Here is a 72,089-nt window from a genome sequence, read left to right as displayed (position 1 = left end):
GTTTAGTGCACAAGTGTTAAATATGACTACCGCACGACGCCATTTGCAAAAATGATAAGTCTTTCTAAAGAATGATCAATTTAGCGCCACCTTATAAAGGGTGGTTAAATTTCAAGGGCCGATGTTGAATGTGAACCACACCTAAACGTTAACGACACCGTTGGACTTCTTTCTTTGGGGTTATTTGAAAGAAAAGGTATACGTCGATAAGCCAGCAACAATTCAAGAGCTAAAGGATGAGATGGTTAATGGTAGTAAAGGGTTAAGGTATGGCCCTTTAGCACTGCGACCATATTGATCTATTGTGCACCCTATGCTGTCTATTGACTGTTAAGTATGCTTATGAATTGTACCAGCTCCTTCTGAGGGAGTGATTGGAGGTCTTCATCTGTAAGCATGAACTTGTTTAAAAACCTTTTCCTTCTATGCGTCAACCCCGGACATTCGATGATGAGATGTTCTATAGACTCCTCATCTTCGCAGCAAAATCTGCAGGTGCTGGTCTTAGTTATGCCTAATTCATGTAAGTGTTAGTTGCAGGTGAAGTGAGAGTGCGAATGCTCTTTTTAATTAACGTGAGGGCCATGTTAGCTCTTTTAGCGTTGAAACTTAGGAACTTTTTGGAGTGTCTAAGACCCTCTACGTTGTTCCAATGCTGATTTAATAGAGTTTTGGCCCAGTATTTTACTTTTTGTTTTAGGCTGTTTCTCTTGAATCCGAACATGGGACTAGGTCCGATGAAGTTTACATCTGCCCCTTTTTTGGCTTGAAAGTCTGCCTTTTCGTTGCCGACATATCCCTCATGTCCTGGTTCTCAAATTAATGAGACATTGTTTTTGGTTATTGAGTGGCTTGTGGCATTCTAAGAGAGTTCCATTATCATTAAAGGATGAGATAATTCGGCACACTAACGGCATAGAACTTCAATTATGCCTCAGCGTCATCGAAAATTTGGACCATCGGATGGAGGTGCAGCGCCGATATTTTGCTTCATACGTAATTGAACCATATCAATATGATCATAATAAAGAGAAATGACAATCATTTCTTAAAAAAATTCTATTTCCTTCAAAATCAACACGGGCCCTTTAAACTTAACTACCCTTTACTATTATAGCGCCCTTTATCACGTTGATAAAGATATTTTCACTGGGCAATATTTTTGCTTTCAACGAAAACTAGTCGAAATATAAAAGGGTCTTTCATCACTAGTGAATAATTCTTAGACGGTATCTTTCTTTTATGCCATCTTTGACATTTGTCAAGTAGACAGATGTACAATTTCACACGATAGAATAACGCCTTAAAATTATTGGAACTTATTATGCGAATGGCCGATCTTTAAAAACAACAAATCGCAAAATTCGTGATTTTATTTGGTGGAAATAATCGTCTGAATGAGTCGACAATTCAAAGGTTGGTGGAAAAATTTCAAGAAACTGATGGTCGAGGATGGAAAAAGTACTGGCAGACCAAGCACTGGGCGTTTTGCTGCTGTAGGGCAAAGTGTTGCTGAACAACCTTCAACATCAAAATCTTGAAATTCTCAATAAATAGGCATTCATGATGATCAACAGCGACTGTTTGGCGGATTTTATCTGCGGACGTGCTCATGGAGGGTATTTAGTTGATGCCATTTTTCATATATAATTATTAAGAGCCATATTTTGAATAAAAAATAGTGGGCTCAGAAAGCATTAAAATTTTAACATGTTTTATTTTAAGACCCTTTGCTTCGAAGCAAATTTCGTTTTTTGCTTAAATTTATTATCATCATCCATTGTGACCTTCATAATATCGTATGTGGGAAATATGAAACTATAAAGCTAACTTCTTCATTTATTATCTAAATATTTTTAGCGGGAAAAGGCAATAAATATAAATTGAAAATAATAGACGATATTGTTGCACAAATATACAAAAAAGAAAACAATAATATTTATTGCCAATAAAGATAACTTTTTATTTGTCTTAGAGTCATTAAAAATAAGCAATTGGCGATAGAATTTAATTTCGAATAAAAATAGTGACAACATAAAGAATCTAAATTTTTACTTGTTTTATTGTAAAACGACAAATAGGAGCGTCTTTTGGAAGACCATTTTTATGAGTCTTCTATTTTCTGTATCTGAATTTTATTGTTTGTAGTGAGTAACATAATGTTAAGGTCACTGCATATTGATAAGTTTTGAGTATATTTTTTGTTCAGGGGTCACATAAGTCCAGCAGCTCCAAAAATGCTCCAAATGAGAAAAGAAAAACTCTTTTTAGAAGGGATAACAATTGAAATAAATATAAAAAAAATGTATGCATTGTTTATTAGTACTTAAACTTTACAAAAAAATTTATTTTAATTCTTTACAAAAATTAGTATATAAAAGATAACGTGGCCCAAAGTACAATGAAAAAAAGTTGCTCTCCTTGAAATGTTGATGAATCTGTAAGAAGTAAAAAAATTCTTGTAAAATAAAGTTGTAGTTAGTCTCTACGTACCGCCGCCGAAGAAGAAATCGGACTCCAGCGAGCCCGAAAAAACAGTTGGTACGACGAGGAATGTTATGCTGCCGCAGAAGGAAAAGATGCTGCCTATACCATATAACCACGCTGCGATCGGGGCAACAATGGCTACAGAAAGCTAAAAAAGGAAGAGAGACGTATTATCCGAAAAAAGAATCGAGAGGCCGAAATACATGAGTGCGAGGAGCTTGAGATGCTGGCCAATAGGAACAACCCCCGAAAATTCCAGCAGAGAGTTCGGCGGCTTACAGAAGGTTTTAGGACCGGGGCGTTTTCCTGTAGGAACAAAGACGGCTATCTGGTGACTGACATCCAGAGCAATCTTAAATTATGGAGGGAACACTTCTCGAACCTGTTAAACAGTGATAGCTGCGCATGTCACAGTGAACGTGAAGACCTCGATACCCCAATCGTTGACGACGGAATTGTCATTCCGCTAACCGACTATGACGAGGTAAAAATAGCGTTATCGCGGCTAAAGAACAACAAAGCCGCGGGCACCGACGGGCTGCCGGTTGAGCTATTCAAACATGGCGGCGAGGAGGTGGTAAGGTGCATGCATCAGCTCCTATGCAAAATATGGTCGGATGAAAGCATGCCTGCCGTTTGGAAGTTAAGTGTGCTGTGCCAAAGCCATAAGAAGGGCGATCCTGCAATCTGTGCCAATTATCGCGGGATTAGTCTTCTAAATATCGCCTAAAGGTTCTAGCGAGCGTATTGTGTGAAAGGCTGAAGCCCACCGTCACCCAACTGATTGCACCTTATCAGAGTGACTTTAGACTTGGAAAGTCTACCATCGACCAAATATTCACAATACGCCAAATCTTGGACAAGAGCCATGAAAGGAAAATCGAGACACACCATCTTTTCGTCGATTTCAAAGCTGTATTCGACAGCATGGAAAGGAGTTACTTGTATGCCGCGATGTCTGAATTTGGTATCCCCGCAAAACTAATACGGCTATGCAAGATGACGTTGCTCAATACGAGCAGCGCGATGGAACGATGAGCTGTATGAGCTTTACGACGACATAGACATAGCGCAGCGAATAAAGATCCTGCGGCAACGCTGGCTGGGTTATGTCGCCCGAATGGATACAAACGCTTCGGCTCTGAAAGTAGTCGATGCGGTACCAGCTGGTGGTAGCAGAGGAAGAGGAAGAGTTCCTTTGCGTTGGAAAGATCAGGTGGAGAAGGACTTGGTTTCACTTGGTGTGTCCAACTGGCGCCGGTTAGCACGAGAAAGAAACGACTGGCGCGCTTTTTTAAACTCGGTCAAAATCGCGTAAGCGGTTTTCGCGCCAATTTAAAAGAAGGAGAAGTTGTAGTCTGCCGAGCCGGATTTTTGAATTTCGGAAAATTTTGCAATTTACGGTATTTTAGAAAAAAGTATACGTTTTACGTCCTAAGTGTCACAATTTAATTATGTTTATAAAATTTATGAATAAAAATATTAAAAATCCGGCCCACATACTATAGAGAAAACACTTTCGAATATTTGGAAAGAAATCGCATCGAAAATATTAAAAACTGTATGAGTTATCATGTTTAGTTTCGAGAAAAACGAGTTTAAACTTTCTGCGCATCAAACTCTTGTCGGGCAGTTACATTTTCTACCATAACTTTGTATCTATGAGGAATTTTTACAATCGACTTCCACAGAAATACGCCTAAGGTTATAAAGAAAAATAATCTATAAAAGAAAACGATGTTTTGAAAATCCTGGACGTTTGTAAACCCTTAATTAATTCCAACAATTTTTTTTTATCAAAATATTTCATAACAAAAACCACATGCATTATAATTTCAAATTTGTACAAAATTTTTATACATTCAGGCTTTCACACTATTTAAATTACATTTCACACTTTTTATACAGATGTTTTTGAAAATTATATTAATATTTTGCGAGTGTATGTACTATTACCACCACGTTACCTTAATCTGGTCCGGCGACATCAGAACGTTGAAAGAAACGAAAAAGTGAACGAACTGGCAAGTGTTGGCTCTGCCAAAAACAACAACAAGAAGGGATGCCAGCAGACTGTTGGAAGTGATAACTCACTTCTGGTCCATAGGACAGCAAGCCAAAATGGGTATCCCTTACAATTCGTACTGTCATAGTTGTAATCAACCGGAGCAAAAGGAAAATATTTTCCACTTCCCCTGTGAATGCTTTGCGCTATGCCGCTCTTTGAAAACCTCGAGGAGCTGAGAGGTATAGGCGTAAACAAACTAATAAGCTTTCCCAATCGCACAGACTGCATGTAATCGTGAAGGAATAACCCGTATAACATATTGGTAGCGAGAATGTGGTAACAAAGCGGTGCGGAAGGACTAATGGGATCCTTCGTGAAGCACCACTTCAACCAACCAACCAAACATATGCAGTCTTGAAATGGCACTTTAGACGCAATAACTTCGCTTCCACTGAAGCGAATGTCACCAAGCTTTCACTGGAAATCAGCAGCAGGGATGTAACTTCCAACGCACTAACCCATTAAAGAGATAGCGCTATCAAAAACATTTTTATGACACCAGTCTTGTTTATTTTGGACTTCACCTTGTAGAAAACTGGTCTGGCGCATTTGGCGCTCAAATACTCGTAACTTTATCAAATTTACTCCGAGTGATTTGAAAATTTGGCACAATATTCTTAAATGATTAGGCACTAATGTAAAGATAATAAAGAAAATTTAAAATAATTTACATACTTCGCCCTTTCCACCGTATAAAAGGAAGGCACCTAGATGGTGCCAGACAATAATTGGATCTAAAATTTCCAATCCATTCACCGCAGTTGTGACACCCATAGTCACTTATGCATCCTTAGCATGGTGGCCCAAGGTCAAGCAAAGATAGGCAGCAAACGAATTAAACAAACTGCACCGCCTGATATGTGTTGGTATTACAGGGGCTATGAAAACATGTCCCACGGATGCATTGGGTGTGCTCCTGAACATACCACCGCTTCCAATTCTAATTGAAAGGGAAGCTCGCTCGAGTGCCTTAAGATTAAAAGGTATATCTGAACTTAAAAGTGGGGATATGAAAGGACATTTAAAGATCTTAGAAGACTTCCTACATAGTCCCATTCTTCATAGGGATGATATACTATCACCCAAACCAATACTCTTCAGGAACTTCCAAGTTATAATTAATGAAGGAACAGACTGGAGAACTAACTCTATCACTTTCAAACCTGGCTCCCAGCTATGGTTTACTGATGGGTCCAAATTGGAAAATGGTAGAACAGGGGCAGGAATCAATGGGCCTAAATTCAAAAAATCGGTTCCGATGGGATTCTACCCAACAATATTCCAGGCAGAAATACATGCCATCGAAATATGTGTGAGAGAATGCCTTAGCAGGAAAATGAAAGGTACTCACATCTACATAGTTTCAGATAGCCAAGCGGCTCTAAAAGCCCTTCTATCAATAACTATCACCTCCAAATTGGTAAATGATTGCCTAAACCTTCTCAACACGTTAAGAACCTCAACATAGTAACACTAGGCTGGATTCCGGGACATGAAGGTCATGAGGGAAATGAAATGGCAAATGCAAATATGCAACTTACTAGTCCTGAGCCTTTCTGTGGACTCACAAAAGGCCACATTAATGAATTCCTTAGGAAATGGGAAGAAAGAAAACTTGCCGCACACTGGCTAAACTGTGCCGGTCGGCGTCAAGCCAAACTATTCCTAAGTCCAACAAAGGAATATCTGACAAACTTCTCTCACTAAACAGAGTAGATATGCGTCTTTTAACAGGATATCTTACAGGTCACTATAGCCTGAGGTATCATCTAAATAATATTGGTCTATCTGAGACCAATGTCTGTCGCTTTTGCGAAATGGACATAGAAAGCTCAGAACATGTGCTTTGTGGATGTCCTGCAGACAGAGACTTCATCACCTTGGTGGTATTGTATTATAACCATGCAATCTTTGGAACAACAAACCCAAAATTGTGCTAAAATTTTAAAACTCTAGGGTTACAAAAATAGGCCTTTCACAATAAATCAGCTCTGGTCGCAGTGCGTAATGGCCTTCTAATAATAATAATATAATAATAAAATTTCTAATAAAAGAGGTTGTCTGTAAAGTCGGTTTACTGACGATAGTTTAACGTGACAACGTCATAAGAAAATACTGATGTAAGGGTTGCAATTTTCAAAACAAAATTTTAATTTTATTTGTTGGATAGATATTTTGTATGGATATAGAGGAGGAGGTAAATGGAATTGCAATGGAATAGGTCAAGTTACATTTACACAAACGTGAAAAATTACGAAACATTTATCAAATTCATGAAAGATATGTTCAATTTCGATTGTGCATCAGACGTTAATAAGTCAACAACACTAAGAGGCACCATCATCGATTTGCCTTTTTCAAGAAACATTACACTCGAAACACTCCCTTTCATATTTTCTACTTTTCCTCTCATCATCCTATTCTCAACAGAGAAATGGTTCATTACCATGCACACAGGAAGAAGGCATATGCAAATACAAATATGCTTTGTCGTTCGTTCCGCGCTTTCGCTGGCAGTTCATTCAAGGTAACGGCAATGAGCAAGGTAACGACAAATAAGCAAGGTGATGATAAATGAGCAAGGTAACGGCAAATGAACAAGGTAACGACACATTTTTTCGTGCGTGCAGCCGGCTAAATCGAATTATAAGACGTTATCACGTCAAAATTAATAATATTGTAATAACATTAAAACAACAGGTATTATTAACAAACTTGGTTTTATTTTAAATTCTTCAAGTAAATCAAATTAATAATAATCAATAAGAAGGCATATGCAAATACAAATACGTGAATTTATATAATATTTATATGTACATATGCGTATATACATACATATATACGCTCACTAAAAGTAGGAGAGAGCAAGATGTCGAACGTTGCCGCTCGTTTGCTTTGTTTGCTTTGTCGTTCGTTCCGCGCTTTCGCAGTTCATTCAAGGTAACGGCAATGAGCAAGGTAACGACAAATGACCAAGGTAACGACAAATGAGTAAGGTAACGACACATTTTTTCGTGCGTGCAGCCGGCTAAATCGAATTATAAGACGTTATCACGTCAATAAAAACCGACTCCTCCCATAACTTATGCGTACCTGCTTGAAGTAAACAAAATAGATTGCAAAATGAGCAATAAATAATTCTTATTATCTAGATATATAATATTTAGATGATATATTTATGATGCGGAATATTTATTTTTAAAAGTTCAATAATCTACGCACATTTGATAAGGAAGCCTCAGCGCACACTTTGAAGATCACATGAAAAAATTGTGTACTTACAAAATTTATATTACTATCTTTTCGCTGCTTCTTCATAGATAATTTATCTATAGTAGACACTCATCAGCATAGTTAAACACGTTAATGGGTCAATTCAGACCACATAAGTCTATTGTGAAGATTTGATAAGTGTGTGTCAAATTAAAGTTAGCCATGGAATTACTTATCTACAAAGTTGTTGAGCGTTTTATGACCTTTCAATTTGGCTTGGTTCCATTGTGAAACGATGATGCGCGAATTTAATATTTTTGGTATTAATTTTCGGTACGGCTGAAGTAATTCACTTATTTAAAACTGATGATGAAAGTAGAAAAAGCCTTTGACGTAGATATAATCACATTGACATAAGCGGTAGATTTCGGCCCTCTTTCAATTGAGTTGGAGTAGTTAATAGAAATGTTATTTCATATATATATATATAAACATATTTTTAAACGTATGTATGTATGTGCGTAGATTTGTTGCTTGCACGCGATCGTAAATTAATAAATCACATTCGTAAGCCACTAATCAATTCTACTGCAAATATTCGCGCACAATTAACAAATTATAAAGGTGAAGTCATGTTTTTTATAACGCTTGGCTGTGTGCAAAGTCGGGCAAACGCAGGAATAGTAATTTTCGTATAAATTATGTCAATTTATAAGCTTTTAATCGATTTCAATTATAAATTAATATATACACATTTGAGTATAGCATTCTTGTCATTTTTGTTCTAATGGTACGTAAACAGAGGTGTTTCAGATAAGCCGACACTTACGGGTATGCAGTCGTATTTAGTTGGCATTTGGCCAGTGCAGCGACAGTCAGAGCGAATTGCTTGCACTACTCATTAGTGAAATTTCAAAGGGTTTCCTCAAGTGAGCTTATCAAGTTATATGATGGGAGTGCTAAATTGTAAAACCTATGAAGAAAACTGCCGTAAGCAAATGTTGCTTGTTCAGCAAACACTTTGCATATCTATTGGGTTGGCAACTAAGTAATTGTGGATTTCACTCATAGATGGCTTCAGTTGAATTTTTAGGTTTGCAGACCTAGTACAAATGTAAAAAACATTTTGTTATTTGATAGTTGGCAATTCAGCTGTCAATCAGTAAAAAAAGTTTTTTGATCGGTTACGTAGTTTTCGTTTGGCGTTCGTTGAAAAATGGAAAATCAAATGGAACATGTTCGTCATATTTTGGTTTTTTATTTCCGCATAGGGAAAACCGCATCGCAATCTCATAGAAAGTTATATGTTGTTCATGGTGACGAAGCCTGAAAAGAACGGCAGTGTCAAAATTAGTTTGCCAAATTTCGTTCTTGTGATTTTTCACTCAAAGATGAAAAACGCTTTGGTCGTTCAGTTGAAGTTCATGACGCCCTAATCAAAGCAACAATCGATTCGGATCGTCACAGTACAACACGTGAGATTGCAGAGAAGCTTCATGTATCGCATGCATGCATTGAAAATCACAACTAACGAACACACACATCTTTGGCCACGCGGCAAAAATTATTGGAGCTTGGTTGGGATGCTTTGCCGCATCCACCATATAGTCCCGACCTTACACCATCTAATTACTTTTTGTTTCGATCATTACAATACTCCTTGAATAGCAAAAATTTCAATAATGATGATTTAGTTTTTTGCTAATAAAAACCAGAAGTTTTATGAACGTGGGTTTATGTTGCTGCCTGAGAGATGGCGAAAGATCATTTATCAAAATGGGCAATACATTACAGAATAAAGTTATTTAGTTCCATGAAAAAATTGTCTTGGATTTTCTAAAAAAAATCCACAATTACTTAGTTGCCAACCCAATACTAGTTTTTCAGTTCATCATCGTATATACACAGCTTTGATGGACTATTTTTTAGTATTGATTTTTTTTTTTAGTTGTGCTTTTTTAAAATGTTTTTTTTTTTGTTCTTTTATGTATTGGAAAATTATTGAACCTACAACCAAGTCATGCATTGCCACAAAGTGAAAGCGGTCGAACGAGCCTCTCGATCTAATAACTTCGCTAACCTGAATGAGGTTGGAGGTATTAATTTGGTGCCATTTTGTGGAGCAACATCAGAACGCACACCACAAATACGAGGAGGAGCTCGGCCAAACACCCAAAAAGTGTGTACGCGCCAATTATATACAGTGACTCACAGCTCATTTGATGCAGCCCACAGAAATTATTAAAATATCCAATATAAAGGGTGTTTTTTTTAGAGGTTAGGTTTTCAAGATGAAATAAAACGTATATAATTTAATGTTATGGCGAAGAATTTAGCTTTATTATAAAGATAAAGGTTTGCCATTGTGTTTTAAAAATGATTTCGGGCAAGTGGCCGCCGCGGCTGGCTCGAATAAATTCCAGCCGAGAGGCCCAATTTTCGACCACTTTTTGCAGCAATTGGGGCCGAATATTCTCTTCCAAGACGTCAATCGTCTCGGGCTTATCTGCGTAGACAAGCGACTTCACATAGCCCCACAAGAAATAGTCCAGCGGTGTTATATCGCACGATCTTGGAGGCCACGCCACAGGTCCACGGCGCGAGATAATGCGCTCACCAAAAGTTTCCTTCAATAAATCGATTGTTGCGTTGGCTGTATGGCATGTAGCGCCGTCTTGTTGGAACCAAACGTCGTCCACATCAACATCGTCCAATTCAGGCACGAAAAAGTCATTAATCATGGCTCTATAGCGTAACATTATGGCCGGCTTCATTTTTAAAGAAATATGGACCAATGATTCCCTCTGCCCATAGAGCACACCAAACAGTGACTTTTTGAGGATGTAACGGCGTCTCAGCAATGGCTTGTGGATTATGTTTACTCCAAATGCGACAATTTTGCTTATTGACATACCCATTCAACCAAAAGTGAGCTTCATCGCTGAACAAAATTTTCTTCGATGCGTCGCGCGAACCGAACCATTATTTTCGTAATAAATTTGCACGATTTGCAAACGTTGTTCAGGTGTAAGTCTATTCATTATGAAATGGCAAACCAAACTGAGCATAAATCAAGTGACAGCTGTCAAAAAGACCATCTACGAAAAAAGTGGTGCCAACTTGAAAACCTAACCTCTAAAAAAAACACCCTTTATTTTATGGTATTTCCATTATAGAAAAAAAACGTATATTTTTTTTATTGTTGAAGAGCTTTTAATCGGGAATTCATAGATTCTACAAGTTTTGCTGTACAATCGGAACTAATTTGATCCCATTCTTCCTGTAGTGCCCGTTTCAGATCAGAAGTATTAGAAATATTGTGGTTTCTTTTTTTATTTTCCAGCACTGACCACAAATTCTCAATAACGTGGAGATCTGGACTCTGTGCAGGTGTCTGTACTACATGTGGACAGTTCCAGATAAGCCAAGTTTTTACAATACCAAACGTATGCTTGGGATCGTTGTCTTGGTAGAACCTAAACGAATCCCTAATGCACATTTCATCCGCACTTTGTACTAAATTATATTTTAGCACATCCAGATACATCTCCTTATTCACGGTTCTTTCGATAAATGCTAAATTTCTGACGCTTGAATAGGCCATGCAACCCAATACCATTACGCTGCCCCCGCCTTGTCTAACTGTAGAGCGCAAATTACATGGTTGAAGCGCGGAGTTTGGTTTTCTCCAAACGCAGGACTTCCCATCAGACCTGAAAGGGTTAAATTTGCTTTCAGCCGCAAAAACAACGGACTTCCAGAACGAAATGTCTGTATTCAAATGTTGTCTGCAAAACTCGATTCTTTGTCTTCTATTACGAGCATTAATCAACGGCTTATTTCGGGCAGTCCTTCCATGAAAATTTTCATCGCGCAGAATAGTTTCAGGTTTACAGATCTTGCCTAAGTTTTTTCGACTTCGTTCGTTAATTGTGGAGCGCTTAAATCGGGGTTTTCTATAACTTTGCGAACAATCTACCTCTTATCTTCATCATTAAATATTTTATTTGGCGCAGATCTGCCCATATCTTCTATCCTGTTTTCGTGGCGTAACCTTTCTATAATGTGCTGGACAGTTGAGGAACTAATAGCAACAATTTCTGCAATTTTTCGTTGGATTTTGCCCTCTTTATAATGACGAATAACGTCTTCCCCTTTTTCAAGTGAGATCCGTTTTCCCATTTAAAAAAAAATTAAAATTTTCAAACTTTTCTTTACAAACATTTTTTGAGAATGACTTAAGATACTAATCTAAACAGAAAAAAATACATTTCACCGTTATTGCATTCTCAGAGAAAATGTAAGTATCAATTAAGCTGTGAGCATATTTTGATGAGAAAACTATTTGTTTCTATATTTTTTCAGCAAGTTTTGTTTTTGTTATTGTTCTTTCTGCAGTTGTAAACAGTATATACATATCGCTTTACACGTCATATACATTTTTTTTTATTAAATTTAATAAAGATAAAGTCATTTTATTTTTTCTAAAAAAGTATTACCTGCATCAAATAAGCTGTGAGTCACTGCATTAGTCCCTGGCAAAAAAAAAATCTATTTGACTCAACATAAACAAAGTTAAATGTACGTGGTGTGTGCAAAAAATAAAGTGAAAGATTACAGTTTCGCGAAATACGAACATTCCACTTTTGATATTTTTTTTTATATGTTGGTACACTCATCTCGAAGATATGTTCACGGTTTAGAAATATAGCAGTTTAGTTTGCTTGTGAGAGGCATATTTTCGACGATTTTCTGCTATCGACTCTTGCTCCTCGTGGACTCTTCTCGTTTTAATGTCATAACCATACGAGTATATCCATGATTCGTCACCAGTTATGACCCTTTTAAGCAAATCTGGATTATCGTTGACGTCGTTCAATAATTTCTGAGCGAAACTCAAGCGACGTGGTTTTTGGTCAAAATTCACCAATTTTTGAACGAGCTTCGTACCCAAAATTTCCGCAAAGATTGCATGGCATGAGCCAACCGATATGCCGATATGCCGACATCATCAGCAACTTCTCTAATTGTGTTTCGCTGATTCCTCCTAACAATTTTCTTCAGTTTCTCATCATTTTCATCGGTTGTTGATGTGCTGCGGCGTCCAGAGCGAGCGTCGTTATTCACATCTTCTCGACCTTCTGTGAAAAGTTTGTACCACTGGTGAACATTTTTTTGACACAGAGTACTCTCATCGTACTCGCATGCCATTGTCAACATTTCAAGTGTCTTTGAGCACTTAATTCCATTTTTTAAACAAAATTTGATGCAACTTCTTTGTTCCATTTTTTTCGACAGCAGAAAATCGCCGAATACGTAAAACACTTGTCTTATTTATGCCGCTCACAAACAAACTAAACATTACTAAAACCGTGAAGCAGTGTACCAACAACAAAAAATAATAATAATCGAAAGTCGAACGTTCGTAGCCAGCGACATTTGAAAATTCACCGTATTTTTTAACATATTTCGTATGTTAAATGCATGTCTAAAGTCAAAAAAGGTCTGGCTAGATCCGGGTGCCCAACGGCGAGTTAAGGCTCAAAAATAGCGAGTCATGTAGTCACATAACTGTATAAGACATTTTTTTTAGAACAAAGCCTGGTTTTTCTAATGTCACTAGCGCAAACCGCGTAACTTCGTGCAAAAGAAAAGAAAAACGTAAAGTAGGTGTGAGCCTCCTCGCACATCGCTAAATAAATTGACGTACATTTTAATTTCTCACCTATCCTTTTTTGCAGTACCGCCAGTGATACAACGAGCTGAATTACCGATAGTGTTTCGACTCTATACTTTTAGTATGAATTTATTCAAGTGATTGCAATGATAGCAAATGGAAATTTAAACGCTATGAGTTTATCGATTTTAGTATCGTAAATTAAGCAAGTGAGCAGAAGTTTAAAGTGCTGTTTGCTTTAGCTTTTGTCTGAACAGGTAAAATTTAATATTGCGATTATGTACAACAAGTCAATTGCCTGCTTTTCTGAACTTATCGCAACAGGCACGCTAAGGAATGTTTTTGGAATGTTGACAGCTGTATTAATTGATAATCGGTATTGTTGTGTGAATGAAGTCACAAGTTATTTAAACTATAAAAAGAAAAAAACAACAATGCAGTTTCAGTAATTCTAAATCAGGCTATCGACATCAGCGAATTATTTGATTGTGGTCTCGGTCGACTTCCCTCAATCAACTGGTCTGAATCTACCAGCTCCCATTTGCAACGTAGTAACTTTTGCTTCGCATGAAGTAAATAGGCAGAAAATGCCATTACAGTTGCAGGCGCTTGCGTCGATTACATGAAATGATACTTGAATGTGTGAAATGAATATCGATCTGTAATAATTTTTTCTCTTCTGTTAATTTCTCTTCTCAAAAAATTAAACCAAATATATAAAAACAAAAACGAGATAAATATTTTTCTATTTTAATTTTTAATGAGGAGAAGGGTCATTATAAAAATATAGTTAGCGTTTTTTTTAAATAGCGGATAGGGTATCATTTTATTAATCTGTAAGCCTTTTGTACCAAATTTACGGAAAAGCGCATTTTATCTAAGGAAATTCAATGGTAATTCAATGGCACGGCTAAATATTAATTAAGGGGTAGGTGTAGTCAGAATTTTCATAAAATTGAATTTTTTTTGGCATTTTCTTGAAGAAAATATTGTGTAAAAATTTGAGGTGAATCCAACGACAAAAAATTGTCGAGTTATTCAACAATTAACAAAGGTCGCTCTGGCATTCCGGAGCCGATAGCAAAACTTTAAATGCGTTTTTCTTAAAACTATGTTTTCCGAACTGGTGATCACTGTAACCTAAAAACCGCTTGGTAGATTTCAATAAAATGTATACTGCTTTTAAAAACCGTAAAAAGCTCCTGCTTGGTCGAAGGATTTTTTTTTCAAAAATTTCGACTGTAAATTAAATGTCGGCTTTTTGTCGAAAGTCTGAAAAATATCTCCTGAGGCCGCCATATTGATAATTTTGAGAAAACAGCTTCGATCAGGGACAAGATTATCTATTAATAAAACTAATTTCTATTGTCCGATTGATTTTAGATAAATCTCCAAGAACTTGTGATGATCACCGAATGGGACTTCTGGAATAATGGGCTCCACACAAACAGCGATAAGTTTTACGAATATAAATTTTTTTTTTTAATTTGCTTAAGCCAAGTCGAAACATGATGTATTGATGCTATGTTTTTATTTTTGTAAAGTAAAGCAAATTGACTAACAAAAAAAAATTATTGAAAATTTTTTCGGCCTCTGACTACCCCTAACACCTTAAACAAATTATTTAATAGTCTACTTTGTTTGGTCATAGAACAATTTTTTTCGGACTCTCTTGAATTACTTATATTTATTCCTTCCGCTCCACAATGAGGCATTGGGTCACTTGTGGTTTCAATTATCACTAAATTTTAGATAGGCAGCTGATTAGGTCATGCATCCGAGTCCGTCCTTCGGACCGGCCGTATGGTATTAAATGCCGCTCCTAACCTGGAGGCAGACGCCTACCTGGCGCCTTTTCAGCAGCTAGAAAGACTCCCCGATTTAGAGCAGTTTTTGTAGGTACCTTTGGCCTGCTGGTTCATCCGCTGCGATCCTTGTTTCACAATGATGCTCCATCAATCGTGCAGTTTTTCTAACTGACCCAAGAACACAAGTAAGTTGTGGTGGCTAAAAACAGATACCCTCCGCCAGGCTGAGCTCATGAGTTGACATGATTTTGCAGGATGTGGCGCTTGGAGTCAGGGACGGAGAGTTAGGCTTTTGGTGAGAATCAGGTCGTTTCAGTGACCGCCTGCAATACGAGGTCTGACTGCTTACGAGACCACATCCTTTACCCTAACCACGTCTTGATGTAAAAGTTGTTTTTTTAAGAGCTCGATAACTTAAAATGATAACACAAAACAGGCAAATTGTTGGAATGCATTTTTTTGTGATATAATATTTTATGTTAGTTAATTTCAAAGCATTTATTTTTCGCATATGAAATCCGGCACATGTCCGCCGGGGCTACGAGTTACATGTCCCATTCGATCAGTCTAATTTTTGACTGCGTTTTCCAGAAAATCTGAATAATAAATCTAAATGAGCGCAATCAGCAAAGCTAAGACGCAACGATGGTCATTTGACCTTAATTCTTGCGCGATCTGTATTTTATAGGGATGCAAGCCAAGATACTTACGTACAATTTTCCTGGTAGTCGAAGTGTAAAGACCAATAAGTTGAAAACGACGACGAATCGACATTTATGTGTCTTCTTCAACACCTCGCTCCATGAATTTGGTGAACAGATTTGTTTTTAAATTTTTTTTTGTGTTTGTGATTTTTTCCAAATTTCCCCAATTTGGAAGCCTTGTTCTGACCTTAAACGATTCGTAATGACTTGTCAAACTGAACACTGAACAGAAATATCAACACACTTCCCCATGCTCTGCTGCCCAACCATAGTTATCGATATCGATAGTTTTCACGCAGCTAAAAAAACACCCCATATATAATCAGCAGCATTGTATAAGTATATTATCAAACAGTAATAGCAGATGTTATTGACTTGAGTAAGAGATTGCGTAGAATTTCCCAAATAGAAAAAAAAAATGTCGAAATTTCCAAAAACTGTTTAACCTTTTTTCATTGTAAAGAAGAAAAAAAATAACCCTCAACCAGGGTTGATTTATTTAAATAAAGCTCATGACTCGCTTTTGGCTTACAGTGAATAAAATTTGATGCATATCATTTTTCTTTTGAGTTAACATTTTTACTGAAATAAATTACAAGATTTTCTTAATGCCACAACACCAGCATTGCCAAAATTGGCATTATGAACCAAGCGTTTGTGCTAACTTTTTCACCACCATTCCACAGAGCTTCCAAAGTGCCATCGTCTTCGGCAAATTTATTGCAACCATTCGTACTGCAAAGCTGGCAATCGTGCAGTTCTTCTCCAGAAGTAAGTGAATTACAAGTCATAAGATTATTAGCACGCACCATTGTGGTGCAGCCACGATTCGTGACAATGCTGTCGTTGACTTTTATGCATGAAAAAGAGATATCATGAAAAATCATCGAAAAGAAAATATCATGAAAAAAAGTAATTAAGATTCTCATTATTCTCTTCGCTCTCATCTCACCTTTAAATTTCACCATATAGCACACAAACTCATCGGCTCTGCCAAACATGCGATTGCTTCGCCGCAACAGCCTATCGTCTTCATAGTCACTATCGTTATCGCTATCATCGCCATCCAACTCCTCGCTGCCATCCGCGCTGGTTGGCAATCGTTTTGTAGTGGTTAGTTGTGTAGTACTGGCCCTTTTTGTTGTTGTTCTTTGGGATGTTTTAATATTACCGGGGCGCAAAGTAGTATTTGCTGACGGTCCATCGTCGATTCCTTCATAGTCCTCATTGCTATATTCAGAATCTTCGCCATTGCCTGGCACACGCGTGGTATTGAGTGCAGTGGTGTTTGTAGTAGATGAGTTGTTAGAAAATGAAGTTGTTGTTGTTGTTGTGCGCTGCGTGGGCTTGACAGTTGCTGAAAAGTCAACGCAGATTTGCAGCTCGGTGAAATCCTCAGCGTCTTCGCAATTGTGGCAATCGTAGCATTGCAGAGCTGTGGGAGAATATATGGGTTTATAAATAAAATAGTTTATGAATAGAATTTAAAACTCTTATTCCATAATTTCAAAAATTCTGTTATTTTATTTAAGTTATAATAGCTTAAATTTATAGGTTTTTCTAATAATAACGACGTTAGTGGCGGGATTATGAGGATTAATAAAACTGTTCGCAGTTTTTAAACTTTAGAAGTTAATGGCGAGCCTTTTGAGACTCTAAGAAGAAGCCTTGAACTATTTATGTATAAGAATATATTCTCATATATGTATGTACCGACATATGTAATTGGCGCGTACATCGGCTGTTAGATATTTGACTTAGTTTTTTCTTCTACTTCCAAAGTGCGTCTTAATGTTGCTCCACAAAGTGAGTGATCTGCAGTCTTATGCCGCCTCTGAACGGCAGATAGATTATTATGACCGAAATACACTCAGATGATTGTCATTACCTGCCTAAGATTGACCGCTATTAGGAAAAAATCTTCTCTATTATTTGATATTTTATGCTTTTAGTAATATATAGTTTTCGTGCACTTGACTGCTTTGACAATCGTAAAAGTTGCGTCGACTTGACTAAACCTACCTTTGCAGTTGTTTTCGATTTTACAGTTTTACAAATGGATTTGAATTTGCAACAACGAGTTTGTATTAAATTCTGCGTCCAAAATGGTTGCAATGGTGCAAAAACCTTAGATATGTTGGTAAACTGTTTCAGTGATGATAATCTAAAGAAAACAGCCAACAGCCGTTTACAAGTGGCATAAATGCTTCATAAGAGATCATGTGGCCATCGAGGAAGACGAACCTAATGACAGACTGTCGACATCGAAAACTGTTGAAAGCATCAATAAAGTGAAAAAGAAGTTGATGAGTAACCACAAATTTACCATCTGAGAGCTGGCACTGAATTTGAACATTGGATCTGTTTAGGTCATTGTAGTTAATGATTTAGGTTTGTCCCGTGTTGCTGCAAACTTAGCCCAACAGAACAACCCCACAGATATCAAATATCGTCCAAGACATGATTTCCAAGGCTGAATCAGATCCAACATTCATCAAACGCATCATTGCTCAAGACGAGGCGTGATCTGAATGAATCAAGACTAAACAAACCACGTCATTTTCACATTATAGTGGTATTTTACACCACGAATTTTGTCTGAAGGTCCAACAGTTACTATTATTTGGGCATTGTGAGACGTTTACGTGAGGTAATTTTCCAACAAATAAAAGACTTAGTGGGAAACCAACTTGTGGATTTGGAGCCAGGATGTCGCATTGTCACTCAGTGCCATCATTATCCGAGAAATTTTGACCAAGAACGAAACGAATCCCATCCAACAGCCATCGAATTCGCCTGATATGGCTCACTGCTATTTTTTTCTGTTTGATTGAGTGAAAAAAGAACCACTACGGCGAACGCATGTAGCAGCCGAAAGGAAGTAATGGAAAAGTCGAAGACGGCTCGGATGTCGAAAGTATAGTTCCAGAAATGTTCCGAGAGCTGGATGAAATGCTGGCTTAAGTGCATTGCAGTTGATGGCGATAATATGACTTTTGTGGAATAAATTTGTATTTTGAATTTTCTGAATATATTCAGTGTACTTTTTGACCAAAGTCGTATATGAGTATAATAGAATTTCCTACAATTTGTTCTAGAACAGGTGGCCTAACCTCTCTTTATTATGGTCATTAGATGTTTGAATTATTGTATCTTATATTGAAAACTATATCGTGGATGGTGAGTGCATATGTAAATTTGCTTTTATTTCTTAGCATATTTTTCCATTTTACAAATGAAGGGCGTATTTCGAATCTATGTATATTGCTTATTTCCTCAGAAGTGAGAAGCACGAAACACCTATGAATATGAAGTCGAACTGATCATTGAGTCAGTCTGAAATTTATAATTAATAATATAAACTTCCTTCTGTAGCGACACTTGCCTTCAAATATGGCTGCTTATTTATTGAACTCTTTTGTATATTGAACCGATTTTGGGAAGCTCTCTTCAAAAATTATTTTCCAATATTTTATGTTTCTCAAATTTTATTAAAACGGTATTTATTAATGTACTTACTCTTTTAAATAGACTATTTTTTTCGAAATAACAAAGTTGTATTTTGACAAAATTTAATTATTTTTTATTCTTATGGTATCTCCATATGAAAATCTCGGGCATATAGTATGCACAGAATGCCTAAAAACAGAGCAGCCAGTATAGCCTTCTATAGACTATTAATTGGACGGAGCGCGACGAGCTAGACCAAGTAAACGCTGGATTGATGTGATCACAGGTGAACTGCGGAACTTGGAATCGCAAACTTGCAAGACACAGTAGAGAATCGATTGAAGTGGGGATTTCTAGTTGCAGGAGCAATCAACTGCGCAAGACTGTAGTGCTAATGGTGATGATGATGCTGGTTTCTCACATTTGTTTACTCAAGGAACATCTTATACTCGTGTAAACAAGGCAAAAGAATAATCAGCTCTTTGTGCAAATTACTGTGCAAAAACTTAATGGCGGTAACTATTTGTGGTATCAAATCAGATAAAAATTTGTGTTTACTTTCATTCAGCGCTTCATGATAAATTAAAAACTGTCATGTCGGTTTCCTCAAATTTTTAATTTTTTGAGTTATGCTCTTCCCTCAAACACGCTAAATGTACGTATGTGTGTGTGTAATTTTTGCAACTTCCACAAACACAAATACAATACAAAACTCTAATCATAAAAATTTGCGATTGATAAGACGAAAACGAAACGCGTCATCTCCCATAACTTGTACGCCGTTATTAGATGTGTGACTAACACGTTCTGATTTTGGCACGTCCTCATGCGTAAATATGTAAGTGTACTAGGCCGGGTCGATTTGTGCACTCTAAATGGGTCAAAGTGGGATTTTTCGTTCGACCCAAATTGGGGGACATCAGAATTCGTTTTAGAGGTATGGTTCCTTCGGCAAAGTTTCTTATTTTGATCCCTAGAATACGATTTTCACAGAGCAATGAGCGATTTTTAAATCGATCCGCCCTAATGTGCACATATAACGAAATATAGGAATATCAGTATCGCCCAAACTCAAACTAAGTGCAATTAAATATATTTCTTGTTGTGCTACATAAACTCAGGTTGGTTGAAAAGTACTGAAAGTGACACCTTTTAACCGGTAGAACAATCAAAATTTGTATGCCATCTGAATATTTCGCCTTGTATTTACAACTGCCAACTAATTTTTGTCAGCCTTTTGCCTTTGAAGCCTTTTGAAGTTTACGTGTTGGTGAGTATTTTCTGTTTTTTTTTTTGGCAATGTAAATACTCGAATATCGTGCAGTAATAAAAATCCTCGCTTAGAAATATAACAACAATTAATAACATACATCCAATAACACAAATTAATAAAAATATATCGTCAAAAGCGATTTGCTCTTTCGTTCCCAATTGTGCAACGATGGCTTTTAGAGATTAAACGTGATCGTACAAGCGTTGAAGATTAACCGCGCAGTGGACATCAAAGAGAGGACAAGTATCAGAAATCATTGAAGACGTGTATGATATTGTTTGTAAGAATCCACGTTTGACTAAGCATTGAAATTGTTGATATATACCATAAACAACTCAGATGTACGGCCACTGCATATAATATTTTAGTTGAAGTATTACATACGGAAAAGCTGCTCGGAAAGTTAGTGCCGAATTCGTAGGAATTCAACAGAAAGTATTTCGAAGAGCGTTCGGAAAAAGAGTACAGAATTGCTATAAAATCATTGAAGAATTATTGTAAAAGTGTACTAAAGTTGAGGAAGATGATCTTCACATATAAAGGATGATCAGATTGGAGGTACTTTTTCCAATATTTCACGCGTGACTACTGTCAAACTAAATGCATAATTTTTTTCAGTATTAATTGACATTCATCAAGGAAAGACTTATGCGGCAACAACATTTACAAATCGTAGAAATATATTATGAAAATCAACGTTCTGCGAAAAGTTCAGCGATAAGACCAACTTATGGTGTATGGTGATGAGGCTCACTTTCCGCTTAATGGCTACGTCAATAAGCAAAATTGCCATATTTGGGTTGAAAGGCAACCCGAAACCATTTAAGAGCAGCCATTACATCCATTGAAACCAACCTTTTGATGCGGTCCATGGGCTTGAGGAATTATCAGTTCATATTTCTTCAAAGACGAGGCTGGCGTCAATGTAACAGTGAATGGAAAACGCTATCGCCTTTTTGATGCCGTGAATTGAATTACGTGATCTCCACAACATTTGGTTCCAACAGAACGGCGCTACTTATCGTGACACACCGTGAAAAATGGATTTACTGCAGGTTTTAGCAAGATTTAGTTGGCAGTTGCAACTTATCTCTCTTCTCGGTCCTGTGCATTGGCCTCTAAAATCGTGTGATATCACACCTTTATTTTATTTATGTATTTATTTGTGGGGGTATGTACAGTCTAACTGCTTTGTGGATAAAGTAGCTTCGATTGAAGCATTGGAAGCCACTATTACGAAAAGTTATTCATGAGATACCGAACGAAGTCCTCCAGCAACTTATTCAAAATTGGTGTATACGGATGGCCGAATCACGGCGCAATTGCGGACAACATTTGAAAGGAAATATCTTTAAAAATAAATGCCAGGAATGGTTCTACCCAAAAATAATAAAGAGCACCCAATTTAAATTTTCATTGTTTTCCGATTTCTCTAAATTGAGCACCCTTTACATACAGTCGCCGTCAAACTGTTGACTTTAGTTCATAGCAAAATTGGAAAAAAAAGTTTGAAGTTTGTATTAAATTTTTAAGAATTCAGTAAATTTTCGTCAAAAATTCAAACTTTTTACTCAGAATTTTGGAAAAAATTGAAGGTTTATAATTTTATATCTCATTAAATTTTGGTATTTAGCGCCTACTCTATATATTTTCATAGGAAAGATAACACCTCCTGCCGTCAGTAAAAAAAAATCTCAAAAATAAACACGACAGCAGCTTTTCCCTCATTTCGAAAGAATTAAGCACCGATGAAGCCGCCAATGCTCTGTGAACTTCGCGAACAGATTTATTTTTCAAACAATTTCACAATTCGGAAGCGTTAAACGATTCCTAATGACTAAACAAACCTTATTGAACAGAAATCTCAACACAATTTCCCATTCTCAGCTGTCAAACCATGGTATCGTTAATTCTCATGCAGCTAAAAAAACCCCCGACAGATATCGCTATGAATTTTTTACAGGGCATAAAGGAAGAGCTGGTGGTTATTTCTGCATATTTGCTTATGCATGTAGGTGTACCTATATAAAGAATTGTTCAATTGTAACCTTCTAGCAGAAAATGAGCCCATAGCTGCTTCTGCGTGGCACGTAAATTAGAGAAAGAGCTCGGCCAAATACCCAACAAAGGATATAAGGATATATGTATATAATATATGTATATATATATTTAAGAATTTTGAAAAATTACTAATTCTTTTTTTTTAATTTCTATTTTCTTTATTTCTAATTTCGTTGTATAAAAAATGTGTAACGAAAGTATGGAATGAAATAATAAATATGAAAAATGTGCTTCTGGTCCTTTGGGTGAATATGCAATCCAAGTTAAAAACTATGGCATATACCCACCTTCGATTAGCGTAAAACTTAGACAGCCACATAATACAAACACAATCAATGCACTTTTGCAATTTTTGTATGCAAGCATTTTAAATATTTTCGCACAATTTGCTTTCCTAGTTTTCGGAGCGCGCAATAAATATGAAATTCCAAAAGCGAAGTAAAATCAGTATTAAATGAACTGAACTTTCGTGAATTGCTAGCAAAACTGAATAGAAAAATTTGAATTTCGACTGCCAAATATTTCGGCAGAAACGATTTTTGTGGCAGTGGAATCGAAATGGTAAAACAAATTAATGAAAAAGAGATATTCCAATATTCAACAAGAGGAGATGAATTTTTGCTATCACATCCACTACCTGCACTCGCAATGCTTTTACATAAATGTAGATACCATCTTCGGAATTGTTTTTGTGTTGAGCTGACTATTGATTGTTGTTTGGTTGTCATTTGGGAAAATTAAAAAATGCCATTATCGGTCTTAATTGAGGCATGAAACGCAGTGGTTTTATCAGTTTGGTATGTTTCTTCCATCGCATATGCGTTTTGAATGTGAATGTGAATATGTATATATAGGGTGATCAATCATGAGGTGCTTTTTTCAATAGTTAAAAAAAAAAACAAAAATGTAAATTACGTTCAAAACCTTTATTTATCATTTGAAAGGACATTCTTTGACATTTACTTTTTAAATATGACTTCATTCAAATGTTGGCCGCAACTACGCTTAAGGTGGTCCATTCTGAAGGTCCAATTTTCAATCACTCGTTCGAGCATTTCGTGAATAACACGCGTAATGTTGGCTTCCAGAGCTTCAATCGTAGCTGGTTTATCAGCCGTTGTTTTCTCTGGGTGTAAAGGTAGCTCTTGAACCTGTTCTGGTTGCTCTTCATCCCAAATACGGCAATTTTGCTTATTGACGTAACCATTGAGCCAGAAATGCGCCTCATGAAAAAAAACTCCTCTTAATTGATCACCCTATATATGTATGTATGTAAAAATGTGTATGTATATATATATATGTATATCAGTTGATATTTCGCATGAAGGCAAATGACTGTTCTCGTGCGTATGATGCGTTGAGTTTTGGCTGGTCTTTAGTACTTAATACAGTTTTTGTAAGATTACTTACAGGATTTTAATAAATGAAGAAATACTTGCTTCAAACACGATGATCGACGATGGTCCATATGCTCATTGCAAAGGAAAGGTTAGTACTAATTTCACGATGGAGAATTTTTATTTCAAAATTCCTGCCGAAGAAGGTTTCCTTAAGCATAAATTGCGCGCTTTTACATGTAGCGGTCATCCATCAAATATGCCTATGCCAAGCCTCCATTGTTTCCAAACAAAGTTTCTCTGGTGCCGGGTGAAGTTCAAAAGAATTAAAAACAGGATGTACCGTTTTTCATGGAACCGTAGACGTGAGAAGGTAAGGGATGATGATAAGAACAAAAATTGTATGGGAGTGGTAGCGTGAATTGCTTGGGTTTGGAGGTTGGGGATATTTTGTAATTCTAGGTACTTTTTTGCTAACAAGTCATCATTTTCTTGAAGTAGATTCTATGAAGATTATAGTTATCTGTAATGATAGCTAATAGTCTAGGCTTTCCAACAAATGCTTCGTCAACTCCTTACTTCTCTTCTGCCGGGAGTTTTCGGACGTTAAATTTAAAAAATTGGAAACAATTTCTTACATTTTTAAAATTTTTACGATTTTTTCGATATGATGCCTTTTAAGCGTTACATTTTCTTGCAAGTTTTGATAAACTTCCACCTTACATGCGAGTTCAAAAGTTTATATAATATAAAGGATGGTTAAATTTCAAGGGCCGATGTTGAATGTGAACCACACCTAAACGTCAACGACACCGTTGGACTTCTTTCTTTGGAGTTATTTGAAAGAAAAGGTATATGTCGATAAGCCAGCAATAATGGGGATGAGATAATTCGGCACATTAACGGCATAGAACCTCAATTATGCTTCAGCGTCATCGAAAATTTGGACCATCGGATGGAGGCCGCGGCGGCCATTTGGCCGATATTTTGTTCTATTATCAATATTATCATAATAAAGAAAAATGACAATAATTAAAAAAAAGAAAGGTATTTTATTCAAAATCAACACCGGCTCTTGAAACTTAACCACCCTTTATAATTTCATAAAAAAACACAATATGTAAAAAGTACACTAGCGGTTTTTCAAAAAAATTGTTTACCCTGCCAAGCATTAGTAAGTGGCGAACAGATGAACCAACGGGTATAAATATATGCAGCAAACATACCTAGGCAGCGCTCCAACAGAGCCGCCTTAAATTACATTTTAGAATTACAAATTACTCGAAGCGAAAACTAATATTGAAATACCTACTAACCCACTAGCGATGTTGCACGAGACCCTAGACAAAGAATAATTAGACGTGACAAAATAAGAACTGAAAATGCAATCCTTTAAAATTTTAGCTGAAACAAAGAATTCTAATTTTATTTGATTCGAAATTAAAATTAACGGTTATTGGCACACTCAAATGTATGCACACGGAAGTTTCGTGAAATTCAACAAAAAGTACAAGTATGTGCAAACGGTAGTTAATGTGTTCAGAGAAGTCTCGGCAGTAAATAATAGCTGCAACGCTTTAGAAACTGCTATTGCTCCTATAAAAATTTGAGATGCATGCAAGCTCTTCTGATTCTGCCATTGTACGGTAATTTATTTTAACGTTCTCCGCCAACAAAAATCAGTAGTATACCTAAGTTTTAATTATTGAGCGGATAGCATAGCGTGGAAGCTCTGCATTACTTCTGATTCCAAAGATGCTGCCAATACACGAAAGTTCTGTTTTGAAGATTATCGGGCTAACGAAATACTCACCAATGGATTCTAAAACAAGTTTATAATTAATTAAGTCCACTGTTTTCTGATAATCAAAGTTTAGCATAAATTCGGATGATTTGCAAGCAAACATCACCACAGTAACTTCGAATTCTCTCCAACTATATATCCGTGCATAGTTAAAAATAACTATTTAAAACTGTGCGAAATGCAGATGTTGGGGAGAAGACGAAGACTTGACTTGAAGTTATAGCTTAGGGATTTAATCTGTAAGAAATAATTCTCATTCAAAAATCGCTTAATAAACAGGCGAACAAACATCTTCTTTGAAGAAACATCAGCTGTTATTAAAATGGTGCTACGATGAAGTTTCTCACTAAGCAAGCAAAATTAACAGATCGTCTCAGACGAATGTGGAAGTAACTCATACGCCCCGCTATGCTCGTCGTCTTTATTAAGATATCGTAAATATAAAATCCGAAAGAGGAAAACTAAATGGAAATGAAAAACTTGAGAACAAAATCAAGAAAAGGAAGAAGTAAGGGAAACAAAACATAAAAGGAGTTGTTAATAGCTGCGGCTGCGGTAGTCTGTCAGCGATCTTGACAATAACTCAAAATGTTTTCTTACTTCAGGTTATTCTAAAAAGTCAAAAAAGAAAGCTAAATTATTATAAATAAACATAAAGAACACTGATTTTTTTTTGTTGGCGGTGAGGTTGGGTTAAAAATGCCTTCGCACCATATAGTAAAGCTACTACGTGTGTGGTGATTCCACTACAAATATCCCTCCTCTTCTCTTGGATTTTTCCCCCTACCCCGGAACTGCTTCCGCATTGCTTCGAGGTAAAGGGCCAAGACGGCGTCCTAAAAAGGACACTTACTTACTCACCCTGCGTCCAGAGTCACCTGTTTTGAGAAACCGATGCTCAAAGCTCTTCAGCATAAGTTTCCATTTAATTTGTGCTCCGCATCATCATACTCAGCATTTCGATATATGCAGTTTGATAGGCTCACTTTTCCCATTCGCCACAAATACTTGCGAAAGGACCCAAGTTCGACGTGTGAGGTAATTGTTAACCTGACCGTGCTATCTTTCTACTCACTTTTTTAGATCGGGTACTCGTCTCGCTGTCCATCTACCGTGCCGTTCAGATTTCCATCTTGCCTGTCAAAGTGTGAGCGTTTGAATTCTAATATCGGAGAAGCGTGGTACTGGGATTCCTGAGATTTTTACCTCCCAGCTCTGTTTGCTCTCTTATACTAGAATATCTATAGCGATGGTTCCGCTGATAACTAAAACCGCTGCTTCAGATACTGTTTTGTATGAAGAAGCCACTCTGAGAGCGCAGGCGCGTTGCACAGATTGCAGAGTTTTCCGCCGGCATTGCACCCTAAGCGAATCTGCCCATATTTCGTATCCGTATAAAAGAATCGAATTCGTCGGGTCTATTAAAAGTTTTCGCTTGTTCTGCGTTGGACCTCCAAGGTTTCCCATGAGCTTACTTAACATGCCGCTTACTTTGGCAGCTCTTGTAGCAACATGATTTAGGTGCACTCTTAGTTATTTGACTACTCTTTTTATCGATAAAGTGGCATCGAGTACTTGTATCTACTTCTACATAATGGGATACGTCGGTTGGTTAGAGGGATAAGCTCGGGTTTCTCTATGGCCATCTTTAATCAGTGGTCCTCTAGCCATGTCTGAACTCGCTGCCATGTCTAAAAAACGTTGATGGATATCAAACAAAACTTAATAGTGCTGGCAGTAAAAGTAGCAGTAGCAGGCTGGAAAATCACCTAGCAGGAGCATAGCCCAGACTATACCTTCGCTCACACGATAGACGTGCGTATGTGCGAACGGCTCGGATTCATATTCGGCCAAAGACTATCACTCTAACAGGATTCTCTGTTACAAAAACAAAAACCGCACCATCTCTTAGGCACAAAATGTTCAATTGGATGATTGTCTGATCAGTAATCAGTACAAATTAGATCAAATATCTCTCTGGTCATCGACAAAATGCGCCCAAAACCGGCGCTCTAGCAACTAATAAAAATAGTAATCTCTCTGGCCACCGTCAGACGTTAGCTTGTTTAGCAATTTTAGCGATTTTTATTTATAATAAAATTTTGAAAAGGTCTGTAATTTTTCTTAAAATGGTTTCTACAAAAGCAAACTTTGTTAAAAAAAGAACGCAAAGTAAAAGAAACCAAAATTTTGCATTGAGAGTCCCCAACCTATAAATTGTGTTGACCGGTGTAGTTCATACTTAGAAGAAAATTGAGCAATATAACACATATACACATAACCACTGTAAGCTGTTCCGGATGAGATCAAAACGAGATAAGCAAAAAAGACGTTTTAACGATTTTTTATTATAATTTTTATTTCTTCGCTTAAATGTTTTTGTTATTACATTTGCCTTTCCAAACATCCTGTCCCAAGCAAGACATCTACCGAGCTCAACGTAAACACCAGCACGACGCTTGGTTCACACACACATGTGTATGTACATGAATACATAGATGTATGCGTGTGTGTAGGTGTGCATTGCTTGCTCTTGCTCCAGCTCTGGCGTTGCATACCTCTGCCATGGCTTTTAATTATGATATTTTTACATACATAGTTTTATTTTTGATTAACTAGGCAAACATGCAGACGATTACTTAGTCAATATTTATGTATGCACGTATGCACGTAGGTATTTTTATATGCATTTGTGTATGTATTTATGAATTGTTAACACTGAACTTTAATTTAGTCTAGGTATTATTTTGATGTGGCTTTATTATCAGAATTTTAATTTAGTTATATTTTACGCTTGCGCTTTTCAACTGCGCTTTTACTTATTCGTTTGTTTTTAATAATTTTTAGCATACGGCTACGTAAGTTTCTTTAAAGTTTTTAATAAATCCATTTATAAGTACACATTTTGGAGTTTTTTTATTCTAAAACAGGAATATCACTGGCGATCATAAAAACTGCACCCTTTCATTGTTTCACACAAATTAAGGCAGCAGTCATTTTTTTTATTTTCGCGTCATTGTTTCAAAAACAGAATTTTTTAGGAACGAATGGCTTTTTTTATGAGTATCAAAATAATGCAAAAGTCAAAATTATGTAAAATAGGCATTTTATTTTATACACAAATAAAATGCAAAACTTCCAATTTTCTTTTTCTTTTATAATTTTTTTTTTCCTTTTTTTGTGTAGCTAAAATGTTTTAAATTTATTGAAAGTATTTTAACTTTCATACTTTAATTTATTGAAAATATTTTCAATTCATTGAGATGAATGAAAAGTATTAAAAATAGATGTTCTGTAATTACAACAACATTTGACGGGCAGTCTGTTTGTTGCAGTTTTTGTGATCACCAGTGCTAATAATTCCTTTCTTTAAGGGATTAGGGGTAGTTAGAATTAAAAAAAAAATTGCATTTTCTTAAAGTATAATAAAAAATATGGCGTGAAAACTTAAAGAGAATCCGACAAATACTTTTCGAGTTATTCAAAAATTAACAAAGGGCGCTCGGGCGCTCCAGAGCGTTCGAGAGCAAGTAGCTGGATTCTGCACGTACAAAAGTAGCAGATAAGTGCGCTAACGATAACACTCGAGAAGGTAGAATGCTACGTAGGCAACAGCAAATCAGTATTTTGGAAGCAGCTATAACGGCTGAAGACCTATTATATGGCCCAGGAATAGATGGCACAGTGTAAGTAATTAAATAATTCATATAACTCTACATAAATCGATAGAAAAACGTTAAATGCGTTTTTCTCAAAACTATGTTTTTTGAACTGGTGATCACTGTAACTTGAAAATAGCTTGGTAGATTTCAATAAAATTTATACTGCTTTTGAAAAACCTCGTGCCTGAACCAAGATTTTTTTTTTAATTTCGATTTTTTTTTTTTAAATTAACTGTCGGTTTTTTTCTCGACAATCTGAAAAATATTTTCTGAGGCCGCCATATTGTTAATTTTGGAAAAAAGCTTCGATCAGGCATAAGATTATCTATTAATAAATTTAATTTCTCTTTCCGATAGATTTTAGATAAATCTCCAAGGGCTTGTGATGATCACCGCACGGGATTTCCGGAGCAACGGGCTCCACACAAACAGCGATAACTTTTACAATTATTAATTTTTTGTTTTGAAATTTTGCTAAAGTTAAGTCGAAACATGATGTATTAATGCTATGTATTGTATGCTATGCTATTTAAAGTAGTAAAGCAATTGACTAACAAAAAAAATTATTGAAAATCATCATTTTTTCGGACCTCTGACTACCTCTAACCCCTTAATTCACTTCGCCTATAAATGAATAATTTCGTTTCTTTTCTGTGTGTTTAATTTTTTTCTTTTTAATTTTTGGCTACACATTTATTTGCATTAAAATGCTTCTAAAGTAAACTTCCGACACAGATTTTCCATTTACATTGCACGCACACTAAGCTACGAATGTTTGTATGTATGTATGTGTCTATGTGCGCTTGCTTCGGAATATCAGTCACTTCATAAATATGTATGCGTAAATGTGAGGGTTTTTGTTTTTGTTTTTATTGAGAACCGAAGCATTTGCGAAACCACATTAATATTTTTTAAGATTTTATTTATTTTTTTCAATTTCAATTCTCGTCTGATGCAAATGAACAAATCCACTTTTCAGTGTAAGTCATATTTGTCATTGCACCGTTATTGCCATGCACTTTCAACATTATCAGTTTCACTGTGACACTTCTGCTTTGCAGTTTGTCAAACTGCTGCTTTCATTTTATTCTTGCTGAATTTTTCCTACGCTGGAGGCTTCATTCCGCATTTCCTACTTTGCATATTTTCGAATACATTCTTTTTTCTACTTTTGTCAATTTTAATTGGTGTTCTATTTTATTCAATGTTTTTTTTTCTTCTATTTTTCCTAGTTCTCTTCTTTTTGCCAACGGTATACTTACAACAATAACAACGATTTAATGGTAATCTCTTTCAATGTTTTCACTTGCCATTTCTTCTACATATTTCGTCAACTTTTTTTTCACATTTAATTCTTAAAAAACTTAAAGGCATTTGGTGAATATTAATCCTTATAATTTATAATTAAATTGCTCTACATGTTTTACCTTCATTTTCTATTTATAATTATAGTTTTAATTGATATACAAATAATTTTGTAACGTAGTTCATACAAAAACAAAAAAATACTTATTGCTTTATAAAAATAATTCAAAGTTCAACAACTTACTTATGGTTTTAATATTATATTTTTAATATTGTATGATTATTTTATATTTTACGATTTTTCTACTTAAACATACTAATACATTTAGATTTTATTTTTGTTTTGTTTAAAGCCAATAATTATATTTAAAGCAAGCCTTAGCAAAACAAAAATAAAAACGACGAAGTAAGTTTTGATTTGGTTTTCTCTGCTTTGCAGGGTTTTCATTGCATTGCATTTGGTGTTTGCCATCGATTTTATGGCTTTATTACAATTTTGCTTTTTAATGAAAATTCAAATACAAATTTTATTCATCCCATCTCCTACTCTTTCAGAGCCCACGCATAGCTAACTCTGAAAACCGCGCCAAGCGTAAAGTTGATACCGATCAGCGCTGACCAAGATTAAGCAACGCATAGTGAAATAGCGCAGAGAATCAGCTCTGAATGCGGAAATCATCCAATAATTGAACTTCCAACTGATTTCTGAAGCTTTTTATGCCAAAGAGCGGAGTGAGAAAAGCTTCACTAATCGAAACATCAAAACATTCATTATTCTGCTTAAAATAACCCATAATCAGGAGTTAAATTGCACTATCACCAATTTTTAGTGGCAGTTAAAATTAGGGTTTCTTGATCACAAAGTCTTCAGTTTTTAGTGTTTTAACTATCCGCTTATTGCACCCGGTGGTCTAGAGCTCGAAAATTTAGGGTATTCTCAGAAATTTGTTTTCAATAAAAAAATGAAAAACGATATTTAAAATTTTTAGGCTTTTTATTTAACTTCTTTTACGTACAAAAATTAAAAGAAAAAAAAAATCATATTGCGTTTTTTCCGAAAATTTTTTTTTTTAAGTATATAGTTGATTGCATAACTTAAACCCCTTAAATCAAAAATATATCTTCAAGCTGCTTAACGTTCGAATTAGAATTTTTAGAAAATTTTTGGTTGCAAAGTCTATTCGATTTTTGTAAAATAAAACTTAAGTTTGAAGTTGCTCAAAAGTCGCTTTGATTTTTGAAATTTTTTATTGCTTACGACTTCTTTTAATTTTAATAATTTCAAAAATGGCGCTGAAGTTAACCCTCCCGATAAATTGGACCGGGACGGTGTTATTGATTTTGGCTCTTCTATTTATCTGAAACACAAAAACCAAAAGAATTATTAATCAGCATGACTGTAACTATGTCCCGTACTAGAATAAAAAAAAATTGACAATAGACGCCGTTTTGATTTTGATGCTCCAAAAATCGTTTTTTTTTCAGTTTTTTAATAAAAAAATACGAAATAATTGAAATAATAATATGATTCTAATACGGGCGATAGCCATTGATGTTGTGAACAACATATTAACATTTCATACGATTCGCTTGAATAGTTTTTTTTCACAACATCAGGCCGAGAAAAGTCGTTTCGAGGTAAATGAGTTTAAAGTTTGAGGTACAGGAGCGTGTGGACCGCTCTCTACCTAGCTAATGAGCTGTAGAAGCTATAAAAAGGCGAATTTCCGCAAGAAAATTTCACAGTATATTCCTAAGGTACTATACTTTTGAAATATCGAAAAAACAAAAAATCGTTTTTTTTAATATCTAGACCATCGGGTCCCCTTAAGGGGTAACACCACTGTACACGCGTAAAATAAACCCGATTTTTAAAGAATTTTTTTGTATAGAAGGAAAGGGAAAACAATCACTCTGATTTGGGAAGTTATTACTTATATACTAAAATACAAAACTACAAAGTTTGATCGAAAAATTTTACAAAATGGCGGCATTCGAGACATTTTTGTAATGTGGTTTCTCTTGAAGGAGCTCCGCGGCACGCAGCACAGAGGGTGCAAATTTTAATCTGGAACAAAGAAAGATTTTTTTTCTTAATCTAGATAAGAATATCTAGAGAAACAGGTAGGGGATTTAAAAAATATTTATTTTTGTGGAATTAGCAAGCATTTGAAGGAAAAAACTCTATTTTGGACTAAAAAAACGGCACTTAAATAATTATAACAATCGTTTAAATTAATCTATCGAAAATCCCCTACGCTCTTCTCTTCAGAAGGTTATTATAGAGACGTAGTGAAAAACCTGATTAAAAATATTTAAAATTGTTTGAGTTATGCTGCGTGCCAATTTCAGAAAACGTGTTTTGAGAAAAACGCTTTTAAAGTTTGGAAATTTGGAGAAGTCGTTAGGTAGCAGTCACTAACGCTTGGTTAAAAGCTTAAAATATTTATGAAATAGACTTCGGTAACGTATAAAACTTTTTGTTCTGTATTTTAAAAGGTTCAAAGAATTTTTTAAGCTTATAAAAAAAAAATCAATTTTTTGAAATTTCTACAGTGGTGTTACCCCTTAATTAACATATTTAACACATTATGCCCAACCCTGCCCATTATCACCTTTTATGAAAAATAAAAAATACTTAATATGCATAAAATATGACGTTGATGTACGTGCCAGCGACGGAAAACATTGATCGGCGCATTGATCAGCATTTCGCTCGTCTCCAATTTACTTCACTCTGCGATGTCTGTGCGATTTGATATGAAAATCTGTGCAACCTGTTTTTAACTTTTTTGCTCACATCCACGGCAGCGCATTTTCGGCTCGGCTCGGCTCGGCTTTCAGCGTTCACTCTGCTGCTGCTCGAAAATAAATTTCTATGTGCAATTACAATAAATTCACACAATTTGATTGCTACTTCTTCAATCTCGAAAATCACAGAAGCTGAGCAGAAATCTCATGAAAATGCTGGTGCCCATGAAATCAGCAAAAACCAAAATTCCTTGACTCTCTTGACTAAAATTGCATTGAGTTGAAATGACCAAAATTTGCTTGTATAAATAATGTCGAGACACGTACGACGCCATCTGCAAGAATTATACATTTTCAGATAGGATGATTAATTTTGTGCCACCTTGTACATAGCCAAAATGTGTTGCTCTTACGATTCAATAAAGCCTTAAAAATGGTATAAAAGTTATGAATAATAATATTTTAGCAGTCTGGGTTTTGATAATACTAAATAGCAGATTGTTTCACATTACTTTTCTAATTTTTATGCTTACACAACCCATTCGACTACGGCGACCGCCTATAATGGCGATGGTCTATAATGATAAATTAAAGATGACGGATCAGTCTGACTCTTCTCAGATTGTCTATGAATTGTCTTTCGATTTTGATGTTACCGAACAAATAAAGTCATAAGCCTTGGCATTTAAAAGTTCTAGTAGTAGGTACTGGGTTATATTTGGATATACACATTTTTGATGAAAAAAAATATTAACTAATGCGACCAGATAAACCAACGAGACTGGAATAGTTCCAAGATTGTATGGCTAAGTACTTATTCCGGTGAAAAAGTTAAAGCAACACGATTTATCTCAAAATTTATTTTACAAAAATTACGCGGTTGCAGAAAAAGTACCAGGAAACGAGTAAGAGTACTTAAAATATCAATTATTCATAAAAATGTATGGTATCTATCGCCTTCAAGATAGGGCCCATCGAAATAATTCACTTACATAAGCAAATGAGTAATAAAATAATTAAAATATTTTAATAACATATTTCTCGAAATCGGCTTCAGTTCTCGATGAGAAGCCTCTGATTTACGTATCTGTTACGTCTTGTATCGGATGTCTCGAAATGTAATTTGAGTTTTGGAAAAAGAAAGCGGAGCGAATGTTGTAGTTATTCGCTGGCTCGGCGGTTAAATTTTTGGTTAGAAATTTTAATATTTTTATGCTACATATTAAGCCTTATATGAACTCATGTTAAGAAAAAAAAGAGAAGAGGCAGGCGCTCAAGCTTATCAATCCGCAACATATTATTTATTTACAAACAAACACTAAGGCCGGTTTGGACTTACGGTACACAATTTTGAGGATGCGTTAGCCAACAGTACATTACGCCTATCCAACGCCTGCAAAACAAAATCTTGCAGAGCTTAATAAACGAGCCGTACTATATAAGGAGTTGCGACCTTCATCGAGATCTTGGCATACCAAATCTGACTGAGGTAATGAAGCAGTTAGGCATAGCTCACAAAATAGCGACTAAAAAATCATGACGACGGTACAGCAGCCAACTTACTTCGGCTGAATTCTTCTCGAAGACGTTGCGGTAGCAGACCGTGTGGAGAGTGAATAGCGATTATATTGTAATTATATTGTATATCCTATATCCTATAGGACAATCAGTCTTATGCCTTTCATGTCGAAAACGATCGAAAAGCTACTTACCTAAGAGAAGAGGTTATCTCGATAACTCCACTCCATAAACTGCAATTTGCATATCAAAAAGGGAAATCCACAGTTATAGCACTACACATATTTGTTCGCGATATAGAAAAGGCCCTTGACCTAAAGGAAATAGCCCACTGTGTTTTTATGGACATTGAGGGTGCATTTGATAACGTGAACTTTCAAGCAATAGAACTGGCACTCTCCAATAGGAGAGCCGATCCAGCAATTGTTAAATGGGTAAGCAACATGCTAAACCAAAGGATAATCACAGTCCCTCTGGGGCAAGTTACCCTACGAGTTATAGCCGCGAAAGGTTGTCCACTCGGGGGTGTACTATGGCAATTGCTCTGGTCTATCCTGGCTGACAATTTAATACAAACCCTTAACAATAAAGGTTATAAAACAATAGGGTATGCAGATGACATTTCTGTATAAGTTAAAGGCAACCACGAAAGGACCACAAAGGACTTAGTGCAGGATGCCTCAAATATAACCTGGCAGTGATATAAAAAAAGAGGGATTATCAATCAACCTTTCCAAAACCACCACATATTATCCCATTTACGAGGAAAAGGGTTCTAAATATACTCACCCTGGGAATAAATGGAATAGAGGTACCTCTAAAGGAAGAGGTTAAACATCGAGGAGTTATCTTGGATAAAAAACTCACTTGAGAGGCCGACCTCAACTCAGTAATAAAGAAGGCAACGAAAAACCTCTGGGCAACAAAAAAACTCTTGGGTAAATCCTGGCGTCTGAACCCTAAAATGACCTTCTGGATCTGCACCCAAATGGTAAGACCTATTGTACTATATGGGGCTTTAGTAATCAAATCAAACTACTGCTATATCAAAACTATATAATCTATAAAGGCTGGCGTGCGTAAGCATAACAGGGGAAGCGCTTTTAAATTTACCACCGCTACATTTAGCAGTGCAAGAGGAAGCTACCATGCAAGCACTCTCTTTTTATAAGAAAGAAAAACTAAAACCAGGAGATCTTACTTGACACCTCAATACATTAAACAGAGCTCCACATGCAGTATGCATAACCCAGGCGAATGACCACACGGAAACCGTACGGAATTTTAAAAAAAGATACAAGGTTATCTTCCCCCCTAGGGAAGAGTGGGACACTAACCCAACATGACTAAATGATGACTCACAAAAATGGTACACAGATGGTTCCAAAAAGTCCCCAAGGAGTAAGAGCAGAATAGTGGGGCCTAGAGCATACAAATCCCTAACACTAAGTACAGATACCACGATTTTACATGCGGAGCTCTTCACCATAATGGAAACAGTGGGTATCATATCCAAAAGAGGTTTCGAGAAAGTAAAAATTAAAATACTTTCAGACCGCCAATCGGGTCACAAAGCCTTGAATAGCTTCACAATCAAGTCAAAAGTCCTAATACAGGGTTTGATTGAAAAGTAATGAGCCTTTCCGCGCGGAGCGTCTGCCAAGCGATCAACCGAATCGGCTGGTGGGGGAAAATGATCGTTGGACTTTCCTCTTCTACTAGAAACCGGTCCCAGTTCGCTGACAACAGCGGAGCAGTCAACAACGCTCCGCGCGTGAAAGCTGTTTTAAAAGTGTGTTAGGATTTTGCAGTGGCGAAAATGTAGCGATCGTTGGAGCAACGTTACTCGATCAAATTTTGCGTAAAGCTAAACAGTTTGTACCTCCAGGAAGCACTGTAAACGCGGCATTTTACAAAGAAGTGCTCCTTCGGCTGAAAAACCGCGTCGCCCGGGTTCGGCCCGACCTCGTCAACAATTGGACCCTTCATCACGACAATGCGCTGGGGCACACCGCCTTCCTCTGCACCTCCGCATTGGGCAAGATGAGGGTTCCGGTGCTTCCCCACCCTCCCTACATCCCAGACCTGTCCCCTCTGGACTTCTTCTTGTTTACGCGCATGAAAAGAAAGCTGAAGGGGAGGCGTTTCGACTACATCGAGGCGATCCAAAAAACTGTGACAGCCGAATTGAACGCGATTCCGGCGGATGAGTTTAAAAAATGTTTCCTGCAGTGGAAGGACCGCTACCAGCGGTGTATTGAGGCACAAGGGTCTTATTTTGAAGAATATTAGTTTATAAGCCAAAATATTTAATAAAACTGCTTAAAAAAACCCATTTTTCGGCTTTAACAAAAAAAATAAATATAAAAGAGGAAACCGAAAAATGGATCCAAACAAAATTCAGGAACCACTGGAACGGCATAAGCTGCCTTTATAACTCCAAAAAGTTTTTGAACTTCAATGCCAACAGAGCAAAATCTGATCGAACCCTAGATAAAAAGAGCCTCAGATTACTCTGTGGGGCACTTACAGGTCAATTTGCCTGTAATAAGCCCTTTAACACGATAGGGTTATCTTGCACAAGATCATGCAGGTTCTGCTGTGATAAAGAGGAGTCTATGGAATACTTAATCGTCAACTATGAGGCATTAGGCCATAGGAGACACAGAATCCTGGGCTCGTACCTACTAGAGGCGGGATACCTACAATTGCTCCCTCCTAAGGAGCTGGTTCGATTCCTCGGTATACTAAATAATTATAATTAAGTAATTAAGGGCGCGCAATAGAGCAACCTGGTTGCAGTGCATAAAGGCCTTAGCCTAACCCGTACAACCATTACCATTACCACATTGTAAAATGCTTCTTAAAACCACTCAAATCATCAAACAAAAGTTGCTTTTTAGCTGCAGTTATACTATGCTCCTAAACAATGACCAAGAATTGATAATAAAAAATAAAAAAATATATGAGATGTTTCTCTATTTTCCGCGAAACGGTCAGAAATTACCATATTTGAAGGAGGTATAGGATGAATATTTTTCAAAAAGTTATCCTCATGGTATTCCACATGAAATTTATGAACTTGTGGTTACCTCAGATGTGTGCATTTTCTGGTTTCGTATGCCGCTCCGTCATAATAATGGTGGTTTTCTCCATTTTTAATAAAAATAAGTTTACTGTTTATGCAAAAAAAAAAACAAAATAGGGCATCCCACGCATTCTCTCAAAGCAAAATTGTAATAACGCCCAGTGGGCTGCCATAAAATCTTTTCCACTCTATTTTCAATACAACGAAGTTAATCTTCGCTAATCTACATATTTTGCGTGCTTCATAGCATCTTCAAATCTATTCAAATGCGAGTATATTCGTATGCCTATTTACACAGATAACAGTTTTCAATGATTATTTACAGTGCACGTAAGTACATAAAAGGTGGCTCACCAACAACTTAGGTATAACTTTTAAACTCAAGGCATTTATTTAGTTGCCTCAGCAATTCAACACTTCAACTGCCTGCAACTCACGAATACGGCGATATGCCGTTGAAATGCATTCAACTGGCCTTAAAATTAGATTGCACCAAATTGCGTTTAAATTTTATCCTCTTTATTACTTCTATTGCTTCTAACTGCTGCCGTAGACAATTCGGTAGTTAGACATCCACATCCACAGCTCACCTACGCACCCGCCTATGCACGCTGAGGCTGCGAGTGCCCAAAGGCGGTGCTTTATTCACCACGCACTATGGCGTAATCTAATCATCGCTGCTATGAGCGCCGGTACAACGCTGACGCACCACGAACTCAAGGGGTGAACGCTTTGACTACCATTACAGCTATCTCCGCTGCAAATCGAGCAGTGCAGTTCCACATCTTGATTATTTCCATTATTACCATTTGGGGTCTTCTTTGCCTTACGCTTCACTTTATTGTCATTTTCGTTATCTTTATCAGCGTTGGCGTTGCGTGCCAGCTCTGGTGGCCAACCCAATTTGTTGCCCAGTATTTGGCATGCGTCCGAATCGGCGGTGTCCAATTGACAGAAGCGAGCAGTTACCATTTTGCTGGTGTGTGCTGTAGAAATGGAATTTAAAAGTGGGGTTTTCAGCAGCAATTAACAGTGATGGTGATTTTGTGGAAATATGAAAGTGATAAAATAAAGTTCGCACTTACGATCTCTGGCCACCACTTTTTGGCAATTCCACAGTGGGCCATCCCTAGCGCCGGTATTGAAATACGCAAACCTATTCAAATCGAAAAGCCAAGTATCAGTTGTTCGCATCTTGTCGAGTGTGCAGTCCTATTGGAACATTAGACAAGAAAAAAAGTATAGAATTAGAAATTTTTAATAATTATATGATAAAAAGGTAAAAAGCGTGTGAGGGTGTAAGTTTTTTTTTTTTTTATTTTTTGTTTTTTTTTGCATAAGGATGCTCATCCAAAGCCATCCTTAGATGGCATCGAATCGCCCAAAGAGCTAAATACGTGAATTCTGTCAAGATGAAGAAGAGAAAGAAACGATTTTACATCTTTTCGACCACTGTCCACTACTGTCGCTATCCAACTGAGCATTAGCCAATCCAAATAAGCAATTCTTCAATGGGTTGGGAGCTCTCTGCAGTGTGGAAAGCAGGGAGGTGCTAAAGTTTTAGGAGAGATCGGGCCAAGGTCCCCATGTGTCGTTACAAATGGATATGAACCTGAGATTTTTTTAGACCGTTTTTTGATCAAGCAGGTCTCGAACATGTATAATGACATTTAAATTATTGATTAAACAAAATATAATGTTTTAAGATCTACCATTTTTTTATATATAATATTACTCCAAGACATCTGAGTGGTCAGTGAGTCGCATGCTTTAAAAATTAGTCAAAAAAGCTTTATTAAGATAGGAGTTAGTGGGCAAAAGTACCAGAAGTAGCACCAAGTGCCGTTTTGATACCATTATGTAGACCACGACCTGCAAAAAATTTCAAAACTTAAAGGAACAAAAGCCATCTACAACCGTCTAGTGCTGTTGATGTAGTGGAAGAGAAAGGCTAACCCCGAAAGGTGCACTAAAAAACCCCAAGCGCCCAGCCGCAAGAACCGGACATTTGCAAAAAATATGTTCAACAGTATCTTACTCTGCCGGATACCCACAGCCTATGTCATGCGGGTTGTACGGAAGTACAAGCTTCTCCGCATGAGTTCCGATCACCCAGTGACCACTACTATCGAGTTTGGAAAGTGAATGATTGGCAGCACTTTAAGCATCCTGCTTCTGTCGTACTGAGGTCAAAGTGTTTTTTAGATAGCGGACGATAAAATAGATTTGCATCTGTCTTGCGCTTTTTTAAGAAAGAAATTGTGCAGTCTCCCATTGACAGCCGTCAAGGGGACCTTAATGGCTGAGATGGGGACAACTCAAACCGGTTCTGTCGACCCTTTCCTAGCAAAATCATTTTCCTCTATGTTCCTATGTCTTAGAATCCAGATAGAAGAAGTGTTTCCTGCGAGTTAGACACCTTTGATATCCGCCTTACAGGAGTTGACCAGAAGAGAGCTGCTATATGGCGACGACAGGGCCTTGCAAGCTGGACTATCAGAAAAGATTTTATGTCCTCTCTCAGCAGTGATCCCTAAGCATTGACAGAATCGCGAACACTTATGCTTGGAAAATACTATCCGTTTTCGGCAGTTTAAAGGACACTGAAATATTGGCTGATCTAACAAAAACCCCCCGAAGTACAGAGAAGGAAGGAGAAATCTGCCTTAAAATGCGTTGATGAAAACAAGTAGTAAAATTTGAGGACGATCTGACTTATTAGATCTCATCAACCTTAATTTCTCCTAAAAGAATTTGTATACATAAATACACAATTTCTAGCCGCCAGATAATCAAAAATGCTTCATCCTAGAATTCTGTATTTCCACAAAATAAAGTGGTCATATCTATTGAGACCATAGACGTAACGCGTAAATATTATTAAGCGCAACATGAATTTTGTGAGAAGAAATAGAATCAAGCTTATTATACAGGGTCTGGCACTCGAAGTGTAATCAACTTCAGACCGCTCTGTTAGTTGGCTAAATGACAGTCCAGAGTATTTTTTACAAGCGCGCGGAAGCATTTTGCCCAGTAATGGATTTTAAACGTAAACCATAAAGTAAATAAAGTTTTCGTTTATCGCACCATTACTCGTTACAATGATACTGGTAGCATCGTAAAACGTCTTGGAGGCGGTCATCAAAAGACTGCAACTTCACGTGAAATGGTTCTAAAAGTGAAGAAATGAACTGAAATGGCGAAAGAACTGAAAATATCTCACCATAGATCCGCCGCATACTGAAAAATAATCTCAAAGACAAGCCCTACAAGATCCAAAGACACATGATCTCACACCAAAGCAGCAACAAGTCAGTTTTGAGAGAGCGAATGAGATATTTCGTACCGCCGAAAGCGGCCAATTTTCAAAAATTGTGCTTTCTGACGAGAAAATTTTCAAATTGAGCAACTCGTAAACTCCTAAAAGGATAGGGCTTATTTGACCGGCCGTTCATACGAGAATTCGAGTCATCAATTGGCCAGTAAGTGTGGCTAAAAAAACAACGTTCCGAACTTCATAATGTCCATACAATAGCTTTCGAATCCACAGGACGCGAATCCGATGGATTATTCTCTTTGGGCCATTTTGGAGATCAAAATCCGAACTAAAATATTCACTAGTCTCAGGCGCTGAAAAAAGTCATTGTCCGCGAGTGGGCCAAAATACCTGTAAGTCACTTTCGGGCCCCCTGCGATTCGTTTCTGGATTATCTCAAGGCCATAGTCAAGGCAAAAGTCTTAATTTTGCATTATTTTCACAAACTTTTTACTTTGAATTGAATAAAAGTCATTTTCCAAACTAAATTCAAGGCCTTTTTAATTGGTTACACTTCGAATGCCGGGCTCTGTATAATGAGTATAATAGCTAGCTTTCTTCTTGCCTCTAATGGGGTACGGTACACTATACAGGGTTAGTTTACTGGGGCGGCAGCCTTTGGTCGGGAAAAACCCGAGTCATTCCGGTAACGTAGAACCGGCTGCCATGGGGATGGTTTTGTTTTGATGTCTTTCTTCAGTATCTTTGCATTGGCCTTTCATCACACACTAGGCTGTCTAATCGATAAATACGAGTATAATGTGGATATTGCTCTCATGGGAGAATAAAATAGCTCGTTCGACTTCTTTATGGAGTTGTCGTAGGTTGTTTAATAAAAAGCTAGGGGTAACCTTTTCTAAGTTATTACACGTTAAGCACATGCTCGGAAGTATTTTATATGGAATCAACGCGATTTTGTACTGACATCCAACTTGCACTTAATTATATGCACTAAACTATAATGGGCTATAAAATTGCATAACCAGAGGTTTTTTGAATATTCTGATTAAAAAGTAAAACAAAAAATGATGACAATTCTTTTGGAATTTGTTAAATTTCTGCGCATTTTGTATTATACAAAGTTTGGTTAAGCGTCCACAATAAAAAAAAAATTTTAAAAAAAATTAAGGAAAAAAATGATAGGTAGGTAGGTAAAATGCTTGAAGTGCCGGTCTGGCACTGCTCAAGTAGCAGTAAAGCACCGTTTTGATATCATTAAGAGACCCCCAACAGGAAGATATCTACAGCCAGCCAGAGCTGTTGATATAATGGAGGAGATTGATTGGATTTAGGTTGGCGCACTGCTCCAGGCTGTCGAAGAAAGGAGCGCCCAGTGACCTTAGTCGTTAAAAACAAACGGTGGTGATCACAATTGGCCACCGAGATCTTCTGATTTAACACCTTGTGACTTTTTTCTTTGGGCCCACGTGAAAGAGAAGTTCCACGCCAGCAGCCCAGGGTCGATTCAAGACCTCAAAGATGGAACTCGTGAGGCTATCGAGGACATAGGACAGCCACTTTACAATTCGGATATGGAAAATTTCATGAAAAGGATATTGCCCTGTAAGCGTGATCGTGGTGGTCATTTGCCTGATGTTATTTTCTACTATTAGCGGCATACTTTCCTCCTTATAAGGAAATAAACAATCGTTTATATTAAAAAAGAGCATTTTTCTTTGAATATCAAAATAACACCTCTGATTGAAAAACCCTTTATATAAAAAGTAAGAGAAAAAATTGTTAAAATTTGGCAATTCGTCGCCCTGCTACCTTCTATTCACAACACGCATGCATATCAGAATTCGTTTTAGAGGTATGGTTCCTTCGGCAAAGTTTCTTATTTTGATCCCTAGAATATGATTTTCACAGAGCAATGGGCGATTTTTTTGCCTCCCCACAAATGGACTCGGCCTAATATACATACATATTTTTTAATTTGAAAACTAAATATAATTTAATTAAATCTTTCCAATAACAGGAGTTTAATAGCAAAAATAATATTTGATCTATTTGCTACATATTTACACATGCACGCATGTAGGTACCTATATATTATAGGTTCATATGTATTTAAGTTATTGCATTTTCGTTTATAGTACAAACATTTGCTCAGGTGAAATATTTATTATGTGTGTGTGCGTATGTGCTCATGCATGTATGCATGTATGTATATATGTATGTATGTATTCATGTGCGTTGATATTATATGTTCTTGTAATTAATATGTAGCTATTTGAGCAACAAATATCAGCATTATCTTATCAATATTGTGGCTTTGTTCGGAGAAATCTTTACATGACCAATATTTACATATTGATGTATATATACGAGTATAATATCTGCATATAGCTACATTCCAATTAGCAATAGCGAGGTCATCTATAGAAGACGTAGTCGATTTAATGCATACCAGTAATGCTCGTAGTCAAAGATTCGACCAACAACAATTCTCACTGTGAGTAGTGGGTTTCAGCCAATTTCAATTGAACTATACAACGAAACTATAGGTGCCTTCTATTCGCCACGTCTCTGTTCACTATCAATCAAAATATTAGCTTGGAAGGTGGAAGTGGCTAGTGAGGCTTTACTCATCTATTCCTATTTCGATTCTAGGCTGCTGCAAACAGCCGTTATGTGACCAAAGTCATAATACCGTTGCGCGTAGAAACGCTTGTCGTAACTCACTGAGGAAGAATTACACTTCAACGGTGCTATCTAATTCTTTCTTAATGCATACAGTTGCTCATGGTTGTGAAAGTTAAATATCCGGCTGATTAGTGATATTGAAGTACCACACTGGCATTAGGGTAAACTCAGAGCGCATGTAGTGCTGATGAATTTAAGGTTTGCTCAGACAGACAAAGTTCGCTCATTTCAGTTCCAGTTTCAGTAAAAAGAACACCAAATTATAGAAAACACCAAATTACAGAAAACACCAAATGACAGAAAACGTTTTTTTCTAATGGTGGTCGCCCCTCGGCAGGCAATGGCAAATCTCCGAGTGTGTTTCTGTCATGAAAGAGCTACTCATAAAAAAATCATCTATCGTTCGTAAGCGGCATAAAACTTTATGTAAACTTCTTGGTGCAAAAATATCTATACGCATACCACAAATAGGAGCAAGACATCTAACAAGCACCAAAATAAAGAGTGAAAGCACCTATAATATATTTTGGGAGAAAAAAAATCCATTATTTTTGCATATTTCTGTAATTTTATGGACATTATTTTTAACATTATAAAGGCCTGAATTGCGCGTTACAGTATCGGCACCATACGCACCGTTCGCAACTTCAGTGGCCTGGCTTGCATTTTCGTCTTTGTCAAAGAAAAACTGTAAAATATTAACAGCCTGTAACTCACAACTGAATGGAACAAACAAAAAAAAAAGCCACAGCATCTTTTTAGTGTGAAACGTCAATTTGACAACGAGCATAAACCTCAAATTGTTTGATTGATAATTTACGAGTTACCGATCACTACAACCATCTACCGAGAAAATAATGGATTTCCTCTTCGCTAACCCAAATTATATATCACAATCAACTGCGTTTTCTGGCTGTCAAGATAGATTGTTGTCTTTGTCTTGAAGAGGATAAGATGCCGGAATATATTTTGTGTAAATGTCTGGCATTGGATAAACAGAGATTGAAACATTTCATCTCGAACCAGTGAACGTTGAGAACTCTTCTCTTAAGGATCAAAAATCAAGGTTACAAGCGCATCACTCTAACACGAAAGGCCTTTTAAGTCGCAGTCGCATTCCTTCATTCTGCTGCTCTCTGTATATATCTATCTCTAACATTTATCTAGTAATTAATGAAAATGTTCAAATGCTATTTATTCAACCGCACTGGTATGTGTGCATAGGCTCATCCACACACACATATTTGACCATCAAGAATTGCGCATCTTATCTGCACTTGAGGTCATAAATCAGTAGCAAAACAAACAAAAGGCCCATAATCAACAGTTAACATTGATAATGGAAAAATTCAGACTCGATGAGGTTTACTTGTGGCACAGAACTACACCTACATGTGTATGTATATGCAACTAAATATAAAACATGGCCAACGTTCGGAAAAACCTAAATACCTTGGCACAATTTCGCAAACAAATTTCCACTGAAACAAAAATAGCGCCAGCCACATACTCGTATAAGCTGATATGAACCTGTGTCCGTTTGTATGTTTGTGAGTTTCCATATGCAAGCGACAACCGGAAGACTATATATCTTTGATGTTTGCATTTCTGTGTTGATGTTTTTTTCTATAATAAATTTTTTTTTTTTTTTGGTTTCTTTTTCAATGATTCATGTGATGTGCATGCGCCTAGACGTAGGCCACACATCTTCATTCATTTCCCTTCATTTATCAATTTGTATGCCCTTGCTGGCAGCCACAATTGCTCAATTCTCAATTACTAATCCAAACAAACCAGCCAAGAAGCGCAAAAAAAGTAAAGCTTGGCGCACCATAATGACCTCTGCTCATTGATAGTGAACGGTTGGGCATTGGCGCAGTGCCAGCGGCGTATACTCGTATAATACAAATATTTATACGCAGTTCGAAATGAAGCTGCAGCTTGAGCTTTCAATTCATTCCACTTACACTTAGAAAATAAGAGTGAACATGCACTTAAATGTATTTGTGTTTAGATATGAACACGCATATACATGCATGTGCTTGCACCGATTGTCGCTTACATACATACAAGTGCGGAATATCCCTGCTGGGAGTCGAAATTCATTAAAAATCTTATTCAGCCCATAGTCGGAATATATCTTAACTAATTACAAGTAAATGCTTCTGGAAAAAATTATCCCGATAGGTTGTGGTGGAAAATTTTGAAAAATCGTATTTTTTTTAAATTTACATACATACATATATGAATAAATGAAGTAAAAAGTTCTAAGCGTTTTTCCGCAAAATGTCTTTAGTTATTTATAAATTGCATCGGATCATTTTATATGACAATTTAAAGGGTTTACACTTCAAAATGGCTGCTTGAAAGTTTTGTATTTGGTGAAGCCATTTGATTGCTGAAGGTTTCCAAAATGAAAGTGGAAAGAGCGAAAAGTTTGATACATTCTTTAGTTCTATTACGATTAAAGTTAAAAGTCGGAGCAAGCGACCATAAAAATAAGTGTTCATCAACCCCAGATAGTTTCACATGAATAGTAAATCGTTGGCCACCAAGCAAGTGGAACACTCTGGTAATCTAATTTTCGTAAATGTTGACAAAGTCACGGAAACCGTCGAGTCAAATCGGCATGGGAGCAGTTATTCTACTGCCTGTCCAAGTTGAGTCATATTCAGAGCTTCAAAAACTAATGAATCACACTTAAGAGGAGTTTAAGTAAAAATATAATAGTTGCTTTAATTAAAAATTGCCTAAAATTCTGGTTTAAATGCAACAGGATGTACCAAAAACATCAAAAAATTGTGTGAACAATATTTTATAGATGTTGAAAATATTATTTTATTTCTTTGCTTCAATAAAAGCCATACATATAACTTTCGAAGTTTGGATTTTTGAGTTTGTGTCCAAAATTTTATCCAAGTTTCCAGCTTCTTTTTTTTAATTTGGGTATGGGCTTTTGTAGCCATTTTTATACAACAAAATGCAAGTTTCAAGTGGCTGAAAATTCTCGTCGATCTTTGAGAATTTCTTTCCAGTGTTGAGCATTTATCAGGTTAGTCCAAAAGTTCGTGCGTTTTTTAAAGGTGGTTTTAAAATTAATAAAAAGAAGTATTTATTAATCAATAATATATTTTCCTTCATTATTTACAATGTATTCCCAACGTTTTGGCAAATCTTTAATTCACTGCTCAAAAAATTGTTTGTCCTTGGAGCCAAAATATGTTTCGATATCCCTTTTTATAGCTTCTTTTGAGGAGTAATTCTTGTAACTCATATGGGATGGCAGTCCACGGAAAAGGTGATAATCACAAGGTGCAATATCCGGAGAGTATGGTGGATGCGGCATTAGCTCCCATCCGAGCTCGTTTAGCTTGCCTAATGTTTGCCTTGCGGTATGAGGTCTTGCGTTGTCGTGGTGAAACAAAACGTTGCGTCTATTCACTAAGTGCCTTATTCAAGTTTGATATCTGATGCGAATAATAATCAGCAGTTATCGTCTGGTTTGGTTCATGAAGTTCTTAACAAACAATACCGGTCATATCCCACCAAATAGACAGGAAAATTTTCTTGGGGTGAAGGCCATCTCTAGGGGTCAGTTCTGGTGTTTCATCTTTATCTAACACACATTCATTCTCTGAATTAATAGAAATTATTTTGGTGGAATATTTCGGTGTTTTGGTTTATTTAATTATTATTAACGATATGAAGAAAATACAAGGAGAAGGAATAGCCATTTTAATTGCGCAATTGGCTGCTAATAATAAACAGTTGGTGGAAGTCCGTATGCGACGTTTACTGAGGTTGCAAAAAATTATGATAGCAATGCGCATAGGATATTCTATATTACATTTTATAATAAGTAAAAAGAGGACAAAACGTTTATGGACACACGTAAAATGAATCCAGAATTAAACAAAAAAAGAAAATTTTATTAGAGGCCTGTTTTTTTGCCGGCATCCATTTCATTTAGTTTTTATTTTGATGTCTCTCCTTACATTCGTAATAAGAATTATCGATAACACAGAAAACACAGGGTTGTATGTCAAAAAGTATCGTTATTATCTAGGACTATTTTATAATCGCGGATTTTGAGTTAAGCGCGTTCTACTTATATGTGAACGTATTATTAGTAATTGTTGCCATGATTTTATAATAAAAGATGATCTCTTAAAGTTGATGAGAAAAGATATTTATAACTGCGACAATAATGATGATATTGTAGAAGATTTTTGTGTAGATGACGAATTTGATATACATATCTACCTATTTAAATTGATATTGATATTTAATATCGTAACACTTACTTTAAAAAAAGTAAGAAATGCAATTTTGTCTGCATCGTTTTTCGCACATAAATATAATATTTGTTCCTAGTGAACTGTTTCAAAGTACTAGATGTATTTAATGTGATGTTTAAAAGACTCTTTTTGTTTGTTTTTTTTTTTTTGCTTTTGCAAATAAATGAAAATGTATGAACCGTTTCATAACTTTTTACTACTGATGAATTGTTTAAAAATAACTTAAAGTAATTTTGATTTTTGTAAAAAAAAAATGTGAATATACCAATGTGAAATTTAATAAAGGTAGGTAGGTAGGTTGGGTGGTTGTCACAAAGAGGCACATTTAGACCTTTCGCAAGTCCATTGAGATACCACTGGAGCTTATCCTTACCCTACGAGTTCCTTTTCAAACCATCCGGTAACTTTAATAAACGAGCAGAGCTTCGTTATCGATGCCGTATCGGTTAAAAATGCCGTATCAAGAGTGCGCAGCCTTCTCTCATAGCTAAGCTTTCACACTCACATAAAAGGACTGACTGACTGTTTCCTCTTCTTCTGTATTAAAATAGCTTCTACAGAAATCGAAGTACGGGACTCCTAATTTAATAAAAGTCACTGAAAAAATTTTAGCTCTTTTTATTAGCTCCAAAAAAATTATGTTGGCTTTTTTTTTTTTGGTAAATTTAGTTCCAACAGCAAATTTTTTCTGGCAACATTAATTATTTGTATTATTACTATTCCTTTGTGGAACAAAATTAAGACACACGTAGAGAGAGGAACTCAGCCAAACACTCAAAAAGGGTGTAAGGGCCAATCATATGTATATTATCTACAGATACTCAATAGGATTAAAATTCCATGATTGAGTAGGTAAATCGTGCTTTTCTGCTGAATTCAGCTCAATATTTTGAGCGAAGCAATAAAGCAACAAAGATAAATGAACCCAGAACCCAAACTTATTTCTCCCAATTAAACGATACTTATTAAAAATAGTAGTAACATACATACATACATATATACAAAATAAACAAAAACGAATATTAATAAATATCTGAATCAAATTTTTATATATTATAAATTAGAAAATTTTACTACCCAGTTATTTATCAGCAAAATAAAACCTAAAAAGCAGTCGTTCAAGCAAGTTGCGCTTAGATTTCTACTTGCCCGTAAGTATGCAGCAAATTGCGCCTTCTTCTTATCATTTCATTCACCTCCCACACAACCACCACCTCTCTGCACCACTCAAGTGCCTAAAGAAATGATAAATCGAAAGCGAACCCTGGCGTAATCATAGCACAAATATTCTCATAAAAACACCTGTGTATGGATTAGTGCACATTAAGTACTCGTATAAGCAGATATGTATGAAAAGGAAATATGCAATTAAGCGCTCACCTCCGCAACGATGCTGTTGTTAGATTTTAAATCCGCACAGCTTGGATTGTCACTGGAATCACAAACAAAGCATTTTAATGCTGCACCTGGAGTTATGCCAAAGTTTCGAAACGCACGCAAAAGAATGAAGAATCCAGTAAAAGAGATAAATGGTGAAGAAAAAGTAGTTAAGCAGATGAAATGCATTAATTAGTATTAATTGATTTTGGTTTATTATTATTATTTTTTACAGTTTGCTTACTCGCCGATTAAACGGCGCATAGTGATTTTGTATTGTTGTTGCTTCATTTCAAATATATTCAAGTGGATGTTATTTTTTATGCATTTATTATCTTATTTGTATTATTATTTTCTTTTTTATATACAAATAATCAAAATATTTGTGCTTAATTAACCGAAATGAAGTGCGTCAGTTCAAGCGTAGCTGAGTTTTATACTTCCGTTGTATGTTTTTTGTAGAAATGTTTTTAATTTGTAGGTTACTGTCTTAATATTTATAGGAAATTGGAACCCCGCTGCTTTTGTAACCTTGAACCTCTTTTTACTCAACTCAACTCTACTATATCCTACAATTAAGGAAGCCAGTCATAGTACTCGTATTAGCATTTCGTTTCCTCTGGTTCTCAAATTGTGATTAACTGAGTAAAAGTTTCAATTAAGAGCTAACCTTGGACACAAAAGACCTTTTAGCTCGAAGTGTCGGCCATTGGGCACGCAACAGGAACAAGCTTATTATTCAACCATGGATAATTATATAAAGTCGATTTCAGATAAAAATGAAATTGTTTTCTTAAGAGCGTTCTAAATAGTAAGTAGTAATTTAAAAAAAATCTATTTTTTATTTCTATTTCTAACTTAAATTTATAGAAAAAAATTATGATAAAAATGTTTACTGGAGCAAGTTAGAACAACAATTGAGCAAAGATTGCTATATGCATAAGCTACTGCGTCATACGGCCCCAGATATATTTCTAAAGAAATAATAGCAGATGGTTTTTAAGGGAAGTTTATTTTTGAAGTTTTGTCCTGCCGACAGGCATTGTTTTCAATCATTTAATCATTCGGGTCCCCAGTTATCATCGAATCAGATAATCGGGTACAAATTCTATCGGCTATGGTAGCCACCTACGCCGAGGGCAATACATACATATTGTACATATATAGTTAAATCCATGGCTAAAATAAAATAAAAATGTGGTTCTTTACAGGGACTATAAAATTTAAGACTTCAGCCAAAATATTTCGGAAAAATAACAGGTGTTATTGGTGAATGAATTGCGCGATCGAGAGATGATTAACGATTTTTAATGGCCAGAATTGGATGGCATAGATCTGCACAACGTTTATTTTCAACAAGACGACTCTATGTGCCACACAAGCAACGAAACCATTGATCTTTTACGGGAAAAGGTGGCGGACTGTGCTATCTCTCGATGATCGAAGAGGTGATCACAATTGGCCACCGAGATCTTGTGATTTAACACCTTGTGACTTTTTTCTTTGAGGCCACGTGAAAGAGAAGGTCTACGCCAACACACCAACAGCCCAGGATCGATTCAAGACCTCAAAGATGGAATTCGTGATGCTATCGAGGACATAGGGCAGCCACTTTGCAATTCGGATATGGAAAATTTCATGAAAAGTGGTTTTAAAGATAGTTCATGGTTTTAGTTTTGCACCAAACTTAAGAAAATTTTTGTTAGCAGCTACTAAGATATAGCTTTTTTAATTGTCAATATTACCGTTATAGGATCACTGGGCAGGTTTATTGTTTTACTTTCAATAACTTTGGTCAAATTTAATATATTTAAGATAGATAAACTTTTATTCGAGTAACCATGTGCACGGACAAACGCAGGGAGAAGCGAACATATAGATATGGCCAGATCGTTTTTTCTTATGTGCTAATTTGCACGGCTATAAAAATACTAAAAATAATGGATGCCCTAGCATGACTATTCGCCTAAAAAGCTAATGAAATATTTCTGCTTCAAAAAATTTAAACTTTTATAATTTTTACAACACCCGCCTTAAAATGATAATATACGGTACTGTCCGTCAGAAGGTCCAACAACAGGCTTATGTAGGTATTATATTTGATTCTATTTTGCGTTTAATAATCACATCAACCTTATCATATCTAAATCGCAAGCGACTCTAGATTTTCTACATCGGAATAGTTCCAACTTCTCAGGTCCTTATACTTTGAAACTGATGGGGTATGCCTCGATCGTTCTATGTTTTTTAATATACTGCATTCATTTCGGAGACCTCATAATTGGTTTTTCATTAAAAGGTATATTTAACGTTAGTTCCCTTAAATTTTCTGATCCCCATACATAGGTAGGAAGAATTGACTTTTGTCTGAATCTGCTTGGTAAAATGTTGAAAAAAATCGCTCCATAAAAATTGAACCGCCCTAATATACAGATATACATATGCGGTAAAATTTTTATCGAGCGATTTTTAACAACATTCTTCATAGCAGATACAGACAAAAATCTTTTCTTCGTACCAAAAAATCCACAAGTACAAGTTTGCATTACAAAAATAACATTCATAGCTCTTAAGTAAATATTATACTTCTTATTAACTTTGCATTAATTGTTTTTTTTTTTTGTTTTTTGTTTTTGGGAGCTCAGTAATAACTTTGCTCTAGTGGACTTTTCTCATATAATTATTTTTAAAATCCGTTTCTGCTAGGAAAGATTTCGAAAAAAGTTACCCCGCCCTAATGTATATACGTCAAAGTGAATTTTGCTATTAGATCCGGTTTTCAACTTTTTGGTAATTTTTAGCATTATTTTTACGACTTTTGAGTCATTATTTTTATATTTCTAGAGTTTTGCCTAGCATCACTGTTCTGTAGCCTTAACATTTAATTAAATTTAAATTAATAAAATTATAAAATACATAAAAATATACACAAAAATATACTTTATAATTTTATGCTCGTATATAAAAATCGAAAAGGTTTATCTGGCGTACTGGATGGCTAAAACACAAGTGCTAATTCAAATCCAAGTGTTCACAATGGACCTCTACTTTAACTTATGTGAGGTGGTTTTTTTGTCAGCAGCCACATATAAAGAGTGATCAAATTGGAGGTACTTTTTCCAATAGGGTCTCTTTGAAAGATCTGTGACTACTGTTCAACTAAATTCATAATATTTTCAGTATTTATTGACATTTCATCGTGGAAATGATGGAAATCATTCAAATTGAATTACGAAAACCGGCGCTCTGTGAAACCTGTTCATCGCGCATTCAATCCAATTTATGGTGTTCAGCGATGAGGCCCATTTTTGGCTTAATGGCTACGTAAATAAAATTGTTGTATTTGGGCTGAAGAGCAATTATTGAAAGCAACCGTTTGGTGCGGCTTATGGGCTGGAGAAATCATCAGCTCATATTTCTTCAAAGACAAGACTGGCGCCAATGTAACAGTGAATGGTGCAGGCTATAATGAACGACTTTTTGAGGCCGCAAATTGAAGCCCGTGATCTCCACAACATTTGGTTTCAACAAGACGGCGGACGGCGCTACTTGCCATACAGCCCGTGAATCAATGGATTTACTGCGTCGTCATTTTTTGGTGAGCAGTTTATCTCTCGTCTCGGACCAATGGATTGGCCACCAAGATCGTGTGATATCACACCTTTGGACTTTTATTTGCTTGGCGTATGCAAAGTCTAAATGCCTTCTGGGTAAACCAGCACCGATTGAGACATTGGAAGCCAACATTACTAAAGTTATTCACGGGATACCGACCGAAGTCCTTCAGCGAGTCATTCAAATTTGGTGTTTACGGATGGCCGAATTACGACGCAGTTGCGGTCAACATTTGAAAGGGATTATCAGTAAAATATAAATGTCATGAATGATTCTACACAAAAATAATATAGAAAAATATTGACCAATCAATTTGAATTTTCGTTGTTTTATTTCAATTTAAAATCCAATACCTCTACATTGATTAACCTTTGCCTGCCTATCCTTATATACATAGAACTTATGTCTAATGGCAGACATCAAATGACATTTTGTTTTTCTCATGCTTCAAATAAAGTAGAATAAAATTTAATCGCTAAAGCTTAATGCGCACTTGAGAAGTAAAACGAATTTTAAAGTAAAGAAATGGCAATGCAACGAAAGTACATTTGAGAGAAGCAAGCACGAGTTAGCTGATTGTTTTATATTTTATGTTTTATGTTTATTTTTATTATCATTTTAGCAAACAAGAAATGGAGGGATACTTCTTTATATTAGAATTGAGCACTTGTGTTGCCATCTTAGGGTTATTCTGTATTTATTTAATTATTTTATTTATTTACAAGAAATATAATTTTTAATTCTGTATTTATTTATTTGATTTATTCAAAAGAAATATAATTTTTAATAATTATATTCAAAAACTAAAGGCTATCGGTCCGATAAAATATATTACTTTATGCTTTATATATTTTTTTTTTTGTATAATTTTTAGCCTCTTCTGGTTCATCTCGTATTTGGTAAATAAAATATTATTTAATTGTATTTTATTTAATTTTGTTATTTATTATGTATATATATTTATAGTTATTGTTTTTATATATTTATATTTTTTATTATTATTTAAATTTTATTATATTTCGAATAAAATCACTTGGTTATAGATTTCGATTGCATTTTTTTCTACCAAATATTGTTTCATATTTAAACTAAAAAAGTCCAGAATATTTAAACTTTTTGTGTATTATATTTATCTGCATATTCAATTCTATATCCACAGATTTCATTTAATTTGATGTTTTTGCAAGTAGTTATTAACTCTTAAGATGGTTTTTAATAAATTTTCTTGCAGTTTTATTTTCTTCTTTTACAACTATTTGTTTCTTGATTCTTTTTTATTTTTTATTTTTTATTTTTTATTTTTTGTTTTTGGTTTTTTTTTTTTGTTCTTTTCTTATCGCTTTTGAAATCACACTAACCGTTATGAATGCACTGCAGCACCAAGATGACCGTTACGATAAACAAATGTAGCACACTTGTGGGCGCGTTGTAGTACCGGCACATTGCTTTACCTTCTTTAATCGAAATTTCACTACTAAAATAAAAATATCACTATTTTGTTTTAAAACAAAATAAAAACACAATATTCCAAGCCACGAAGTATCGGTAATTGGTGTAGTATCACTTGAAGGAGAATTTTTTCATTCAATAAAAGAATGGCACACAAAAGTATGCTTCTATAATTTTTGCAGCGTGACCCATTAAGCACTCCAGCGCTAAGTCGCTTCACTACGTAACGTTTCGCGTTTCGTCCGAGCTTATAATCCTTTACGTGCCACAGCGTTTTGCAAACTGAACTCAACAATGTGAAATTCAAGCTGATGGCGGCGAGCTAAATCGACTGGCCAGTTAATCATTCGTCTCCCAACCGAAGTGGCGTAGGCGAATCCTGTCGGCTGCGGCACGAAGTTGTGTAGCAAATTCGTAAAGGCAGCAACTAAGTATGGAAAAACTTCAGGATACGCCACTAACAGTAAGGAATTTTTTGCGATACTTTCGCTAAGAATGTGGCACTGCAGGGGTAAGTGAAAAAAAAGACAAAAACAAAACACGATGAGTATTTAAAAGTTACTGTGGGAGTTATTTGCTAAAGTTATTGCTATAGTCGCTGCCGCGCTCGCAGTTGGCAGAGTTATTGGCAGCGACAGCGGATGTTGTACGAAAATAAAGACGACAGCGCTGAATTTATGTCGTTTATGGTGACGTCGAAGTTGACAAGCGGAATTGTGTGTACGGTTGTACGGAGAGTTGTAACAAGGCAAGGCGTTATGAAAGCGGCGCGGTTTGTATCAGTGTGGCGGCTCGTAGCGGCCCGCTGACTGGATGTGTGTGTTCAACGAGGCAAAGGAAGTTGCAAAATTGTTTCGAATTAGAAAAGTTAGCAAAGTTAAGTGTATAAAAGTTAACGTAGCATTTTTTGCATGCTTTGGCTTCTTGTGGTTATGGCGGTGATGGCGCTGTGGTAGCGATTGTTTGCACTTTTCGATGTGACACTGAAGGTGGAGTAGGAGAAGGGAACGCCTGAATCAGACAAATTCAATCAAATAATGCAGAAATGGTTTATTGAAAGTTTCTATTTATTTCACTATGATTCAATGGGTTTATAAGTTGGAAAGTTGCTTCTATATGAATGCACAGTTGACAGCGGTCGCCGTAGCGAGTTATGGATTTCAAGCCAACTACAAACATTTCATATCGAGAAGAATTTTCTTACAATGCGCACTACTCTACTCCATAGAACATTGGAGGCATGCCTGGTATGAAAATACCTGCCCCATCTGCTGTGCGATAGCGGCGAAAACTTTTTTGCTGATGAAATTATAATAATTAAGTGGAGATTTTGGAAAGGTACGTAGATAGGTAGGTTGGGTGGTTGTCGGAACGTTGCACTTAGACCACTCGCAGGTCCATTGTGATACCACTGGAGCTTATCCTTACGCTACGTGTTCCTTTTCAAACTATCCGGTAGCTTTATTGTTTTGATGGGCCATGTCTGCTACACCGCTTAAAAATGCCCTATCAAGGGTGCGCAGGCGCCTCATAGATAAGCTTTCAGACTCACATAAAAGGTGTCTGACTGTTTCCTCTTCTTTTGTATTAAGATATCTGCTATAGAAATCGAAGTACGGGAGACCTAACCTTGTAGCGTGGCTGCCTATTAGACCATGACCAGTTTCCCTATCATTTTTCTTATAGCTTCTCTGTTAAATCTTAACAAGATTTTCGATCGACCGCTGTTCCATTTCGGTCATGTCTGTCTGCTTAGTTCGCATGTTGTGATGGTTCACCTATCTATAAGTAATTTACAAGTGGCTATAGGCATGGGTATCATCGTTCTATCCGGTTGGAGATGGAGCGTTGTACCGGTTCGTAGAACTTAGATACGCCACTTAGAAGCTTAAAACATTCTAAGACTGTTTTTGACGAATCTGTTTTAGATTCTAGCGCTTTTATTGCCGCTTGACTGTCCGAGTATATGAATACTTCATTTGTGGATAATACTCTCGTTTTTATTACCGTAAGTGGAAATGTTAATTTATTATAAAGTTAGCTAGGAAACTTATTCATCATAAGATAAAAATTAAGTACACAATTTTAAGCTTTCTGGAACTCGGAACCAAAAGGTGCGGCCTCCAGACAAAGCTGTGTAGTTGTTCCATAAAACTAAACCAATGACGGTATAGACCTACCTAAGATGTAAACTCCGCTCGCCAGTTCACCAATCAAAAAAAAAAAATATATAATAATACTGAAAATTTAATTCCTATTCAAACCAATTTGTAGTCAAGGTAAGTGACATCGCCAAATTATTCTGAAGAGATTTGACAAATTTGGAATATACCCAAAGGGGGTAGGCAATGATGACGAACAAATTGTAGCGCATTACCAGCGTAATTTTCCGAATTTCTGTCAAATAAAAAGAGACATTCCACAAGCCGAACACCAAGTACGGGATATGGAATGAGTTATTTAGATGTAACAGATTGTGAAAGGTGAGCAATAAACTTATTTCCATTTAACGCAATGAAGATTTCGCCTATTTTTCATGAGTTCAAGACAACTTCCACTTTTTTTTTGTTTAGAGCAAATCTTAGACAACCGGCGTGTTTCAATAGTTTCCAATCTACTTTAAACTGTTGAAGCCACTCAAATGTAGGAACTCTTTGTGCGAAATTCGGTTTTGGGAAAAAAGTTCAAAAGTATTGTTACAGTAGAGACCACAATTCAGCTTCTACTAAACGAAATGCCATGAAATCTATGCCAGACATTCATTATGAATGTAAGATCATCCGGTCAAAACATTCAAATCTAAATAATAGTGCCACTGGTTGCTGATATATGAAGGCAAACCGGAAAATTTTCGACAGACTTTGTTTATTTAACTCAAGATCATCTACTACTTCTATGAAAATTCATTGCAACTAGAACTAAAACTTCGACCATATATACGTTTCTCGAAATATCTTCACATAACCTTACTTTTAAGTAAAAAACAAAAATATTCTAGGGCAGTGGCCATATGCGACTTGAAAATTCGAAAAAGAAAAATAAGAACAATACGAAATGGCAATGAATATTCTAAAGGGTTGTGATTTATTTACAAAAACAAAAAAAAACAAATATCGAGTAAAATTATGCATAAATCTTAACTCCTAGCACTGCAAATGAAATACTGACATAGCGGATGATCTGAGAACATATTCGGAAAAAGGCTGGTGAAACAATATGGCGATTTTCGAAAAAAATGTCTAAAAACGAAAGCAAAACAAAATACATATATTAAAAAAATAAAATTAAAAACATTTATTAAAAAAAAAAAAATTAAAAAAATATAAAAGAATTAACTAAAAAAACATTAATTAAAAAAATATAAAAGAATTAATTAAAATAACATTAATTAAAAAAATATAAAACAAAAAATCATTTAAAACAATACAAAACCAATTAATTAAAAAATATAAAAACGTTTTTTGGAAAAAAATATGTAAAGAAAGTAAAAAATAATTCATTAAAAAAATTAATTAATATATTATAATTAAAAAAATAACAAATAAAACATTACAATTAAAAAAAAATAGTAATAATAATTAACAAAAAAAATTTAAAAATTAATTAACAAAAAATTATGGAAAAAAAATTTTAAAATAACTACGTAATTAAAATATTGATTTATATTATTTATATCCTGCTCAATAAAGAATTTTATGAAAAACAAAATCACTAAGCAAACAATCGCCATACGTCCATGATGATCTTGATTTGATTGCGTCTAGCACAACAATTGTTTTTGGGCGGACTTCACTCAAGTATCGACAGCCACGTTAGAAATTGTTGCAGTCAGGCGTGGTCTGGCTTTCAAAAGTCGAAGTAAGTTGATCAATGATTTACACTACTGTCTAGATAATCAACGTCAAAATGGCAATAAATCATAGTACGAATATCTTAACAAGTTAATTCCATATTTTTGGCGAGATAAAAATAAACCTGTCGATAAAAAATAGAATTACCGCTCATCACATGTAGTTTTATAATGGCGCAAAGTATAAAAGGCTACCCTAGTACGTAGTCATAGCTGTTATATACATACATATATATGTAAGGGGTTTTCCAATAACAGGTGTTATTTTGGAATGGATTCCGCTATATGATTAACGTTCTTTTGGCGTTCTAGCCGAAATTGGATGGTGTTGATCTGGACAATTTATTTTCAACAAGGCGGCGCTACGTGCCACACAAGCAAGGAAACCATTGATCTTTTACGGGAAAAGTTTCCGGACCGTGTTATCTCTCGAAGAGGTGAACACAGTTGGCCACCGAGATCTTGTGATTTAACACCTTGTGACTTTTTTCTTTGGGGCCACGGGAAAGAGAAGGTCCACGCCAACAGCTCAGGGTCGATTCAAGACCTCAAAGATGGAATTCGTGAGGCTATCGAGGACATAGGGCAGCCACTTTGCAATTCGGTTATGGAAAATTTCATGAAAAGGATATTGTCCTGTTATCGTGGTCGTGGTGGCCATTTGCCTGATGTTATTTTCGACTATTAACGGCATAACTTCCTTCTTATAATGAAATAAACATCCGATCATTTATATTAAAAAATAACATTTTTCTTTGAATATCAAAATAACACCTCTTATTGGAAAACCCTATATATAGATGGAATTGGCGCGTACGCCCTTTTTGGGTATTTGGCCGAGCTCCTCCTCCTATTTGTTGCGTGCGTCTTGATGTTGTTCCACAAATGGAGGCAGCTACAGTTTTAAGCCGACTCCGAATGGCAGATGGTTTTTACGAGGAGTTTTTTCATGGCAGAAATACACCCGGAGGTTTGGCATTGCCTGCCGAGGGAGAAAAAGCTTTTTCCAGCTATTATTTGATCTTTATGCCCGGAGATGTAAACCAGGGCACTTCTGAATGGTGGTTACACACCAACCTATCGCTCATCGCTCTTACCTATAAATAAAAAATAAGCGCATAATTTTGAGTATAAGGCTACGGCTAGTAATACAGAAACACAACTTTTAATATGTACAGGTGAAGTAATGTTAACTCTATTTCTGTTGAAATTTCAGTATAGATTTCTCTGTATTTGATCGTTTTATTCTTGCATGGAACATAAGGCCTCATGGTTGCAATAATGTTCAGTTCAAAGCGGACAGGCTATTGGCTTAACGTACCCGAATCTAAGTGCTGGGGTTGCCAGCTACGTCCTCAGACAAGTTTTACATATTCCTAAGTAATCCTATAAAAACTATCTTTCATATTTATCTGACCTGTATAACCGCAGTACACAAAAAAATATTTTTTAAAGCAAAATTTTGCGATAAAGCAATCATACTGCCGATACTAGAAGAGCTAACATAAGAGTCGTATGTTTTATTTATTCCTGAAAAGCGTCAGACGACATGCAGGGGGATCGTTGAAAATACCTATAAAACATTACAAAAACTTGTATAGTAAGAGACTCGGATTTTCTCTTGGCGCCCCTATTGTTTAATGTCCCGCAATCACAGGGCTCACAATAGACTTGTGTAGTTATATCGCCACTGCAACATTAATAGAAGTTAAAACTAGCGGCAAAATCTTTATCAGTTTCACAAATTAGTGAAATGCAACAAGCGTTTCGTGCGCATGGAAGCGGCCACCTCCCAGCATGACACCACCACTGCCTGACAACTGGCAGCCTTGAATTGTGCACTCAGTCATTCAAACGGCACATTGAAGTGTCAGTCGACTTGACTTTTCATTAGCTAAACACCCGCTGGCATTGCCTTGACTTGTCAAGAAGCGATACATATATCCACAATTTTAGTTGTATTTGTAATAGTCGTACACAATTTATTTTTCTTCAGCAATTGCCACAGCTACAAGGCAAACGCATTTGATTGACCTATACAAATGTTAAACGTTTTGGAAATGTTGCAAACAGAAATTACTTGCCACGCAGCGCACCGTCGCTCCGTCGGGGGCGAACAGTTCGGTAATTTAAATGCAAAAGCTGTCAGCGGAAAATGAGTAAAAAAAAAAAAACTAAAAACTACAAAAAAATGTAGTGAAAGTAATAAAAAATAGTGGCGGCCTTCTATAAGGATAACAGGCACTTGGTAGCTACTCTGTGAGTACACCAAAAGTATTTGTCTGTGTATTTGTTTGTGCTCATAGCACTAAGCCGCCTTAACTGTCGATTCAAAGCTACTGGTGCGGTGTGTCATTGAAAGGCTCGCGCATAAATATTTTAATACTCGGTTAGGCGGCAGGATTTGGGTGGCTTTGGCGCATTTCAAATGCCACTGCCGTTGACAGGTATCAGTCGCAATTGAGGTCAGTTCAACGCATTGCTTTGGAATTTTTATGTGCAATTGCAGTGAAAAACTGTCTTTTGCAATATTCAAAAGGCATTCGAGTGCTGACAACTTACAAAATAGAACGAAAATGACGAAAATAGTAGAATTGAAATTCAAAACGGCGCTACTCTTGCAAATATGTAGAATATTCAACATCAAAGGTAGTGGAAATGTGAAGTTGAAAAAAAGTAAAAAAAAAACTGCCATTGCAATCAAATCAATGGTAGAGAAAGTGGAAAATATACCGTAAAATGCAGCGTGCTCTAAATGCAGTCATAAAAGTCAAGTGGCAGCTTGACCACTTCACTATCGCAATTGGAAATGCTGCTCCTGTCGTTTGCGGCCGATGTGCGCAAGAATGCAAAAAAAAAAAACAAAAATAGTCGTACTAATGCAATCATCATTGAGTGAACGCAGCTTAAAGCAAGATGCGGAACGAAATCCCTCATATAGATATAAATAGATATGTAAGTACAATAAGTAACGGGTTTCTCATAAAGGATACAATAATTTGTTTTCGGAATACAAATGAAGCCAAAAAAAATGTTTTTTGTTATCAATTTTTTCAGTTTACGGCAACTAAAAAAATGTGCAACGTTCTGTTTTTTGGTTTAATGAGCTCCAGATTACTGGGATTGTAATCGCAATAAACCGTACTCCTACTAAAGCGCCGATTGTCGCCATCAGGATGCCTAAAATCAAAAACCAAAAAATCCTCGCGCATTGTAATAGAAGAAATTCGCTGCATGTGATCACGAATATGAAGCCGAACAGCGCACGTGAGACTAGAAAATGCTGTGACGAGTGATATTGCAATGAAGAAGGGAGTGCGCCAAGGATCTTTTTTATCTCCAATGCTTTTCAACATATACCCGGAATATCCTTGACGAAGCTTTGGCATCAGTCAACTGGGGAATAGAAGTCAACGGCGAACTAATCAATAATATAAGATTTGCCGATGACACCAAAATATTGGCTGGCAAAAGTCTTCACTACGACCTGGGTAAAAGGTCATCAATTTAGAGATATCGCATTTTAAATTGAAATAAAGCAATGGAAATTCAAGTTGATTGTGCAATATTTATTATTTTTGTGTAGAACCATGACATTTATTTTTTGAAGATAATCCCTTTCAAATGTTGACCGCAACTGCGCCGTAATTCGGCCATCCGTAAACACTCATTTTGAATGACTCGCTGGAGGACTTCGGTCGGTATCCCGTGAATAACTTTAGTAATGTTGGCTTCCAATGTCTCAATCGAAGCTGGTTTATCCATAAAGTTTTTAGACTTTACAGAACCCACAAATAAAAGTCCAAAGGCGTGATATCACACGATCTTGGTGGCCTATCCACTAGTCACCGAGGCGATGACGCAGTAAATCCATTGCTTCACGGGTTGCGTGGCAAGTAGCGCCAACCCCCGTCTTCTTGGCCCCAAATGTCGTTGAGATCACGGGCTTCAGACCACCATCAAAAAGTCGTTCATCATGGTGCGATAACGTTTGCCATTCACTGTTAAATAGGTGCCAGCCGCCTCTTTGAAGAAATATGGACCGATGATTCCTCCAGCCCATAGGCCGCTGGTTGTTTTTTGTGGATGTAATGGCTGTTCTTGAACGGCTTCGAGTCGCTCTTCAGCACAAATACGGCAATTTTGTTTATTTACGTAGGCATTCAGTCAAAAATGGGCCTTATCGCTGAAGAACACTAAAGGTAACGAGTATGAACGAATAAGAGACATTTGAGATGTGGTGCTATCGGCGGATCCAGGTGACCATAGCATCGATATCTGGCATAAATTTATACTCAATATTTGAGAAGTTATACTGTGAATCAAAATTTGTATGCTCCTATTTAACCCCCCTTATGTTCTTATGTATGTATGTGTATAGGTGGCTGCCAGTAAGGTGAATAAAAATTTATTTGAGTGTTATTAGAAATTTCTAGAAAACAGGAACTTAATTTCTTAGATGTGCATCAAATAGTTATTGATGCTTGACTATGAGCATTTTTATGAGAAGACCTTGGAATTAAATTTTATCCAATGGATTTTATCCAATCCATAAATGCGGCACAATTGCATATTCCTTTACAAGAGCGTTCGTTAGGTGATGCGCGTAAATAATATCGGCAACAGGTTAGCTCCAGCCACTAAAGAATTAGTTCTACATTTTCCTATTTTAAATTGAAAGCAAAGTGGGGTGAAAGTGAAGAACGAGATTAGGAAAGATAGGTATAGTGGTTGTCAATTGACACACCTAGGCCTGCTTTAGACCCATTGTGATACCACCATGGCTGTCCCCTCTACTCACTCTACTTGGTCCTCATTGAACCAACCTGTGGCTTTAATATATCTTTAATATATTTTTAAATTTGCTAGTTCTGCCAATTTATTCAAAGAACTTTTTCCTAAAATATTAAACCTTCTTCTATCCAGAGCCTTGCACCCGCATAGAAAGTGTTCTATAGTCTCTTCTTCTTCAATGTCGTTACACATTCTGCAATAGTCATTATATGGCACTCCTAATCTACTGGCATGCCTACCAATCAGACAGTGCCCTGTTAGAACACCAAGAAGATTTCTCATGTTCCATTCGTGCCACGTCATTCTATTTGTTGCACTAGGCAGGGACTGAGTCTATAGGCCGTGGACAGCTCTGATAGTGTGTTTGTCTATAAGCATCTTACAAGTTGCTAAAGGTATAGGTATATTCACCTTGACTGGTTGGATCGGTAATGTGGTACCCAATCTCGCTAGTTCATCTACTTTGCAGTTTCCTGCTATGTCGCTGTGACCCGGCACCCAGAGCAGCTTTATTGTAGAGTACTGTGACAGGAATGAGATTAAGCACGAGTAACTACTGTCAATAAACCAAAAGTCATCTCATCGAAATCTAGGCATAAACGGTAGGTTCAGTAATAAATTCGACTCAGTGTTGGGCACTTAATTTACTCAACCAAAGTAGGAGTAGTATTACTAAAAACCTTGGATGATGGCAACATTTAATAAGTCATCAATAAGTTCATGGAAATTGATGCATAAAGAGTGGTGAAACGATGAGCTGTTTGAGTATTACGGGTTTACCTAATCGGATCGGCCCAGCGGGTTCGTTTTCATAAAATTTTGTCAAATCGAAGAATCGGAATGGTTTCGATAGATTTAATTGTTTCACAAGAGTACTCTAAAAAGTTCGGTTCAAGTCATTTTTCTCTTATTATGGTTAATAGTTTTCTACCTACATAAGCAACAAATGACTTTCAGTTATAATAGGTATTTAATAATATTCGCCAACCGAATCTACACGATCATTTACAACCACGAAATTACATTGCGTTAAGTTTTTTTGTATATCACTAACACATTCTTCATTTTTTCGTAAACAAACCGATTCATTACCGGCTGCGTTAGCCCACCAACTAATTCTCTTAAATACGCTGAGAGCCGGCTAACGGTCTGATATTAGCTACACCATTTATAATCTGCTCACCATGAATTTTACTTATATTTTTTTATTGTGTTTTAGACAAAATATACTCACATGCATTGTTTAGGCAAGTGTGTTCAGAGAAACAAGTTGACATTAGAAGCAACAATAACAACATCATTTGTATTAGGCAAGAGGAGAGTAAACATATATAACTGTTGCAAAATTACAAAAGTATTGTACGGTTACTTCTCCCTATACGTCTAATAAGAAGTGATTGTTTCGTGCGAAATTAAAAAAAAAAAAGAAGAAATTTACGGAGCTAAAAATAATCAGCGTAGATGAAAACAAATTTTAAACACCCGTGAAATGCGAAAAGTTATTCGCGTGGCGCGAAACAGTGCTAAGAGCATATTTGATATCAAGGCAGGAGGTGACCTCAATGTTTATCGAGCTACGTTAAGTCGAGTTTTATTGAAATCCCTAAAATGTAGCCACCTTCAAATTGTACTGATCACAAAATGAGTCGGGAAAACCCTCGCTTGTTATAATATGAATCAATTAGGAATATGGTAGTTTAAAATAAATAAAACAATTTTCAAAAATGTATGAGTTTCCAATATTCTACACTTTTTTTCTGATGAAAAGAAATTTAACTTAGATGATCCAGCTGGATTTAGTAAGTGTTGAAGAGATTTGCGTTTAGAGTCAAGATTTGTTTCAAAAAGAAGTGTTGTGGATAGATTTCTCATGGTGGGGGGAGTTATGAGTAGACTTGTAAAGATCAACATCCAATTCCTATCGACACTTACGAATTCCGAAGAGTATATAAGCACACTTTCGGATAAATTGCTGCCATTTCTCAACGTTCATTTTAGCGAAAATCTTGTTTTCCGGCAAGGTAATGCCTCTCATCGCACTTAGTCTCTATGTTAGTTGCTTTGATCCCAGGCCATGGGTCATAGGACGACATGCTCAAAGATTAAACGTACCTCACTTCGGCTATTGCCGAAGATGTAAAATGAAGAGGAGGAAGAGTCTCTCAGACACCTTCTTTTTAGTGTCCTGCGTGGCATACCACTAGGTTAAGATACTTTGGCTAATCGGCTTCGAATGATACTGATGACCTTAGCGATCAAAGTGTCAGCCAGGTCAATGTCCAGGGATGTTTATGGAGGAAATTGGCAGTACTCGTCAAAGGAAGAGTTGAAAGATGTCATTATTCATTCATAGCACTTCCTTGGCATGCAACCAGTACAAAAAGTATTTGATTCTATGCTGAACAGGATCTTTGAAGTTACTGAAAAGAATTCAAATACTACACATTACTAGGGTGAACAAATAAAAAACATATTTAAAAAAAATCCCCAAAGTGCGATTATAATTTTGCAACAATAAAATTTCTCTACTCTCTTCTTGCCTAATACAAATGATGTTATTCTTTTTGCTTGTAATGTGAACTTGTTCCTCTAACACACTTGTCCAAACAAAAAATATTATTAAAATTACTGTGCGTTTATAATTATGCAACGGGGTGTATATACAGCACATCAAATACATAATTACAGCACTGAGTCCATTTGACAATTTATTTGTTTCTTACTGAGTTATGATGATTTTTTTACGAAAATATATATTAGTTTTTTATCCTATAAAAACCATATGCATAAATTCAAGTTTCACACTTTTTGAAAATTTACCACACATTTATTCAGAACTATGTTGAATCTGACCGCATGTATATCCAAGTGGCAGTAGCGGTTAAAACCTTCATCAATTTTTCCAGAAAGACTTGTAAATTAATTTACCAAAATTTGTTCATTGCACTTTGCACAGATTACTCACAACTCAACTCAACGCTTAAATATTCGTCATTAGCAGCTCATACACGTGCATACACACATATGTACATGCATACTTATATATTTATTTGTAGACATGAGATAGGTGCATCTCGCTTGACTCTCCTACCGCGGTAAAAGTCCCTCATTCGATGACGCAGCACAAAGCAAAGAAAAGCATCTAACTGTAAGTAAGTTTTTGTGTTTTTTTGGAAATTGTATTGCGTGGCCTCATTTGGCAAGCACATCATTGGGGTATCGTTTTTCAGTCATTCTCATTTACAAGTTTACAACGACTTATCATTTTATTCGAACGATGGTGACACATTTTTGGTCGAACTGCATTATAAAGATTAACCGAATTCTGTTGTTGTTGTTTTTATGTGGATACTTACTAAGCAGAATTAAGTAAATACTAAAATAATGACACAGTTAGTATTTGATTTGAGTTTCAGGAATGTATGTATGTATATTAGGGTGCATATTTTTTTGATTTCCGAGGAAAATTCCTGAACAGAGCAAAGGTGTATGGTATTTCGTATTTGAGACCCTCAAATTCTTTGCATAATACTTTATACATTATATAGTATTAATTTGGGGGAAAAGAAACCCATTATTTTTTTCTGAAGATGGCTTTAGTGATCGGTAAATCGTAAAGTATCGATCAAACAATTTAAAGTTTATGCTCAAGGTTGTTTTTTGTTGCTTAAGAAAAGTCATCTCACACAATTTGACTCAATGTACTATACCTACATATCAGGTCAGTCCATAAGTTCGCCGTTTTTTAAAGGTGGTTTTAAAATTAATAAAAAAGATGTTTAAAGTATTTATTAATCAATAATATATTTTCCTTCATTAATTATTTATACATGTTTAATTCCCTGCTCAAAAAATTGTTTGTCCTTGGATCCAAAACGCTTCGATATCCCTTTTTATAGCTTGTTTTGAGGAGTAGTTCTTGTTACTCATATGGGATTGCAGTCCACGGAAAAGGTGATAATCACAAGGTACAATATCCGGAGAGTATGGTGGATGCGGCATTAGCTCCCATCCGATCTCGTTCAGCTTGCTTAATGTTTGCCTTGCGGCAAAATCAGTAGTTATCGTCTGGTTTGGTTCCAGAAGTTCATAATAAACAATACCGGTCATATCCCACCAAATAGACAGGAGAATCTTCTTGGGGTGAAGGCCATCTCCAGGAGCCAGTTCTGGTGTTTCATCTTCATCTATCCATTGGCGTTTGCGAACAGGATTATTGTAAAGGACCCATTTTTCATCACCAGTGTCGATACGGTTAAAAAAACTTTCATTTTCAAGCCGTTGCAGCAGCTGAGAACACACATTCACTCTCTGCTGAAGGTTGGCGACGGAAAGTCTATGCGGAACACATTTTCCCAGCTGTGAAACCTTTCTCAACTGAACCAGGTGCCTGTGAACTGTTCTATGCGGAGAATTTAACCTCTGAGCTATCATATCGACTGTCAAATTTGGCTCAGCTTCCACGAGTTCGAGCAAGCCGTTGGAGTTAAAGACTTCAGGACGACCAGCGCGCAGGACATCCTCCACGTCGCAGTTACCACTTCGGAATTTTCAAAACCACTTTTACGCAGTCATTACACTCATGGTGTCCCTTCCGTGAACAGTGTTTATTTCTGCAGCAGCAGTTGTTGCATTTTTACCACTTTTATAAAAAAAAATACAAAATATGCCCCAACACGTGTTTCTATCCGCTATTAAAATCACTTGTTGAATGCACAATATATCCAAGAAAATATAAATACTTCCGTTATATTCCGCAAATAATTTTTTATATGCGAAAATCATACCAAAGTGAAATTATGAGTAAAATACGCACGAACTTATGGACTGACCTGATATATGCAAGTATATATGTACATAAATTATCGACATTTGTCTAACATAAAAAATGCCAGAACGGAATCGACGACAAAACCAAAACTACACGTAATTAGCTGTTACAGCATCGGTACCATAAACTCCACTCACAATTTCAGCGTGTCTGGATTGCTTGTATTGAATTTTCTCTTTGTTAACTTGCATTGTTAAGGGGTTAGGGGTGGTCAGAATTTTCCAAAAATTGGATTTTTTCCCCCATTTTCTTAAAGTGTAATATATTAAATTAAAAACATTTTATGAAGTGAATTCGACAAATACTTTTCGAGTTATTCGACAATTAACAAAGGGCGCTCGGGCGCTCCGGAGCCGATAACAGAACTTTAAACGCGAGTTTTCCCAACGCTATGTTTTTTGAACTGGTGATCACTGTAATTTAAAAATAAATTAAAAATCAATAACATTTTTATATTTTTTATACTTTTTGAAAAACATACAAATCGAATGCAAGATCGAAGGATTTTTTTCCTAAATTTTGATTTTTTTAAACAATAAATTATCGGTTTTTTCTCGAAAATCTGAAAAATATTTCCTGAGGCTGCCATATTGTTAATTTTGAAAGGAAAAACGCTTCGATGAGGCACAAGATTACCTATTAATAAAATTAATTTCTCTTGTCCGATTGGTTTTACATGAAGCTCCAAGGACTTGTGATGATCACCCCAAGGGACTTCTGGAAAAACGGGCTCCACACAAACAGCGATAAGTTTTACAACTATTAAGTTTGGTTTATTTGAAAGTCAAGTTTGCTAAAGTCAAGTCGAAACTTGCTGTATTAATGCTTTGTTTTTTATTTTGTACAAAATTTTGTTTTTACTTTGTACAAAATTTATAAAAATTCAGGATGAGAACCAAAATATTTATATTCTGCCACCAATTTGATTTCTTCACCTTGGTACCACCATTTTTCTGCCTAAGAAAGTGGTCCACCTCTTCTAAAGACTATATTTTCCGATTTATTTGGGTTTACTTCCATATTCCTTTCAGCGCAGTATTTCTCCAGGTTATTAAGGGGGGAAGTCCATGTAAAATTAAAAACCAAAAAAAAATTGCATGCGGAAATTCTCTATATTATAGCTTCTATAGCCCATTAACTATATAGAGAGCGCGCTCCTGTACCTCAAACTTTAAACTCATTTATCTCGAAACTGTATTTTTAAAAACTGCTCGCGTTGTAATTCAAAAAGTTATAGACCGATTTGTTTGAAGTTTGATGAGGCCTTTCTGTGCATTACTATCGGAAGGATAAACCTAAAATTTCAGATATTTCGCGTTGATAAATTACTTTTTGGGGGTTAAAAATGTCAATAAAATAGTCCTAAACTCTGACTTTTTTTCAAAGGCTTATTTTATAATTTTAATTTTATTTCCGTTAATATGTTATAAAAAAACCTACTTTCATTTTTTTGTTTCAGATCGATAGATTAAGAGTAATATATAGAGCGGGACCTCGCGTCGTAGGCAGCCGACAAGAAATGATCCTGAGCCGCCATTTTAGAAAAAAAAGGAAAAACATTTTTTTTTTGTACACTTAAAAGGTTAAATAAAGTTGTGTTATATGTATATACCTATATATATATAATTGGCGCGTACACCCTTTCTGGGAGTTTGGCCGAGCTCTCCCTCCTATTTGTGGTGCGCGTCTTGATGTTGTTCCACAAATGGAGGGACCTACAGTTTCAAGCCGACTCCGAACGGCAGATATTTTTATGAGGAGCTTTTTCATGGCAGAAATACACTCGAAGGTTTGCCATTGCCTTAATTTTGGTATTTGACATCAATCCATTCGGCTACGGCCGCCGCAAGTTGTGTTTAAGACTCAAAATAATATAATTATTTTATATGTATATATATATAAAAATATGTTTAAAAAATGACCGATTTTGAGGCTTCTACATGGACTTGCCCCCTTAATCATGGATTGCATGACCTTAGGGTTATCGCCAGGAGAACAATATCATCGGCATGAAGGAGAAGGTGGTATATTCATGCTATCAACCAATAGTCCACCTTCCAAATAGTCGTGCAAATCATTTAGGTATAAAGAGAACAATAATGGGGACAACAGAAAACTGAGTATAATTTGTGAGTAGACAATGCAGAGAGTACTGCGCTGAGGTGCGCTTCGGAATAAAAAGCCAATATTGCTGATATTTGTATTCCTTTAAATGTAAGCTAACTACTTGACCAGATTTGAATGTTCACAACTGTATTTTTCTACCTGTGTAATTGTATATCTATACTTAATTCTAGTCTCCTTTTAGTTAAGTTCTTCACACCATCAACTCCACCTTTCGTTGTTTTGTCGCATTGTTTTCCTTTTTCTTTTGTTTTGTGTTTCTCTATTACTCGCTCTTTTATTTTGGCTTCCATTAGAATCTCCTGATTGCAGTGCTTCGCGCTATTTATTTTACGTTCTTTTCTTGTTTTCATCAACGTAGTCAAGCTCTGGAAATTAAATTTTTTTACAGCATCGCGCAATTTCACTTAGTAGTAGTAAAAATTGAGTGTGTTTTTGCTGGACTTTGGCGGAAAAAATGTCCACTTTGCGCGAATTTATGTACCTGTCCGTGTCACTGGTTATAATATTGTGCACCGGCATTGATTGCAAATTTTTCATCGTTACCTATGCAGCTTTGGCAACTACGTTTCCTTCTCAGTTTACGACCTCTACCAAATTGGAGTGTATTTTAAATAAGTGTCTGTACAGGTAATAAGTACGTTTATTTATTTTTGTATTCTAAAACACTAGCGAACTGGGGTATTATAACTCACGCAACGATTTGTTTTTTGTAGCTGTCTAACGAAGTGAAGGCAAATGCAGATTTGAACTATCAGTTAACAAGGCGCGACTCTGAAAGCAACTTAAAAATTCACTCTCTCCAAAGAAGTGACTGTCAATTCACTCTCCTCCTCTGATTATTCTTAGTACTCCGACATGTAAACACTTAGAAATCAGTCTTCAAACAATCGAAACGAAAAAAATGACTTCAGCGAACCGCAAATCCAAAAATCCAAATCAGTCGATTTATGCTTTCGATTAACTCTTTTATTTCGGTTTCTTCCAAGCGATTATGCAAGTTGATATTTAAGAGGTTAGAGGTAGACAGAATTCTCAAAAAATGTCTTAAAGTATAATATCTTAAAAAATTGTGTGAAAATTTGAAGTGAATCTGACAAATACTTTTCGAGTTATTCAACAACTAACAAAAAGCGCTCGGGCGCTCCGGAATCGATAGCAAAACTTTTGCTCGAACTTGCGATCACTGTAACTTAAAAACCGCTTGGTAGATTTTAATAAAATTTATAATGCTTTTGAAAAACATAAAAAACTCGTGCGCGATCGAAGGATTTTTCTCAAAATTTTGTTTTTTTAACAATTAATTGTCGGTTTTTTTTTCGAAAATCTGAAAAATATTTCCTGAGGGTGCCATATTGTTGATTTTGAAAAAAAGCTTCGATCAGGCTCAAGATTATCTATTAATAAAACTAATTTCTCTTGTCCGATTGATTTTAGATGAATCTCCAAGGACTTGTGATGATCACCGCAAGGGACTTCTAGAGAAACAGGCTCCACGCAAACAGCGATAACTTTTACAATTATTATTTTTTTTTTTTTAATTTTGCTAAAGTCAAATCGAAACATGATGTATTAATGCTATA

The 72,089-nt window shown here is 36.0% G+C and overlaps 2 protein-coding genes across 2 annotated transcripts; both read right to left on the bottom strand.

Annotated features, from left to right (window-relative positions):
* Positions 1 to 16,547: 16,547 nt before the first annotated feature.
* On the bottom strand, positions 16,548 to 27,396 carry LOC129248870 (uncharacterized). The gene is made up of 4 exons (XM_054888483.1): positions 27,374 to 27,396; positions 23,029 to 23,135; positions 16,910 to 17,392; positions 16,548 to 16,807 (listed from the first exon to the last, which is right to left on the bottom strand). The coding sequence occupies exons 1-4, from the start codon at positions 27,394 to 27,396 to the stop codon at positions 16,563 to 16,565; spliced, it is 858 nt and encodes a 285-aa protein (XP_054744458.1). The 3' UTR covers positions 16,548 to 16,562.
* An 11,031-nt stretch (positions 27,397 to 38,427) lies between these two features.
* On the bottom strand, positions 38,428 to 54,901 carry LOC129249366 (uncharacterized). The gene is made up of 4 exons (XM_054889155.1): positions 54,817 to 54,901; positions 49,847 to 49,932; positions 39,292 to 39,418; positions 38,428 to 39,192 (listed from the first exon to the last, which is right to left on the bottom strand). Exons 1-4 carry the CDS (start codon positions 54,899 to 54,901, stop codon positions 38,852 to 38,854), a joined length of 639 nt encoding a protein of 212 aa, XP_054745130.1. The 3' UTR covers positions 38,428 to 38,851.
* Positions 54,902 to 72,089: the final 17,188 nt, after the last annotated feature.

Source organism: Anastrepha obliqua, chromosome 5, assembly GCF_027943255.1.
Source record: "Anastrepha obliqua isolate idAnaObli1 chromosome 5, idAnaObli1_1.0, whole genome shotgun sequence".
Classification (NCBI taxonomy): domain Eukaryota; kingdom Metazoa; phylum Arthropoda; class Insecta; order Diptera; family Tephritidae; genus Anastrepha; species Anastrepha obliqua.
Note: the sequence above shows the minus strand (reverse complement) of the source record. Positions and strands in the feature narration are given on the sequence as shown.

Excerpts from the sequence above, each read along its gene's own strand:
- LOC129248870 (XM_054888483.1), bottom strand. The coding sequence starts at position 27,396 with ATGTTGCTACAAGAGCTGCCAAA. Across the intron at positions 23,136-27,373 it reads TTGCTACAAGAGCTGCCAAA|GAAAGCAAATTGTGCGAAAA; the intron begins GTAAGCGGCATG and ends TCCGAAAACTAG. Across the intron at positions 17,393-23,028 it reads AAGTTTTACGCTAATCGAAG|CTCTGCAATGCTACGATTGC; the intron begins GTGGGTATATGC and ends ATTCTCCCACAG.
- LOC129249366 (XM_054889155.1), bottom strand. The coding sequence starts at position 54,901 with ATGTGCCGGTACTACAACGCGCCCACAAGTGTGCTACATTTGTTTATC. Across the intron at positions 39,419-49,846 it reads ACAACAGCATCGTTGCGGAG|GACTGCACACTCGACAAGAT; the intron begins GTGAGCGCTTAA and ends ATGTTCCAATAG. Across the intron at positions 39,193-39,291 it reads AAAAGTGGTGGCCAGAGATC|CACACACCAGCAAAATGGTA; the intron begins GTAAGTGCGAAC and ends CCATTTCTACAG.